Source organism: Primulina eburnea, chromosome 6 (assembly GCF_022965805.1).
Source record: "Primulina eburnea isolate SZY01 chromosome 6, ASM2296580v1, whole genome shotgun sequence".
NCBI classification, from domain to species: domain Eukaryota; kingdom Viridiplantae; phylum Streptophyta; class Magnoliopsida; order Lamiales; family Gesneriaceae; genus Primulina; species Primulina eburnea.
This window is the reverse complement of record NC_133106.1, coordinates 10945396-11017484: the sequence shown is the minus strand read 5'-3', so window position 1 is coordinate 11017484 and position 72089 is coordinate 10945396. Positions and strand designations below refer to the sequence as shown.

The following is a 72089-nucleotide window of genomic DNA, read 5'->3' as shown; positions in this document are numbered from 1 at the left end:
TGTGATGATGATGCGACCGTCAGACTATGCAGCTGCCACCACTTGTGCATTCCAAGCTGAGCAATCCCTGAAATACATTGATTTTGAGACGCAGTGCAAGAGGCAACAGCACCGGAAGAGCTCTCACCCAGCCAAGAGGCAATTTACGGGACCTCCGAAAGCTCAACGGCAACAAAAGCCCCAAGGACAATAGAAGAAGCCAGGGCAACAGAAGCCACCACAGTCTTGAGAACCAAAACTTGAAGAGAGGCCATTATGAATAGAATGCAATTGCCCACATCTTGGTACGTGTATGTGGGGAATATACAAGTGCTTTATATACAAGGAAGAAGGACATAGAGTTGCTGCTAATTTTGATAGGATAAATTCATTTTAAACATATATACATATGATAAAATAATTAAATAAATATAATAATTGCTAATTATATATATATATATATATATTGACTTAATTAGAAATACTTTGCTTATAAAATATTTCATATGAAGGTATGTGCAATTTTCAATTAATCACATAAAAAAACCAAAAACAAAAAACAAAAAAAAAAGGATTCGCTATTGCTACAGTATTGCACCAAATTTGGTGCAATACTGTAGCACACCACCAAAATGGAGTAGGAAATGGTGTTGGGTTGGAGAAGAAAAATTCACACTATGATGGAGTATTACACCAACATGGTGTTGGGTTGGAGATGTCCTGATACATATTTGCATGAAAAATATGACACACTTCTTTTTTTTTTCATTTTTATGGCATAACATGAACAAAACTAGAGTTTTCATCTTTTAATACTCTTGCTTTTGATGCACAAAGGGGCTGCCATGGTAGGGATATGGGAAGGGGACTTTTTTCAACATGTTAAGGCTCCATAGATGCATAGACAAGGGATGCACATGTAGGGTAGAAGGCTGGAACAAAAATTGGAACAAAAGGAGCTAGGGTTTCATAGTGGGACACGGCTCTTAACTGCTATAGGGTCACGTCCAGGAGGCCTAAGGGGATGGTAGGAAGGCCTTAGGGTTGTTGCATAAGGGCTGGTTCGAGGGCTAATGGCCGAGGCGTGAGGCTTGTGCGCGTATGCATGTAGCGAACAGGTTTGGGGGCTGCGGCTTCTAGGCTTAGGAAATTCTATCTAGCAGGGCCTAAAGGGTTTGTTCTAGGTCCTCGGAGGGTTGGTCATGGTCTGATTCACACGGTTAGGGTCTAGGTTCGATGAATTTAATGTTGGCTTGAGCTAGGTTTCGAGCAACTTAGGGTAGAAAATTTATTAGCTGTTCTAGGCATGTCATGGGTTTAATTGTCTTGATTTGGATTGTATAAGGTATGGTTAGGTGTTAATAAGTCATGGTTCAAGTTTGGTTACATTTCGAGTCGATTCGGGTTAAAAACGAGACATATGATTAAGTTATTAAAACGAATTGAGAAATTAGTCGAGGAACGTAAGTTTATGTCTAAAAAATATTTATGGATGTATTTTAAGATGTTGTGTTAAGTTTTGATAGATTTGGGTCATTTTTTTAAGTTCTAAGGATAAATTGGGAAAGTTAAGGTTTCAGGGGTAAAACGGTCATTTTCCATCGTAAGGATATGATGATATGTAAGGCCAATACTCAATTGACATGTGAGAGTGTCGCTGCTGTTCTTGTCGTCTGGTACCATTGTTATACATAGATGGATCCATCGACCCACAGCTGAAACGAAGTCACAATTAACGATCTGAATTCAATAAAAAGAAAATGTATATGTATATGATGAATTGATATGTTTATGATGAAAGGTTTAAACTTATGTATATTCATGAAAAGTTATTTTTAGTAAAAGTATTTTATTGATGCATGTGATTTTATATATACTACTTGTTATCATGATTAAGGTTTGCTGAGTCATTAGACTCATTAGATATGATCGATGCAGGTGAGCTTAATTATTGTTATTGTTATTCATGTTGTTGCAGGATCGCATTGGAGATATTGATGGAACTCATATTCCAGCGACAGTGTATGGGCGTGATAATAACAGTTACTGTAATCGCCAGAGTAATTTCTCAAAATGTTTTGGCAGCTTGTAACTTTTGAACCAGATAATGAAGCTCAATTGTCTTCATCGGCACAAGTTTATGAAGATGAAAACTTTGATCAGTTAGTTGATACTCAAGAACAATAACGAGCAAATGCTAATACATGGAGGGATACCATAACCAATGAAATGTGGAGCGATGTTGATCAAATTGTTAATAATATAATGATTAGATTTTTTTTAATAAAAGACAACTCATTATTTGGATCTCTTTAATAAAATTTTATTATGAACTTATAAAATATTGTTCATTAATATTTTGAAATGACAAAAAGAAATAAAATTTTGATTTCAATAAATTGGATAGTTCATTTGTTATTTTTCATAAATTAAATTGATTTAACTTTTAAATAAGTAAAATTTATTTACGTTCATAAATAAAAAAATAATTTAAAATTGAAGAAGATATATATGTCCAATAACTATTTAAAAGAAAAAGTCATTATTATAAATTATAAAATTCATATAATTCTATGAAAAAGTTTACAAAAGTCTACAAAAATCTTGAAAAAAGTCTATAAAAGTCCATGAAATTTGTTTTATAATTCTATGAGATTCTATAAAAGTCAATAAAAATACATCAACTCTACGAAGGTATATCATTTAAAAAAATCTTTAAAATATAAAATGAATACACCCCTTCAGTGTTTGTACAAAATATGTGAGTTTGAGAGATTTTCTAATTAAATATATATTCAAATCTTTAGTTGAATCAAAAACATTTTTTGGCGTTTTATAGTTGTATCTTAGTCTTTAATTCTTTTATTTAATAGAATTCCATGGAATCATTGAAAGTCTCTTGACATTTTGAATACTTATAGACTTTTATAGAGTTTTGTAAAAGTCAAGTTTTATACCACATAACTTTTTAAAAATCTACAAAAGTTTACATTGAATACTACCAAACTTTTATAGACTATATTAAAGTCTAGATTGAATAACTTTATATTTTAAACCCCATAAACATCATTAAAAATCTAGAAGCGATACACCCCTGAATTTGATTTCCTAATGTTAAAGGGGTGTATTCATTCATTTTAAACACTTTTAATGGCTTTTTAAAATGATGAACTTTTGTGTAGTTGATGGATTTTTATTGAGTTTTATAGAATATCATAAAATTGTAAAACAAATTTTATATACTCTTATAGACTTTTTTTCAAGATTTTTGTAAACTTTTGTAAACTTTTTTGTAACACCCGAAAACCTGAACACACTAACCACATACATGCATGTAAATTATTTGAAGTTTATTTAAGTGAGTGATCTAGAAGCATGTTTAAGTATTTGCATGGTTAAATGATTATTTAATCAAATGTTATGAATGTGAACTTTCTGTAGTCGAATACGCGATGTACAACAAAGGCGAGAGAACCGGGGACGATTTTGATAAAGTTTGTACTTTTAGAAAGTTATAAATAGAAATTCTATATTTAGTAACTCCAAATTAGGAAAGCGACAATCTATTTATAGTAAGGGATGAATTTAATCTGTAATGATTTTTTGCTAGAAAATGAGTAGTTTTGGGCGTGCGATATAGAAAGAGTGGCACCAAATATTTTCTTAATATTATTGGGACTTTTTAGTGGACAAATTAAGTATTTAATTAATTCTTTATTGGCTTAGAGATTAGCAAGGAATTAATTATTTAATTATAGGGCCCATTATGTAAACTTATGCCACTTGACAACTTAAAGTGTGGGGACCCGGGCTCTAATTCTTTTTCTTCGGGATTAAATGGATCATTAATATAAAAAGTGGGTCAAATTTTTTTTTTTTTTTTACATTAACTCAAATGAAAGCTAACACAAGAAGATTCTATGTTATTCAACAACATAATATACAACCATAAGATACAAATATGTTTAGTTCCAAACCATATTCGACAACTAGTAATTAAATACAGTACATGCCAAAAGTACAACTACTAGTTCTTCTGCTATGCCCGAGATCACCACGCTATGTCCATCTCTCATCCTCTGCGTGACCCAGATCCTGCCCCACCTGTTGTTATGCACACATACAGACATAACAACAGCCGGAATCTCCGGTGAGAACAAATCCCAGTATAAACATGTATACATGCATATAATCAATTAAACATGAAACATGCTATCATGAATGACATCATATGCACATGCAATGCAATGCAAATCAAACCATGTCTGGACTCGACTCGACTAGAACTCTAGGGACCCCGGTGTGAATAAGACGTCAATGGCTGTCACATACCCTCCCACTCGGGGTGACTGTACGTCTTATTCCTAGACTTCGGTCTGAGCTGTACCAACGGCTGGCAATAGGAGTCGAGGCTCCTCCTAAGCTGAGATACACCGAACATCTAGATAGTTGACAATGACTGCCAACGACTCTCCTATCTTAAATGCAATGACTATCAATCTGTAACAAAGCATGCTCATATTCATATCTGAATATCACAATACTCTTACATGCTTAAATACATTTCTATAATCAAAGCATAATCATATAACAAGATTTGTATATAATTCTATAAACAAGTCATAAACATGTTACCATATATACAACAATACTAGTATGTGATTTTGGTTTGAGAAACTCAAATAATATCTTATTTGAGTTGTGGCTTCCCAAACAACATGGTTTATACCTTTTGTGTTGAATTAAATCGAAGTCTCGAAGTCGGGATCTAAACTCTGTCACTCCCAATCTGAAATGACAATGCAGAGACATACAATATCAATTCCCAACTCAATTCAACACCTATCTAATTCTATACGTGATCTTGGTACAGTCGGACGGCATAACGACATGATTTCTTAATACCGGTCTATCCAAATCTCATCATATATCAACATTGTGCAATTCTCAACTCATAATCATCATAATATCTATGACAAGCTCACAAAATCTGCATAATCTCAGGCCAATATATGCTGGAAAATCGTAACAATTACGTATTACATCCGATATTCAACCCGATAGTGAATATACGATACTCATTATGCCAAGAATCCAATATAACTAACATATTACAATTTCTCCAGCATCTATGATTCAAGACATGTTATAATTACACAAAACTTACATCACCTTGTAGCCGTCGATGCAAGGAGCTCAAAACCGCAATCGGATTAAAGTTTGGATGTATAAATCTTACAAAATCACAATTCTAAATGAAGAAGAAACTTTGGGAGCTTTTCTGAATTCTTCCCTTTTTCCTCGGTGTTTGCTGCTGGAATGAAGAGAAAGGATGACACATGATCAATATTGCATGCTAAGAGACAAGTGTCTATATTTTTCACATTACACGCATGACCACTGGTGCGGTAGCTGTAAGGAACGCGGGTGCGCCAAGCTCTCGGCCATTTTATCCAAATTGCAGAACGTAGACCGCGGGTGCGGTAGCTGCAAGACCGCAGGTGCGGTCTACTCTTACCGCGGGTGCGGTCTCGAAATGTCAAAAACATGCCCCCTACTGGACATGCACCGCGGGTGCGGTCTTAATGGCACCGCGGGTGCGGTGTAGCTTCGACTTTTCTTGTTCAAATTCACAATTGCATGACCGCGGGTGCACTCTTGTTTTGAGCGCGGGTGCAGTCTCTCACACATGAAATATTTTGTACTTTTATCTTATGACATGCATTCTCATCTCCTCCGAGTCTACATCAATGAAAACTAATAATCTCGAGCCTTACATTTCTTCCCCTCTGAGAAATGATTTCGCCCTCGAAATCAAATATCATTCTATCAATGCAAGCATCAAATGTAATAACATCAAGGTTAGATTAATACTTACATCATTGGAATAACTCGGGGTGTTTCTGTCGCATGTCGGCTTCTGTCTCCCATGTCGCTTCTTCAGTGCCGTGACGACTCCATTGGACTTTCACTAGAGGAATAGTCTTCGTTCTGAGCTTCTTTTCCTTTCGATCAAGAATCTGTATCGGTTGTTCAACGTAACTTAAAGTCTGATCAAGCTCAGCTTCGTCAGGACGAATGACATGAGAAACATCAGGCATGTATTTACGCAACATCGATACATGAAAGACGTCATGTATCCCAGATAGAGAAGGAGGAAGAGCCAGTCGATATGCTCGATCGCCAATCTTCTCTAGAATCTCGTAAGGACCGACGTATCTAGGAGACAACTTTCCACGCTTGCCAAATCTGACAACGCCTCTGAATGGGGAAATCTTTAGAAACACCCTGTCTCCTTGCTCAAATACTAACGGTCTACGTCTGATGTTGGCGTATTTCGCTTGCCTGTCTTGCGCTGTTTTCATCCTCTTCTGAATGACTTTCACTTTTTCTGTCATGTCACGAATCATATCTGGTCCAAGTTCTGGTACCTCTACAATGTCATCCCAGTATAGCGGAGATCTGCACTTCTTACCATATAAAGCTTCAAACGGTGCCATCTCAATGCTCGTCTGATAGCTATTATTGTAAGAGAATTCACAAAGAGGTAAGGAATCTTGCCAGCTAGTGCCAAAATCTAGCACCACAGCTCTCAACATATCCTCTAGTGTCTGGATAGTCCGCTCTGACTGTCCGTCTGTCTGAGGATGGTAAGCAGTGCTCAGGTGTAATGTCGTACCTAAAGCCTGCTGTAGGCTGTGCCAAAAGTGAGAAGTGAATCGTGGATCACGATCTGATACAATAGACTTCGGCACACCATGTAATCTGACTACTTCTCGAACATATATCTCCGCCATCTGATCGTGTCTGTAAGTCATTCTGTATGGAATGAAACAAGCTGATTTGGTCAATCTGTCGATAACGACCCAAATCGCATCACAGCCTTGGGAAGATCGTGGTAACTTTGTTACAAAGTCCATGGAAATGTGATCCCATTTCCATTCTGGAATAGCTAAACTTTGAAGTAACCCTCCGGGCTTCTTCCTCTCGGCTTTCACTTGCTGGCAATTCAAGCACTTAGACACATATTCTGCGATGTCTGACTTCATCTGCTTCCACGAGAACTGTGTCTTCAAGTCATTGTACATCTTTCTGCCACCAGGATGGATGCTAAACCGACTACAGTGTGCTTCGGACATAATCTGATGTCTCAAGTCTGAAACATCTGGCACTACGAGACGGTTATTGACGTACAAAACATGATCACGCACCTGATATTCTGACAAATGCCCTGTTCTGACCATCTGAATCGATCTTTGTACATTCTGATCGGTTCGTTGAGCTTCTTTGATCCTCCTGATCAAATCAGGCTCAAGTTGAATAGCAGCAAGCCGTAGTGGCCTCCTGTCTGTATCAAATTATAATCCAGAGAAACAACAATTTTCAACTAGCTTTGTAACACCCATCGTTGATAAAGATAGGGAACAAACCTTTCGACTTAAGGCGTCTGCTGCTGCATTTGACTTCCCTGGATAATATTTGATCTCGCAATCAAAGTCTTTTAACAGATCAAGCCATCTACGCTGCCTCATGTTCAACTCCGACTGAGAAAACAAATATTTTAGGCTTTTATGGTCTGAATAGATCTCGAATTTCTCGCCATAAAGATAATGACGCCAAATCTTTAGTGCAAATACGATAGCCGCCAATTCAAGATCATGAATGGGGTATCGAGTCTCGTGAGTCTTCAACTGTCGTGAGGCATATGCGACCACATGACCTCGCTGCATAAGAATACATCCCAAACCTCTGTGAGAGGCATCACAATATACAACGAAATCACCCGTACCTAAAGGAATCATCAATACAGGTGCACTGGTCAGCCTCTTCTTCAGTTCTAGAAAGCTAGACTCACACTCCTCAGACCATAAGAATGGTGCATTCTTCTGTGTCAATTGTGTAATTGGCTTGGCAATACGGGAGAAATCTTGGATGAATCGTCTATAGTATCCTGCTAGACCCATGAAACTGCGTATTTCTGGCACAAAAGTCGGTCTCGGCCAACTGATCACAGCTTCCACTTTACTCGGATCTACAGAGATACCATCTCCAAATATGATATGTCCCAAAAAGACAACTCGATTCAACCAAAATTCACATTTTGACAATTTGGCATATAATCTCTCATTTCTCAGTGTCTGCAACACAATTCTGAGATGTTCTGCATGCTCATTCCTGTTCTTAGAATACACCAGAATATCATCGATAAAGACAATAACAAAATCATCCAAATACCTCTGAAAGATTTGATTCATCAGGCCCATAAATACCGCCGGAGCATTTGTTAACCCAAAGGGCATAACAATAAATTCGTAATGCCCATACCTGGTTCGAAATGCTGTCTTTGGTATATCTACATCTCGAACTCGAAGCTGATGATATCCGGATCGTAAATCAATCTTAGAGTATACAGATGATCCCTGTAGTTGATCAAATAAATCATCGATCCTCGGCAATGGATATTTATTCTTTATCGTGACCTTATTCAATTGCCTGTAATCGATACATAGCCGCATCGATCCATCTTTCTTTCGCACAAATAGCACTGAAGCACCCCAAGGAGATACACTAGGTCTGATATATCCCTTGGCTAGCAGATCTTCCAACTGTGCTTTCAATTCTTTTAGCTCAACAGGCGCCATTCTATACGGAGCTCTCGAAATAGGAGTGGTACCTGGAATCAAATCAATACTAAAATCTACCTCTCGCACTGGAGGTAATCCTGGAATCTCCTCTGGAAACACATCTGCAAATTCTCGTACTACTGGCAAGTCTGCCAATGTCGGGCTCGATTTCTGTACATCTACAGCATACACAAGGAACCCATCTGCTCCTTTCTGCAACAACTTATTCATAGTCAAAGCCGATACTAAGGGAATCCGAGATCTGGAACCCTTACCGTAGAATTTCCACTCTTCTGCCATTTCCGGTCTGAATCTGACAATCTTGTGGAAACAATCCACGGTGGCTCTGTACTTTGTTAACATATCAATTCCAACAATGCAATCAAAATCATCTAGCCCAAGTACTATACAATCTAGATCAAGTTCATGACCCTCAAACTGTAAGATGCAATGTCGAACCGTAGTCACCGATATCAAACCACTTCCCCACGGCGAAGTAATAGACACAACATCTAACAAGGACTCAACAGGCAAAGAATGCAATAATGCAAATCGTTCCGATATGAATGTATGCGATGCACCCGTATCTATCAATATATAAACAGGATAACCGCAAAGGAAACTGTTACCTGCAATGACATCATCTGGGGCATCCTGTGCTTGCTCCTCTGTCAACGCAAACACTTGAGCCTGTTGTCGGGTCGGCTGGCTCCCGGTCTGACCACCTCTGGCTCGAGGCTGAGTCTGTGCAGGTGGCGGTTGAAATGAGTGAACAGATGAAGCTTGCCTCTCAGGCTGAGTCACGGATGCAGACGATCCTGCAGCCTGGAATCTCGATGCACCACTTCTCTGAGGACAGACCTTGGCATAATGCCCCGGTTGCTTGCATATGTTACATCTGCCCACTACACCTTGACACTGTTCTGTGGCATGTTTACCTCCACAAGTGCTGCAATATCCACTTTCCATCTCTAGACTCTGGCCAAAACCTCTCTGTCTTGACCCGCTGGAGCTCGAAGAACTGCTCCCTGCCCTCTTAAACTGTTTGCCCTTTGCTTTCAACTGATCTTTGCGTCCACTACTGCTACCACCACTTTCGAATCGAGGAGGAGGTTGTACTGAAGGTAGTGGCGGTCTCGGACTCGGAGCAACATACGGGACACTCCGCTGTCTCAGCAACCCTGCTTCAGCTCCTTTGGCACGATTCAACGCATCTGCAAAGTTGTTGGGTCTCCCCGTATTCATCAACGTAAAGATATCTGGATTCAGGCCATTTATAAACTGATCTGCCATGTCCTCATCATTACCTGAAACATGAGGTGCAAAGCGAAGCAAAGAAGAAAATTTAGCAACGTACTCTTCAATGTTCAATTGCCCTTGCCTCAGGTTTGCAAATTCAGCGCCTTTATCTTTACGGTAGGATACAGGAAAGAATCGCTGATAGAACTCCGTCTTGAATGCTTTCCATGTAACCTCGGTGCCACGCTGTTCTAGTGCTCTCCTTATATTCACCCACCAATACTTAGCCACGTCTTGCAGTTGATGGCCAATGAGTTTCACTCGCTTCTCGTCACTATATTCCAGAGACCTCGAATAACATCTCGATATCCTCCAACCAGCTTTCGCATTCAATTGCATTTTCTGTACCCTTTAAAGCCGGTGGTCGGAATGACTGGAATCACTTTAATAGAGTCTCCATAGGCGTAGCAGTGACATCCATCGTCTCACCAGATGTGCTACCCTGTTCTGGTGCTGGGGGTCGTACAGGCACAACTGCTCTTCTAGGAGGCATGTATCTGATATTCAAACAGATTAGTACGCAAGCTATACCAACTGTCGCAGCCCTCTTCTGATCATTTACCTCTGATCCAGAATTGGTTCTGGTTCAGTCTTAACCAATACATGCTGTAATACAAATCAGGTAACCATACAACATGCAACAATGAAAGCAATAAATCATGCTATCATATCAAAATCAAGGAAGATGACTCGATCTACCCCGCTCATTCTATTCTATCTCAATCTACAGAACCTATGGCAATGATACCACCTGTTGTGGGGACCCGGGCTCTAATTCTTTTTCTTCGGGATTAAATGGATCATTAATATAAAAAGTGGGTCAAACTTTTTTTTTTTTTTACATTAACTCAAATGAAAGCTAACACAAGAAGATTCTATGTTATTCAACAACATAATATACAACCATAAGATACAAATATGTTTAGTTCCAAACCATATTCGACAACTAGTAATTAAATACAGTACATGCCAAAAGTACAACTACTAGTTCTTCTGCTATGCCCGAGATCACCACGCTATGTCCATCTCTCATCCTCTGCCTGACCCAGATCCTGCCCCACCTGTTGTTATGCACACATACAGACATAACAACAGCCGGAAACTCAGGTGAGAACAAATCCCAGTATAAACATGTATACATGCATATAATCAATTAAACATGAAACATGCTATCATGAATGACATCATATGCACATGCAATGCAATGCGAATCAAACCATGTCTGGACTCGACTCGACTAGAACTCTAGGGATCCCGGTGTGAATAAGACGTCAATGGCTGTCACCTACCCTCCCACTCGGGGTGACTGTACGTCTTATTCCTAGACTTCGGTCTGAGCTGTACCAACGGCTGGCAATAGGAGTCGAGGCTCCTCCTAAGCTGAGATACACCGAACATCTAGATAGTTGACAATGACTGCCAACGACTCTCCTATCTTAAATGCAATGACTATCAATCTGTAACAAAGCATGCTCATATTCATATCTGAATATCACAATACTCTTACATGCTTAAATACATTTCTATAATCAAAGCATAATCATATAACAAGATTTGTATATAATTCTATAAACAAGTCATAAACATGTTACCATATATACAACAATACTAGTATGTGATTTTGGTTTGGGAAACTCAAATAATATCTTATTTGAGTTGTGGCTTCCCAAACAACATGGTTTATACCTTTCGTGTTGAATTAAATCGAAGTCTCGAAGTTGGGATCTAAACTCTGTCACTCCCAATCTGAAATGACAATGCAGAGACATACAATATCAATTCCCAACTCAATTCAACACCTATCTAATTCTATACGTGATCTTGGTACAGTCGGACGGCATAACGACATGATTTCTTAATACCGGTCTATCCAAATCTCATCATATATCAACATTGTGCAATTCTCAACTCATAATCATCATAATATCTATGACAAGCTCACAAAATCTGCATAATCTCAGGCCAATATATGCTGGAAAATCGTAACAATTACGTATGACATCCGATATTCAACCCGATAGTGAATATACGATACTCATTATGCCAAGAATCCAATATAACTAACATATTACAATTTCTCCAACATCTATGATTCAAGACATGTTATAATTACACAAAACTTACATCACCTTGTAGCCGTCGATGCAAGGAGCTCAAAACCGCAATCGGATTAAAGTTTGGATGTATAAATCTTACAAAATCACAATTCTAAATGAAGAAGAAACTTTGGGAGATTTTCTGAATTCTTCCCCTTTTCCTCGGTGTTTGCTGCTGGAATGAAGAGAAAGGATGACACATGATCAATATTGCATGCTAAGAGACAAGTGTCTATATTTTTAACATTACACGCATGACCGCGGGTGCGGTAGCTGTAAGGAACGCGGGTGCGCCAAGCTCTCGGCCATTTTATCCAAATTGCAGAACGTAGACCGCGGGTGCGGTAGCTGCAAGACCGCGGGTGCGGTCTCTGCACCGCGGGTGCGGTCTACTCTTACCGCGGGTGCGGTCTCGAAATGTCAAAAACATGCCCCCTACTGGACATGCACCGCGGGTGCGGTCATTAATGGCACCGCGGGTGCGGTGTAGCTTCGACTTTTCTTGTTCAAATTCACAATTGCATGACCGCGGGTGCACTCTTGTTTTGAGCGCGGGTGCAGTCTCTCACACATGAAATATTTTGTACTTTCATCTTATGACATGCAATCTCATCTCCTCCGAGTCATACATCAATGAAAACTAATAATCTCGAGCCTTACATAAAGACTTATTTAAATAAAACCTACCCACCCTACACCCTCATTTACGTCACTTTCACCTTCAGCACACACAACTCACACACACTAGAGTCTTAGGAAGGGCCGAACACTAGAGGAAGGAGGCGAAGGGAAAAAGCTTTGCGTCCCGTTCATCTTTAATCGTGCCATCTCTTGTATATCGTAAGAATAAAGGAAGCAAGGCATGTTTTCAAACCCTTTTTCAAGCACCATTCAATCCTTAATATTGCATGTTTTGGATTTTGTGTGAAAAATTTATGAGGATGTTGGTTTTAAAGTTTTATGCATGTTCATCTCATGTTTTACAAAGAATTCTTAAATTTATAGGGGAATCGTTGAAGGAGGGATGCAAAACAATAGATAAAATTGTAGACCTAGATGTTAAGAGTAAGTTTTTAAGGGACGATAGCCAATAACGTGAGCCGCAAGGGGCTGTTGGCCCTGCACGCGTTTTGAGATGGAAGGGGCGGTTTAGGGTTCCATCGGCCAAGGGGGCTGTATGGGGTCCTAACCAAGGTCTTGAGTGAAGGTTTATGGTCCTAAGAAGGTCTAAGAGGGGTTTGGTCTAGGCTGGACGTGCTGGTGCAGCACAGTGGCCGAGACTCCCAAAAGTTGATCATGTTGGCTTGTTAGGGGGCGTGTGGTTCCTAGGGCAAGGGGATGGTGTAAAGGGCTGGTCTAGGAGCTAGGGTCGTGACTTAGGGTCCTGGTGAGGGTATAGTGTGAGCCAAGAGCCAATGGCAGCCACAGCCGTTGGAGCATTTGTTCCTTGGCTATACAAGAAGATTCATATGGCGGACTGTTGTTGTGAAGGGTTTGGAGCATAGGGCATCTGGTCAGTGTCTGAAAAGGCTTGGTTTGGAGCCGTGGTGTGTTCGGGGTCGTAAATTGCCCGAATGTGTCAAAAAAAAGGCGAAGTGAGCCTATGTTAAAATTTATTCCATGTTTCGGTTTTGGCTTGGGCTTGGGGAATTCCAACAGCTCATATTGTGTCTTAGGATGTTCATAAAGGTCTGGTCTCGAGTTGGAAGGATAGTTTGATCATTTGTTTAAACGAAAACGCGAAAATGGTGGTAAACGAGTTATATGGTAAGCGAATTGAGTCATTTTTGAAACGTAGGTCCTAAGATTGAATTTCCAGCAAGCTACTGGATAATTTTGGTATTTTAAAAGTTTTCAAATTGACTTGTTTTTGTTGAGTCAAGGTCTGGGGGCGTTCGGGTATGTATAACGTTGAATCGTGTGCGGTCGGTTAGAGGAAAGTCGAAGGCGGTTTGAAACTTCCTGAAACAATTCCGCATCATGAAAAATGTTGTTTTTAGAAGTTTTAAAGTATATGTACGATATATGCTATTTTTAAAAGTTTTAACTTATTTGCACTTATATGCTATTTTTAGCAATCTCGACGTATACGAATGATATGAGTCATTTTTGGAAATTTTAAAGAATATGGAAAGTTATGAATATTTTATGAAATATTGGAGTAAGGAAAATATTTTTGAGAAATGTGAATTGATCGTGACGAAAAAGTAGCAAGGGATCCGTTGAAATCGGGAACAGTGAACTTGCAATGAAAAGAGAGTGAACAGTTGAAAACAGGGGCGAGAATCTCAATGATAATGGATCCGTGGAAAAAGTGAACGGTGAATTTATTTTTATGATAGTCGGTGGGATCGTCGAAAAAATGGACGTTAAAAACCGGCCGCCTAGTACTATGCTTTATAGATCAATCGAATTAATGTTGTCACTTTCAAGGATCAGACTTTACATAAAAATGATGATTTTAAATGGAAAATGTTCATATATACGCATGATTTCAAAATTTGCAATTTTAAAGTTTCATGTTTATGTGAAAGAGACTATTTTTAGTAAAAGTAGTTTTTATTCATGTGATTGTATATATATGTACTTGCTATATTAGGCTTGAGCATACAGAATCAATAAACTCGCTAGATTTGAATGGTCGCAAGATGTTCGAGTCTTTAATGCATACTATTAAATTCATAATTGCCATCCCTACAATATACCTCCTTAATACGATAAAATTAAATTCATAATTATTTATTTTTGCAATTGAAATCTGAATTCGTGGAATGGAGAGTTGTTTGTGATCTGGCCTTTGCTGTAAAAGCCTGAGTACATCGTGCCATCTTCATCACTTGAAATCAACCATATATCAAATTCAATTCACCATTTTTTAGTAATCCTTTTTTCCTTTGACCCTAAATACTGAACAATTACTCCATCGGATTCCCAATTCCCTTAATCGACGCCCAATTACACTCCGTTCATGTAAATTACCGCCAGTTTTTTTTTGTTACAGATTAGTTTAATTCCCGTCTGATTACACTTGACATGGACGCGGTGTCGATCCGAGTGCCATACAAGAACCTGGAGCAGGAGGTGGAGCTAGCAGGCTTCGACGGTGGGGAGCAGCGACGCCGTTCACAGATCCACGCCTCATCCTTGTCTGATGGTGGAGATTCGCAGCCGGATTCTGATCAGCGTCATCCCCCGCAGAAGCACTGCAGCTTACTGACGCTGATCCTCAGTTGTACGGTCGCCGCTGGGGTACAATTTGGCTGGGCTCTTCAGCTATCTCTCCTCACTCCTTATATTCAGGTATTCACTCAATCTGAAGTATGTGTTGTTCTATTCAGAAACCAAATCTGAAGTATGTTTAATATATTTCTCAATCGCTAAGCATTTGGATCATGGTTTTCATAGAGATGGCTGTGGCTAACGTTCAAGGGCAATATCATAGGACGGTGGCAAATGATTTTTGTCTTACAGATTTGAAGAACACTGGAAATGCGTCGAAACTTGAATAGACTACAATTAATCCCAAATTTCCTATTAATCCAGCTTAAATGTCATACATTATTACAGAATACTAGCACCACTGCTTAAAATTAGCTTTTCACGGCTCTTAATAGAAGATCTGTGGATAGTAAATTTAAATGAAACATTTATTTTGTCGTGAATTACATAGTAAATAAATAAACCTCGTGTAATTACAAAGAGCATGCATAACTAATATGGATTGATGGGTAGGAATGAAATCATTAATATCTTCTTATTGAGAAGCATGTGAAGGCAAGTGATCTTCAATTAGTGGATAAAAAAATACATTAAAACCAAATTGTCGATATAGATATTGAATTTATCATTATCATCTATAAACTTTAATTGATTGGATGGACTGTATATGGACTTAACGGTAGTTCATTTCCTAGACTATATATTATCAGAATTCTTGATGCCAACTTACCAATATTGCCACAGTTACTACCAGAAGATCCATATCACACCCACGCCACAACATCTTAGAAATGGACTGAATGTGTATGTAAAAGTTCATTGCCACAATGGTAATATTGAACCCCTCAATACCCAGCAGTACTATCAATACCACCGGTAATGATGTCCATTACTTGTATTTGAAGATAGATCATTACAATTTCTACTTCGTGAGGATCTCTAATCCTTTTTGTTTTTTGTGCTAATTATTTGATCTCTTCTCCTGACATTTTATCTTTCTTTAATTTTTGCTCTTATATTTTTGTGTTGCTTCTCTCCTTAACCAAATTTATTTTACTCCCATGCTACTGCTCAATTCAACATTATTTCGTTTGTTCTGCCCTTTTTTCCCCCTATGTGTTGCAGTCACACTCCAACCTATATTAGAAAAGAACTGTGGAAAAGAATCACGTGTTTCATTTCAAAGACTGTGTTACATCGACACAATTATGATTTACATGCTTGCACAAAGCTTTCTGTGATATGTTGGGAATTGTAATGTTGAAGGAATGCCAATTAATGCAATCCTTTGTTATATGCACGCATAAAACCTCATTTGATTTTGAACTGTTGATCCTTTTTCTTGTTTGTTTAACTTTTGTGTTTTCTTTTTGTGCAGACACTTGGTGTAGAACATGCCTTTTCTTCATTTATATGGTTATGTGGTCCCATAACTGGCCTTGTGGTATGTATTGACAAATTTTTGTTTCAAAATTTTGAAGTTCTTGCTTTAGTTCTATATTTTGCTGTTTAAGATGCTCAGTTCACTTCCAAGGTTTAGGAAATTTTTACTCACACCAGGGTATCTTTTTCTTTACATTTTGAGTTTTGGTTTCATATCTTTGCTTATGTTTCTGTATATGTTACATGATGCTGAAAATGTTGTCTAGCGAAATTTGAAGATTCTTTGTCATAATCTGTAAAAGAGGCTCACAGTATTTTGGGGTTGATTGTATCGATCTTATTTTTGGATATTTTTGTGGTAGAATGCATGTACACATTTTTTGCTGTTACCTTCAGATTAAGTGGTTGAGCTAGGGATTATTTGGAGTTCTAATTCAACATTTTTCTGGTGTAATAACATTTAGGTCAGATCAAAGTAGGAGTTAGGTTCTAAAACTAAGAAACTGAGGAACAATGAGGACAAACTTGATGATGATTGAATAAAATGTTAATTTCTAGGCTTTAGCTGCATCTGTTGCCATCATTTGCTGGGATGGTGTATTTGTTCTGTTTCCAGGTACAACCGTGTGTTGGTGTATGGAGCGATAAATGCTCTTCGAAATATGGTAGAAGAAGACCTTTTATTTTGATAGGGGCTCTCATGATCTCAATTTCGGTAAGTATATAGCAGCTGCTGCTTCCCCTGTTCTCCTTTTGTGGTTAAGATCGATTTGTCATAGCAGCTAAGCTACTCTTGTAATATAGGTGATAATAATTGGATTTTCTGCAGACATTGGTTATCTTTTAGGTGATACAAAAGAGCATTGCAGGTTTTTTTCAACTTCTTAGTTATTTCCTTTTTCATTTTCTCTGGACTCTTGTCTAATGTGAAATGAGCTTAACCAACTCGTGCAAATGCAGCACATTTAAAGGTACTCGTACAAGAGCTGCTGTAATCTTCATAATTGGGTTTTGGATGCTGGACCTTGCGAACAACACTGTGCAGGTGAGTTTTTAAAACATCATTTCATTACTATACATGGTGTCAAGAGCTAAAGAATTTGTTAACATAGTGAACACTTATTTTTCGGATCATTTCAGGGTCCAGCTCGAGCTCTCTTGGCTGACTTATCAGGTATAATCATCCCGCTTACTCTGTCTCACCCCCAAAATTGTCATTGGGCATGAAGCTGTTGGCATTTATGAATTGAGAGCCTCTACAAGTTCAATCTTATCAAGGTTGTAAATGGCGGTGGCGGGGCGGTCGGTGACCGCCTACCGCCTCGGCCGCCTAGGCGGTGCCCAGGCGGTGCCTAGGCGGTTGAATTTATTTTAATATTTTTTTATAGATAATCATATATAATTATAAAATATAATCACAAATAGTCATCATTTTTCATGTAAGATGTGTAATTAAATAATTTTTAAGCACAAAAAAGCTTCATACAAAGCAAATAAATATATACATGCAAACTAACAAAATAGTTAATAAAAATTCATCATCATATTAATGCTATTATACTAACAAAGTAATATAATTATTTTTACCAAAAAACTAAGTTTAAATTTCAAAGCTTCAATCTATTATCCATCAGTAGAACAAGTACTAGAGTAAACATGACTAATCTTCCAAATCATCTACATATGCACCCTCTACTACATCTACATACGTCATAACTAATCTTCCAAATCATCTACATATGCACCATCTACTATATCTACATATGCGAGCGGCGGGCGGCAGATAGTGTGTGATGGGCTTAGTGGTTGAGACTTGAGAGTGAAACCAAAAGTTAAAAAAAAAAAGTTGGGTGTGCTAGGGCCCGCCTGCTCGCCATGGCCGCCTCGCCCGCCTTGACTGCTCGCCTTGGCCGCCTCGCCCGCCTCGCCAATGCCGTATAGCTTTGGCCGCCTAAAACATCCGCCTCAAGCATAGGCGGTGCGGTCGAGGGCCGCCTACCGCCTAGGCACCATGCCTAGGCGGCCGCCTCGACCGCCATTTAGAACACTGAATCTTATACGATGTGAAATCCAGCTCCTTTTATGATTAACCTCTAATGCTGCAGCAGGAAATGCCTCGTGTTTTACATCTTTTTTGAATTAAAATAACCCTTCCCTAGCAAGTCATCTCCTTGCTCCTGTGCACCTTCTTTTAAACATTTGTTTGAGTTTTCGAACGTCCAAACTCCAAAGAATCACTTTGAACAGAAGAACAGAAATTTGCTTAATTCACTGAAAACTGGGAAATACACAACACCTCTTCAACTTTATTCCCTTTTCATTCTTCTCCACCCTTTTTCTGGATGGTAAATATGGCAATTGTATATATTAGCCCTCCTGTTTTTCTCCATTTTTTTTACTTTTTATCGAATTCTGATATGCTGCATCTTATTCTTTATTATCTCGTGCGTAATCATATGGTCCATAGGACAAGCATGTTTTTGTCATGGATAAATAAAAATAATCATCCATCGTAGGTCCTGATCAAAGAAATTCAGCCAATGCTGTTTTTTGCTCTTGGATGGCTGTTGGAAATATTCTTGGATTTTCCTCTGGGGCTAGTGGAAGTTGGCACAGGTGATGTGTTCTAGAAGTACTCATGTTTCATATCTTGTTTGTTGCTAATTTGATATTTTCTTTTCCCGTGGTGCAATGGTTCAGTCTGATTTAAATTGTTCAATGACGTAGCATTTCACGTTAATGATTCTCTTATAACTATATTAACTGATTAATACATATATATGTGTTTCTTCGCAGGTGGTTTCCGTTTTTGACAAGTAGAGCTTGTTGTGAACCATGTGGGAATCTCAAAGCAGCTTTTTTAGTTGCAGTGGTGAGTTATTGTCATAGAAAGAGTCTATGCATGGTTGAGACTACTCATAGAAACAAATTATTTTCTTGCTGTATATGAAATAGCTTTTTCAGTGAAGAGAACTGATATGAATCCTCATACGAAAGAAAGACAAACACTATTAATTGGAATTGCGACCTCAATTCAATAACGTTTAAACGATCCGTGTTGTGTTGTTCCGACCTTTTGAATCAAGTATTGCGTGATTTTCACCCCTAAACAACGTGGTTTAGTAATAAACAATTACAAAGAAAACAACCGACATTCGAACGAACCTTCATAGAACTCGCTTTTGACAATCTGCGTAAGAACGATCGACAAACGTCACGAAGCATAAACTTTAATAAATTTGATTTTTGATAAAAAGCAAGAAACTTTTTTGTTGTTTGAGAGAAAACTCAAGAACGAGATAATTCAATCTTCCATAATCTGAAAAAATGTCAAAAATTTGCCAAATATGCTGACAAAATCAAAAGATATCAAAAGATAAGTTCTCAAATTATCTAGGACTGAAAATAAGATAAATCTCTATTTTTCCGCAGGCGGAACGTTGCGGCGCTGATCCAGTAGCGCCTAGGCACTGAAGCTACAACTTCGGCTCTGGGAGCGTGTAGGCCTTCAGCTGTAGCGCCTAGATAGCTTCGGCTCTGGGAGCGCCTAAGCGCTAGGCCACTCCCTCGTAGCGCTGCGGTGCTTCTTCCTTGGCGCTGCGGCGCTAGTCCATCCTCATTACTCCAAAATTAATAACATTCATATGGCTTCCAAGGTCACTCGAATGCATCACGACTCCCTCGAGGCTTGGAACCTTGCTTGCAAGCTCTTCTTGATTGCTCATGAGTACATGCAATGCATCCTTGAATCTCTTCATTCGCCCCCTCGTGATTGGTCTCTCCGGCAACTCTAAATGGTCCCATGCCTTCCTTGGAGCTTGACTTACCTTGATCGCATCATTCTCCCTTTCTTGAAAAGGATTTGTTCTCAAATCTTTGCTACTTATACAAAAATGAAGCAAGTTAGTAATAACAAGGGTTATATGATCAACATGTTTACCTTTAAGCTCAAGTTTGTAGGTGCTATCGTCCCCGTGATCCATCAACGCTTTGAGCCCTAACTCCATGGTTGCCTTCACCATCAACTCATCAATTTCAACATACACTAAATAACAAATGACACCAAATGATAAAATATAATTAACTATCACAAATATCAGATTCCTCCCCTTCTTAGACTTAGTTAACACAAAAATAAAATCCATACACGTGTACAATCATAGTCCACTAGGAATAAGAATTATCACATGCAATATATAAGACTTTAGACTAGAAGCTATTTTCCTATATGCAATGCATGTTTCACAACCCTACTCAACATATCGCTTCATATGCAACCAACACGTATATTCATGCAATATGTCAATTATCAAACCACTACAATAGTCCTCACTATTTTTTTTCTCTATTTCTTTCGGCCATTTTAAATTCTTTTTCACTAACTTCAAGGAAATTCAATTGATCCTTAAGAACAACATTTGGATTCAATTGAACAAATGAAATATTTTGTTCCTCAACAAATTTATATACAATAATTTCTTCTTGCCTACTCTCATTCTCCATAGTAGACAAATTAGGCACTTCTTCTCCATCTAATGATTCAGCTTCCACTGTACATCATTTAACATCATTCGACTGATCAACTAGTGGAGTACTATCGTCAACAACTTTCTCAACCACTACCACAGATTCCACTTCAACCTCAACTTCATGTTCAAATTCCACAACAACCTCAACTTCAAATTCAGGTTCAACTACAACCTCAACTTCAATTTGAGATTCAAGCTCAACGGACGACTGTATTTCTGTCACCTCCTTACGTGGACATTGGCTAGTATCATGCCCAACTTCTAAACACCAACAAAATATAATATCACAAGTTCTAGAATTTGAGTTGTTAAATATACCTTGATATTCATATTTGGTAGTTTCATTTCTCGACACCTTCATTGGCCTAGCAATGATTTTCTCTTCCAAGCTCGTTCTCCACGTGGATGCCAACGACTCCCTATGAACATCACGTTCACCTCTACTGCCTACTCTTCTATTCTCCTCACATCGCCTATCATCATCACGATCCAAATGCAACACTCTATTCCCTCCAAATCTATTACCTCGCCTATTCTCGTCAGCTTGCCTATCATACGTCCCCTCTTCTTCGCACCTCTCACGTGTAGGCTTAAACTCCTTTTTCCACATTCTATCCAACCCTCTTAACATTGTTTGAAATTGGTGATCGTCAAACATTATACCTGCAAGAACATGTTAGTATAAAACAATAAAAGATAAAGTTTCCTCACCACGAATCCTCACTAGTCACTCCAGTGAAAATTCACTCGACTCTTTGTTTTTTTGTCCTCACTACTACAAGAATTAAACGCTCGCCCTCAAGTATTTCACTCTATTTTGAGAGTTCTCTCGTAGGGTACACTTTAGGCTGTGTAGCTTGCATGCATCAAATTCATGACACTTGAAGATCGACTTACATAGACTGCGTAAAACAAGAAATTTGAAAATATATTTTTTTGATTGTGAAAGACACTTGAATACGGCTCCCACAAGATAATAAACACCAACAAAATATAATATCACAAGTTCTAGAATTTGAGTTGTTAAATATACCTTGAGATTCATATTTGGTAGTTTCATTTCTCGACACCTTCATTGGCCTAACAATGATTTTCTCTTCCAAGCTCGTTCTCCACGTGGATGCCAACGACTCCCTATGAACATCACGTTCACCTCTACTGCCTACTCTTCTATTCTCCTCACATCGCCTATCATCATCACGATCCAAATGCAACACTCTATTCCCTCCAAATCTACTACCTCGCCTATTCTCGTCAGCTTGCCTATCATACGTCCCCTCTTCTTCGCACCTCTCACGTGTAGGCTTAAACTTCTTTTCCCACATTCTATCCAACCCTCTTAACATTGTTTGAAATTGGTGATCGTCAAACATTATACCTGCAAGAATATGTTAGTATAAAACAATAAAAGATAAAGTTTCCTCACCACGAATCCTCACTAGTCACTCCAGTGAAAATTCACTCGACTCTTTGTTTTTTTGTCCTCACTACTACAAGAATTAAACGCTCGCCCTCAAGTATTTCATTCTATTTTGAGAGTTCTCTCGTAGGGTACACTTTAGGCTGTGTAGCTTGCATGAATCAAATTCATGACACTTGAAGATCGACTTACATAGACTGCGTAAAACAAGAAATTTGAAAATATATTTTTTTTTATTGTGAAAGACACTTGAATACGGCTCCCACAAGATAATAAAACAAAATTCCAAAACCAAACAATGGCAAATTTTCGAATTTTTGGTACTTTTCTTTTTGGATTGCACAAGGTTTCTTTGTGCACTCGAAAAAAAAATCGCAACTCAAAAATTTCGAGAACCGTAAGATTCACGAAAGATGAAGAACGATTGGACAAACAAATCTGAAAACAAAAGAAAGAATAATCAGATATGATAGTAACAATGATAAACTTACTTGAATTAAAAGAAACTCAAATCCCTGATACCAAATGATGTGAATTCTCATACAAAAGAAAGGCAAACACGGTTAATTGGAATCGCGTCCTGAATTCAATAACGTTTAAAGGATCCTGTGTTGTGTTGTCCCGACCTTTTGAATCAAATATTGCGTGATTTTCACCCCTAAACTATGTGGTTTAGTAATAAACAATCATTAATAAAACAACCGACACTCAAATAAACCTTCAAATAACTCGCCTTTGACAATCCGCGTAAGAACGATCGACAAATGCCACAAAGCATAAACTTTGATAAATTTTATTTTTGATACAAAGCAAGAAGCTTTTTTTTTTGTTTGAGAGAAAACTCAAAAGCAGGGTCATTCAATCTTCAACAATTTGAAAAATTATCAAAAATTCGTCCAAATATACTTACAAAATCAAAAGATATCAAAAGATAAGTTCCCAAATTATCTAGGACTGGAAATAAACTAAATCTCTATTTTTCCGCGGCGCTCTGATCCAGTAGCGCCTAGGTGCTGAAGCTACGCCTAGGCGCTACAGACATGCGCCTAGACGCTACAGCAGACATAGCTTCAGCGCGCTAGGCGCTACAGCTTTCTAGCACCTAGGTGCTAGGCCACTCCCTCCTAGCGCTGTGGTGCTTCTTCCTTGATGCTATGACACTAGTCCATCCACATTGCTCCTCACTTAATAACATTCATATGGCTTCCAAGGTGACTCCAATGCATCACGACTCCCTCTCGAGGCTTGGAACTTTGTTGGCAAGCTCTTCTTGATTGCTCATGAATCCATGCAATGCATCCTTGAATCTCTTCATTCGCTCTCTCGTGATTGGTCTCTCCGGCAACTCTAAAGGTCCCATGCTTCATCTGAGCTTGACTTACCAAGATCGCATCAGGAACTGCATTCAGATTCATTGCCATCTCTACTCACTTGCTTTATTTCTAAATGTTACCTGGAAAAATCCGGTTGATAGTCCATAAAGTTTTCTGGTGACATATCTTATCATAAAATCTTAATATAGTTTTGTTTCCCATTAATCTTGTTGCTGATGAGAATCGTAGCTGAAGTAGGTCACTTTTGTATGTTTCGCCGAGGCCAATTTATGAGTAAACATGATTAAATTTGAGCAACAAAGAAGATATTTTCTCCTTTATAAGCATGTAATATGATGCAAATTGTGGCAGTGTTTTGTTTTTGTTGTACTGAGGCATACTTTCCGCATTATTAGTATTTCAGTTTCTTTAATGTGAAAAATACCTTTGCAAATTCGTTGGCTGTTATACTTTTAACTTCCAACTTTTAGATTGCATCTCTGATTTCTGAGTCATGCATAGGTCTTCCTTGCGGTTTGTACGCTTGTGACACTTTACTTTGCAAAGGAAGTTCCATTGATGCCAAAACAATCTCACCGTCTATCAGATTCTGCTCCTCTCTTGGATGATCCTCTGCCAAATGGATCTGAATTTGCAAAGTCAAACATTGATACAGAAATGAAATATAATGTGGTGGAAATCAAGTCTGAGAGGAAGCAAACAATAATTAATAATGATGGGATTGAACAAAAAAATCAGGAAAATGATGATGATAATTTCTTTGACAGCCCTGGAGCAGTACTGGTGAATATACTAACCAGCGTACGTCATTTACCTCCAGATATGAATTCAGTACTGGTAGTCATGGCATTTACCTGGGTAAGGGCTCTCTTGGATTTTTTTTCTAGCATTAGCATTAGGGATTGGTGTTTTATTTACTTATGAAATTGTTATAGTTAGTCAATCAGTGGATGGACTGTGGATTGCTCATCCACGGGCTCTGTAATATCAACTATTATTATTCTTATAAACTTATAGTTTCCTATCAAAAAAAAGTTTCTGCATATTTATCAGAATTATGGCCATGTCTTGTTTTCAAATTTTCATGAATGTTTTGCTAAATTTAGTAATTTTTTCCTGTTACAATCAGTTGTCGTGGTTTCCCTTTTTTCTCTTCGACACCGATTGGATGGGGAGAGAAGTTTTTCATGGCGACCCAAAAGGAGATGTACCTGAAGTTCAAGCATATAATCAAGGTGTCAGAGAAGGTGCATTTGGTCTGCTATTGAACTCGGTAAGAATACAAAAAATTCCTGAAAATTTGCTCGTGATTGTGTTATCACTTGGATCTTCTCAGTTTCCTTTATTATTTTCTTGTAGGTTGTTTTGGGCATTAGCTCTTTCTTCATTGAACCAATGTGCCAGTGGATGGGGGCAAAACTTCTTTGGGCTAGTAGCAATTTTATGGTGTTTCTCTGCATGGCAGGTACTGCCATCATCAGCTTGGTATCTATGAGACAGAATTCTGGAGGGATCCAACATGTCATTGGGGCAAGTGGAGCTTCCAAAATTGCATCTCTAATTGTTTTTGCTCTTCTTGGTCTTCCTCTTGCTGTAAGTATTTATTTGCTCTACCACTTTTCTTGGTTCCCAATGTGATATGTTAAAAATTAATTTGTACAAGAAAGAATTGCAGTTCCACCGCCAATTTAATGACAGTTAATGCTGAAGCCTTTAAATTTGTGTTGTAGATAACTTATAGTGTACCCTTCTCTGTCACCGCTGAATTGACTGCTGATTCAGGAGGTGGCCAAGGTACATACAGTTTCTTGCTCTGTTTTCAGTTCTCGTCTATTTGATAAGCTCTATCTTTGATGAAGATGTATATTTTTTCCAGGGTTGGCAATCGGGGTTCTAAATCTCGCTATCGTTATACCTCAGGTAGCTACTATTACACTTGTTTATGTTAATCCATGTTCCATGCCACCCTAATTATAAATCATAGGAAACGAGTATAGGTCGACAATTATCACGTTTAATACTTCTGTTAATTCATTATCATATAATTTGGGGGTATGATGGACTCATAGAATTGTTTGTTTTTGTTAGATGATTATATCCCTTGGTGCGGGTCCATGGGATGCTTTATTTGGTGGTGGTAACCTTCCTGCATTTGTTTTGGCCTCAATAAGTGCTCTAGTAGCCGGTGTTATCGCACTTCGCAAGCTACCGACTCTTTCAAGCAGTTCTTATAAATCAACTGGATTCCATTTTGGTTGATCCATTTTGTGAATGCTTCTCCACTTTCCAAAAGTTATGTGATGAAAATATTTGACGACTCAGACATGCAGATGTATCTAAGCATTCAGGTACTATTCCTACTTGCAGAGATGAGAGCAGTCACATTCTTTCATTATTTTTCCAGGGCATAGGACTTTACCACATGTAGTGTATACTGTGTATAGTAATTACATGACATGTAAACGTTACAATACGTAGTTTTGATACCTCAAATTCGAGCCAACATGGTACAGAAACAACTCTTAGATCTGATGTAGGCAACTTTCTCTTGTATTAACGGCAATATTTTTTCATTGCAGCATGTAGGTATGTAATAATACTAGATATTTAATACAGTGGTGAATGAGGAAAAATTATCGTGGATGCGTGAAAGCTCTCGAACTGAAGTTTAGTTCTGCAGTTTGATATCAATGAAGTTTTAATCGTTTTTTGAATCATAAACATTGAACTTTGGGTCACTTTTAATCCTTACTTGTGTGTAGTAATTGGAATAAATTCATTCGAAACTCTAATATAATGAAAACATGAATTCAACAATCACACTTATATGGAACGATTATCTGTATTTAATTTGAATAAAAGATTCGTTATATCACTAGTGAAATCCTCGACACCAACATCCCTCCACTTAATTGTTGTTAGAACATGCTCAATTGGCCATACGCTACTTATAATATAGTCAAAAGCACAAGAAAAACAAAATATACTAAAAATTAATTGAATACGAAACTTAATGGTAGCTGATAATAGCGACCGATCCAAGAAATTTGGGATGTGGGCACGAGATTAGTGAAGGTAGGCGAATTGATATATATACATCTGAGGGGGTATATTATTAAAAAAAACATATGTATGTAAATTTTGAATTTTCTTGAAAATTACACCGTTGCTTCGAGGGTTGTTGAAAAATCATTATCACAAGGAAGAAAGAGGGAAAAGGGTGACGTAAAGCATAAAAGGGCACATGGGCATCAGTTTTTCTTGAGCTGAAATGCTCCAGATAAGGCATGGAGGCATGTGGAGGAGAATATTCAACTCTCTTTTTTTCAATAAACCCCAAAAAAAGAAAAAAACATAGCTCGTGTCTGGTTTTATTTTCTCCAAATATATTTGAATTGATAGATTTTTACATAGAAATTAACTCGTAAGTGTTGAAAATATTTTAAGACAAGTCACATACATCATCCATATTTACCAGTCGAATGGGATACATCAACTTTCAGCTGATCATATATACCACTAGTTGGTATCAAATGAAATACGTAATTCACTTATCTCTCGTCTCGAAATTAAAAAACTAAATTCAAGATGATCTCTCTTTACACTAACAAAAACTCTTATGAGACCGTCTTACGGATTAATTTTGTGATAAAGATCTTCAATCCGACTCAATCCATGAAAATATATTATTTTTTATAACCAAATTCCAAATATTCGGAAACATTCAATCATCTAGTGTGGTCTCATCCTTATTCAACCCAATCGATTCTCAACATCAATGTTTAGTACCTGGGAAGAGATTCATTTTTATAGGTCTACACACATGATCCCCCCTCCCAAATAAAGTAGTTCATTTTTTTATTTATTTCTCATAGTATATTAAAAAAACATCAATTCGAGTTGAGACAGAAAAATATTACCCCATATATGATAATCGAATACAAACTGTATCTTCCATAACACGTGGTCACAAAATATATTATTTTTTTTTAAAAAAAAACATACCACAAAATATGTTTTGTTGTTTTTATGATAGATCGTGACATGACAATTCTACTCAATATCATACCCGAAAATTCATTTTTGTGGAGGCAACAAATTATTAATTATATGTATCTAAATTATGTATAAATATTTATAGATATATACATCTATATTCAAATTTGAGGTGCACCAGACGATGGGAGAACATGCATGGATCCATAGCGTAAGCCTTGCAGCTAGCTTCCAACTAATAAAGTCATTTGATACTCTTGTCTCGACCTCTAAAAAATTAGCTAACAGGGCCCCGCTTAAACATCATTACCGAACGGGTTTGTTTGACCCTACTTACATAGACAGTGTCTCAAAATCATCGAAAAATCGATATGTGTCAAATTTTGATAAGTGTCAACTTTTCATTATACGGAGTTGACACACGTCAATTTTTCAATAGTTTGGGGCACTACCTACATTGGTAGGGTCGAACAAACCAAATTCAAGGTTTGGTGGATCCAATTCAATGTGTATATATGAATATTGAATGGTGCATATCTTCGGGAAAAAAATATTTTGGATAACTTAAAAGCTAAGAGTTGCAAATAATAGCTAGCTTCCTCAACTAGGTTTTTCCCAAAATCCAATTACATAAACACGCAAATATACATATGGGACGGATGAAATATATATATATATATATATATATATATATATATATAGATAACATTTAAAAAATGTAATATATAATACGTATGCATATTATATCTATTGACAATTATTATAATTTTAAAAAAAATACTCAGTGTAACATATAAACACGGGTACGTAAATCATGTGTTTTATTATTATTTGCACAACACAGTCAACATTATCTTCATATAGTGTCACATGCTTCTTGTCGAATGATAATCCACATGAGATTTGGATATGTTCGGTCATTGATTTTATCCACACAAATTCACGAATTACTCCATATAGTGCAATAATCTCGGCATGATTTGATGAAGTTGTTACGAGTGTTTGTTTCTGTGAACGTCATGAAATTGCAGTATCTCCACGGGTAAATACATATCCGGTCTGGAAATATGTCTTGTGTGGATCAGATAATTACCCAACATCAGGATAACCAATTATACTTTGATTGGTATCTTTTGAATACAAAAGTCCCAAGTTTGCCGTACCTCGTAGGGAACAGAATATATGTTTAATTCCGTTCTAATGTCTCTTTGTTGGATATGAGCTAAATCTTGCCAATAAATTTACAACAAAATATATATCGGGTCTTCTACAATTTGCAAGATACATAAGAGCACCAATAGTACTTAGATATGATACTTCTGGACCAAGAATAACTTCATCATCTTCACATAAACCGAATAGATCTTTTTATATGTTTAATGATCTAACAACCATTGGAGTAATTAAAAGATTTGATTTATCCATATTAAAACGTTTAAGGACCTTTTCTGTATAATTTGTGTAATGCCCGAGAGTATAGGTTGATAATATGAAATAATGAAATATTGCATGGATGAGAGACTGCACCTACACTACAGTTTATACAGCACCTGCAGTCATTTATATTGAATTTCAGAATGTAGGGCCGAAGCCACACCGCACCCGCGCCTAGAAATGTACCGCACCCGCGGTAGATAGCCAGTAGGGTGGGAAATTTTATACGAACTAGGACCGCAACCACGGTGCAGAAGTGACCGCGCCCGCGGTCGACGTTTATGCATTTTTGGATGGCCTGCTGAAGCTTGAGCGCAGCCGCGGTTCATGAGCTACCGCACCCGCGGTCATACGTGTTGCTTGAAAAATAATAACATGTGTCCTTGGCCATGCATATAGGTGTGTTGTCCTTCTTCCCTTCCATTTGAGCAGAAGAACCGAGGGAGCATTTCAGGAAAAAAAAAAAAAAAAAGGGAAGGTGATTTCATCTTAGTAGCAAGATTGTGCAACTTTTATCCATCCAAACTTCAATCTAAACATAGATTTGCACTCCTTGCATCAAGGGCTTCAAAAGGGTATATGTTTTATTAAATTCCAGCATGTTTTGATATATATGTGTTGGGAGAATGATGAATTGAGCTCTATGATATGTTCTTAAGATTTTGGGGACACGTATATTTGCAACCGGATCGATTATCGGATGTCATATGCTATTGTTATGATATTCCAGCTTGTATGAGTTGAGATAAGGCAGATTTTGGGAGATTATGATTGTTGTTATTGATGTTATGGCGTGTGGATAATATATTGATTGTTATTGAGTGACCGGTATCGAGAAAATAAGCCGTTATGCTGTCAAACTGTATTGAGATTAGTTATTGATTTATATATGCATTGAATGGAGTTGGTGAATGATATTGTACCTCTCTGCATTGCCATTTCAGAGTTGATATTATCAGATTCGATACCAAGATCTCGACCACGACAAATAATGTGCGACGAAAGGTATAATTCATGTGAATTCGGGAGATATGACTCGAATCAGATTTGGTTGGAGTTTCCCAAAATCACATAATAGATTGTTGTTTATGTTTGATTACGATTATGCCTTGTTTATAGATTTATATTCAAGGATTTAAGATAGGAGAGTAATTGGCAGAATTGCCAAATTTCTAGATGTTCGGTGATATCGACGCATAGGAGCAGACTTCCTCCGATTGTAGACATTCGATACAGACAGGACCGAAGTCTAGGAATAAGAGTACCGTCACCCCGATTGGGAGGGTAGGTGGAAGACAGTGACGTCTTATTCATACCGGGATCCCTAGAGTTAGAGTTGAGTCGAGTCAAGATATGATTATTGACTTGGTTTCCTAGAATATGGAACCTTTTGCTATTACTTTGCTTCATGATAATAGCATGTTTATGATTTATGATTGTGTATATGCATGTATACATGTTTTATACTGGGATTCGTTCTCACCGGAGTTTCCGGCTGTTGTTGTGTCTGTATGTGTGCATGGCAACAGGTGGGACAGGATCTGGGTCTCGACGAGGATGAGAGATTGATAGAGTGGTGATCACGGGCATGGAAGAAGAACTAGTGGTCTAGATGTTTGGACATTGCTAATACTAGTTTGTATATAAGTGTTGAAACAAGACATGATTGTATCTATGTTTGTTGAAATAAAATAAAGACATCTTGCTTTGTTTATACATTTGATTTAATGTTAAAAGAAAAATTTTGACCCATATTTTCTAGAAAAGATCCAATAAATCCTAAAAGAATTGAGTTAGAGCACGGGTCCCCACAACAGGTGGTATCAGAGCAGTAGGTTCTGTAGACTGAGATAGAATAGAATGAGCGGGGTAGATCGAGTCATCTTCCTTGCTTTTGATGTGCTAGCTGTTAGAGTAGGTGCACGTCGAGCCAAGTGTTGGCCGACTGTTCACGATGAAACTCTTTGTATTAAACGATCTTTATTTTAATAATATTTGAATTTATTAATTTGGCGCATCTTTATCTTTATACCCATGCGAGTTGCATAGATAAAGTCCTTGAATATACAAATAGTAGAAAGAATATGAGATGCTCATATGATGAGTATCATGAAACTCATATTTGTAATACTGTATATTCTAAACGGTTCCTAGTCGATTCAGCCGCCACTAAGAAGGATATAGGCCGCTCGAGTTAGAGACTAGTATCTGCGATGTGAGTACCATGTTTCATTGGTAGGGGACATTGTGATGTCCGAGCATGCAGATAGGTGCTCCTTGTAGAGTGCACTGAACAACCCTCCATAAAGGACTTTCCAAGTGGTTCTCACTTATCGAGTGGAAAAGTCCTAGTTTATGGTTGTACACCATTAGTCCTTAGACCCGGGACAACATTGAGACTCTATGTGCTAGCGTTTCACTTTGACTTGTTTACCGACTCTTATGGGGTCATCAGGTGACAAGGTTGGTGTTACGGCGAAACATATAGGAGTCGATGCATTGTAGCCGGGGATTCACCGCTTACCTACGGGTATGGATATCCTATGTGTTTTTCCATGTATGTGTGGGTTGAAATCTCTGATCAGAGTATGGTGGTAATTATGAAAGGGGTTTCATAGATTACACCATCGATGCAACCACAACATGACACATAGTATCGATTCATTGACAACTCTCGATAAACCAATAGTTGTCGAATCGGTCGGGATATATGAGTTGAAGGGACCGTACTGTACGCTAACCATAATTGATTGGTTCTTGCAGGCACTATCATGTGATACCTAGGGAATCACGTAAGCGATGATGCTAGGCGTTTAACGTGATTGGTTGGGTACTATCAGACTTGAGTTCTGACGTTCTTGTTATCAAGGTGTTGATAAGTAAGAATGGGGCAATTGGGGTATGCTCGTATAAGGACATGTTTAGTCCGAATCACATGGAGATGTGAACCCACGGCTAGTTGTATCAATGAACCATTGAGGGCCACACAAGTATTAACTTTGTAAATCCCGAAGAGAAGTAAAATTAGTTCAATGTGTTGAACGGCTTATAAATGTGTTTATAAGCGTAAAGAAAAATAGAAGTGTGACTTCTATGAGAGAAATATAAATTTTAATTTATGGAAGTGTTCCTAGATTAAAATTGGGCCAAGTGAATAATGTATTTGAAAATTGTGATTTTCATAAACATTATTATGGACTAAATTAAATTAATTCAAGTGTTGAATTAATTATACACTAGTGGACCTAGTAGAGTCTAAATAATTAAAATAATTCAAGTGTTGAATTAATTAAATTATATTGAGTCTTGTAGAGCTCAATTAAATAATTATTTAACTAGTGGGACTTGAATAAATTCAAGTAGTATTTAATTAATCTCAAATGTGTTTGAGATAATTAAAATTTAGTCTATGGTTTTTAATGTGTTAAAAATCATATAATATATGTGAGACATGCTAGGGTTTGCATGCTTGGGAGGTGAAAGGTTGTGAATACTTTTTATTAAAAAAATTCAAAAGCATGAAACTTTTGAGAGACAACTTTACACAACAACCAAGGCTAGTCTCCCACACTCCTCTCTCTCACTTTTTGGCCGAAAATTGAAGGGGATTTTCTCTCATTTTTCTCTCATCTTGTGTTCTTCATTTTCTTGGAGAATACTCACTTCTTTTTGATAAATCTTCAAATATTTCTAGTGCAATATTTGAAGGGGTTTACATTGTTAGTGGTGGGCTTAATTCTTGAAGAGGAGGGAAGCTTGTAGATCTTTCTTGCCTTAGAAGAGCTTAGTTGCTAGTCAACTAAGTTGGAGCCATTATCAACTTTGTGAAGTTGATAGGTAATCTCTTAAACATCCTATGCATGTTTTTGTAGTTTTGTAAATATTGCACAAAATAATCAAGGTGGCCGAAAATTTCATGTTTAGAAATTAATTTTTGACTTCCGTTGCGCTCCCGGCCACCGTAACCGGTCCGCTTTCACTAGCATGATTTTTTGCTTTCCCTATTACATGTTGTATTGTTATCTGAGTTGATTGCAGCATGTATTTGTAAAGACTGAATCAGAACCGATTCTGGATCAGAGGTATATGATCAGAGGAGTGCTGAGACAGCTTGTATAGATTGTGTACTAATCATGTTGATAATCAGATATGCCGCCTAGAAGAATACCACAACTAGCTGCAGGTCAAGTGCCAGGACAGGGTAGTACGTCAGGTACACAGATGGATGTGACCGCTACACCTATGGAGACGTTATTGAAGAGGTTTCAGTCATTTCATCCCCCGACTTTGAAGGGCACGGAGACTGCAGTGGATTGTGAGAGCTGGCTAGACGATATAGAGATGATATTTGAATCTCTTGCTTATACAGATGAACGGAGAGTGAAGTTGATTGGACATCAGTTGCAGAAAGTGGCAAAGAGTTGGTGGCTTACCACGAAAAGAGCATTGGAGCATCGAGAGATCGATATTACTTGGAAGGTATTCAAAGATGAATTTTATCAGCGTTTCTTTCCAGTCTCCTATCGAAAAGACAAAGGGGCCGAATTTTCCAACTTGATACTAGGGCAATTGAATATTGAAGAGTATGTTGCCAAATTTTCTTCCTTGATCCGATTTGCGCCACACGTGGCAGGAAATGATGAAGTGGTCGCCGATCAATTCATCAATGGTTTGAACTCGGATATTTTTACTTTAGTGAACACGGGGCGACCCAACACTTTTTCTGATGCACTGAATAGAGCGAAAGGATCAGAGGCTGGCTTGATTAGGCAGCGAGGAGCTTTCTATAGTGTTCAGAGTCAGTGACAGCCATAGCCCGCCGCACAGTTTCCACCACCTCCTCCTCGATTTGATAGTGGAAGTAGTAGTAGTGGGAAGAAAGATTATTTGAAAGCTAGAGGCAAGCAGTTCAAGAGATCAGGGAGCAGTTCGTCGAGCTCCAGTGGGTCACGACAGAAAGGTCCTGGCCAGAGTTCAGAGTATACAGGTGTTTACTGTAGTTATTGTGGAGGCAGGCATGCCACTGAGCAGTGTCAGGGAGTGATGGGCCGATGCAATATCTGTAGATAGCCGGTACACTTTGTCAGAGTCTGTCCCCAGTGAGGTGTACAACAAGCTCAGAGTGTTGGAGCATCTGGTTCAGTATCTCAGCCTGAGCGGCAAGCATCATCTGTTCATTCCTTTCATCCGCCACCTACACAGACCCAGTCCCGAGCCAGAGGTAGCCAGACAGTGAGCCAACCTCCCAGACAGCAGGCTCGAGTGTTCGCACTGACAGAGGAGCAGGCCCAGGATGCGCCAGACGATGTGATTGCAGGTAACTGTTTTCTTTGCGGTTATCCTGCATATGTGTTGATAGACACAGGTGAATCCCATACATTCATTTTTGAGCATTTTGCATTGACACATGCATTGCCTGTTGAGTCATTGTCTACTGTAGTGTCTATTTCTTCTCCGTTGGGAAGTGGTCTGATATCTGTGACTTCAGTTAGACATTGCATACTACAGTTCAAGGGTCATGAGATTGACTTAGATTGCATAATGCTTGGTTTAGCTGACTTTGATTGTATAGTGGGTATCGATATGTTAACCAAGTACATAGCCACCGTACACTGTTTTCACAAGATTGTCAGATTCAGACCTGAAATTACAGAAGAATGAAAATTATACGGTAAGGGTTCCAGATCTCGGATTCCCTTAGTGTCTGCTTTGACTATGAGTAGATTATTGCAGAAAGGAGCAGAGGGGTTCCTTGTATATTCAATAGATCTACTGAAATCGAGCCCTACTTTAGCAGATCTGCCAGTGGTGTGTGAGTTTGCTGATGTATTTCCAGATGAGATCCCAGGGTTACCCCCAGCCTGAGAGATAGATTTCAGCATAGATCTTGTGTCAGGTACTGTTCCTATATCTCGAGCTCCGTATAGAATGGAACCTATTGAACTAAAAGAATTGAAAGCACAATTAGAAGATCTTCTACCCAAGGGATATATCAGACTTAGTGTATCTCCTTGGGGTGCTCCAGTACTTTTTGTACGAAAGAAAGACGGTTCGATGAGATTGTGTATCGAATATCGAAAACTGAATAAGGCAATGATAAAGAACAAGTATCATTTGCCTCGTATCGACGACTTATTTGATCAGTTGCAGGGATCTTCTATCTATTCCAAGATTTATTTGCGATCAGGATATCACCAGCTCAGAGTTCGAGATGTTGATATACCGAAGATAGCATTCCGAACCAGGTATGGACACTACAAATTTATTGTCATGCCTTTTGGTTTAACGAATGCTCCAGCGGTGTTTATGGGATTGATGATGTGATGCCCAATATTTTATATTATGTTAAATTACGATTATTAATTTCTAATCGAGACGATTATGAAAGGGCTAACCGAAACACGAAATGAGATCGCGTGTGAAAATTGATGTGCGACGACAGTGGCATCGGCGCACTTGCACGACTATATGCGCGCACATGCGCGAGAGGTCCAGAGAGGTTCGCGCACATGCGCGAGGGTGGCAGAGAGTTGGCATTTTGAGCAGAAGCCTCGCACATATGCGCCAAGATGGGTCGCGCATATGCGCGGAAGGTGGTCGCGCATATGCGCGAGACGTGCAGTAGGCACACCGAGCCACTTGGCTTATTGCATGTACGTGTGTGTGTGTGTGTGTGTGTGTATATATATATATATATATATATATATATATATATTGTTATAATCCTTCAGAAACGAGAAATCGAAGGAAACGCTATCGAAATTGTCTTTGAAGCTTAGGATCGCGATTGTGAGAAATCCGTCCGTTAGATTTTAAATCCGACTTCGGTACTGTGTTTATAACAACACAGGCTACTACAGGACGTAAGTTTTATTAAGTTTTGACATGTTTTGAAATTATGATGTTGTTGGAATTGAATACACGTCATATATGTTGTTCTTGACATGTTAAACAGCGTAGAATCGAAGTCAAATTAAGAAACGGACTGAATATGGATTTGTTATGAATTTCAGAATGAAATTGACTAGAATTGTTATCAGATTTGTACGGTGATTGATTGTAAATTGTTGGAATTAGTAGATACTGGTTAGATGTCGCAAGATTGTACTGTTGTACCGTCAGAATTTGATTAAACAAAGATGTAGTGATTTGATTAGAATATTGATACAAAATATTGATATTGTCATTGCCAGATTGAACAGTGACAGACTTTGAATCAAGACTTTGATTGTATCAGATTGACAGCAAGAAAGGTATAAATAAATGTTGATTCGGGATTGCACAACTCGAGTTAGGTTTGACTTGAGTTTCTCTAAATCACATACTTTATTTTATTGCATTGATATTTACAGATTATCAGATTGATATGTTTAGCCTATTGAATTATAGCAGAGCCAGAGTTTGAGTCTAGGGCAGATCAGCCTAGCTTGGGCAGAACTGCCGAGTCTTTGTCGGAATCGCGAAGACTCTAGACTTACGGTGTATCGATGAGCTTAGATGTAGATCGACGTCTATTGTAGACATTCGATACAGCATACCAAAGTCTAAATTAGATCGGGATCCCTAGATTAGAGATAAGATAAGATTAGATCACGAGTCAATGATTCATGTAGTCAGATCGGATACATGTTTTGATGTTTGTTTATGCTTTTATATATGTTTTATATGATCGCATGTATACATTGTTTATTCTGGGATATTTATATCTCACCGGAGTTATCCAGCTGTTGTCTTGTTTGTATGTATGCATAGCAACAGGTGAGACAGGTTCAGGGTCACAGAGGTGAAGGAAGATCGAGATTAGAGTGGTGATTCCGGACTTGGATATAGATAGATTTTATTACTTGATTGTAGTAGTTGAACCTAGTTTTGAATTAGATGCATGTTATATAGGATTTGTATTATTATACTGGTTTGTATAATAGAGTAATTCCATTACCTTCCGCATTTTAAAACAAAAAATTTTAGAACCTGTTTATTTTAAATGATTAAATTAGTCCCAATGACGATTAAGAAATGATTAGCGTCCGGGTCCCCACAGATGAACCATGTCTTTCAGAGGTATTTGGATGAGTTTGTGATTGTTTTTATTGATGATATCTTAGTTTATTCTAAGAATCTGAGTGAGCATGCCGATCATTTGAGAATTGTGTTGCAAATGTTGAGAAATGAAAGATTATTTGCTAAACTGTCAAAGTGTGAGTTTTGGCTGAGACAGGTTGTCTTCTTGGATCATATCATATCTGGAGACGGTATTTCTGTAGATCCGAGTAAAGTTGAAGCTGTGATCAGTTGGCCGAGACCGACTTTTGTGCCAGAGATACGCAGTTTTATGGGTCTAGCAGGGTACTATCGACGATTCATCAAAGATTTTTCCACTTTTGCGAAGCTAATTACCCAGTTGACACAGAAGAATGCGCCATTTGTATGGTCTGAGGATTGTGAATCTAGCTTCCTAGAGTTGAAGAAGAGGCTAACCAGTGCTCCAGTATTGACGATACCTTCAGGTACTGGTGATTTTACTGTATATTGTGATGCATCTCACAGAGGGCTAGGATGTGTTCTTATGCAGCGAGGACATGTGATCGCATATGCCTCGAGACAGTTGAAGACTCACGAGACCCGGTACCCAATTCATGATCTTGAATTGGCGGCCATTGTTTTTGCATTGAAGATTTGGCGTCACTATCTTTATGGTGAGAAATTTGAGATTTACTCTGATCACAAGAGCCTGAATTATCTGTTTTCTCAGTCAGAGTTGAACATGAGACATCGCAGATGGCTCGATTTGTTGAAAGATTTTGATTTCGAGATCAAATACTATCCAGGGAAGTCAAATGCAGCAGCGGATGCCTCGAGTCGAAAGGTATGTGCCCTATCCTTATCGACGATAGGTGTTTCGAATTTAGTTGAAGATTGCTGTTTGTCTGGATTGACATTTGATACAGATAGTAGACCGCTACGACTTGCTTCGATTCAAGTTGAGCCAGATTTGATTATGAGAATCAAGGAAGTCCAAAGAACTGATCATAATGTGCAGAAGTTGATTGATATGGTCAGATCAGGACATCAGTCAGAGTATCAGGTACATGATTATGTTATGTATGTGAATAACCGTATTGTAGTGCCAGATGTTCCAGAATTGAAACAACAGATTATGTCAGAAGCGCACTGTAGTCGGTTTAGTATTCATCCTGGTAGCAGAAAGATGTACAATGACTTGAAGACACATTTCTGGTGGAAACAGATGAAGTCAGATATTACCGAATTTGTGTCTAAGTGCTTGAATTGCCAACAGGTGAAGGCCGAGAGAAAGAAGCCCGGAGGTTTACTTCAGAGTTTAGCTATTCCTGAATGGAAATTGGATCACATTTCCATGGATTTCGTTACGAAGTTACCATGATCATCCCGGGGTTGTGATGCGATTTGGGTCATTATTGACAGATTAACCAAATCAGCGTGTTTTATTCCATACAGAATGACATACCGACACGATCAGATGGCAGACTTGTATGTCAGAGAGGTAGTCAGATTGCATGGTGTGCCGAAGTCTATCGTATCAGATCGTGATCCCCGATTCACTTCACATTTCTGGCACAGTTTGCAGCAGGCTTTAGGTACGACATTGCACCTGAGTATTGCTTATCATCCTCAGACAGACAGACAGTCAGAGCGGACTATCCAGACTTTAGAGGACATGTTGAGAGCTGTAGTGCTAGATTTCGGCATTGGTTGGCAAGATTCACTGCCACTTTGTGAATTCTCGTACAACAAGAGCTATCAGACGAGTATCGAGATGGCACCGTTTTAAGCTTTGTATGGCAAGAAGTGCAGATCTCCGTTGTACTGGGATGATATATCTGAGGTACCAGAACTTGGGCCTGATATGATTCGAGAAATGACTGAGAAGGTGAAGATTATTCAGAAAAGGATGAAGACGGCACAAGATAGGCAAGCCAAATATGCCAATATCAGACGTAGACCGTTGGTATTTGAGCAGGGAGACAGAGTATTCTTGAAGATTTCTCCTTTCAGAGGCATTTTCAGATTTGGCAAACGTGGAAAGTTGTCTCCTAGATATGTCGGTCCGTATGAGATTCTTGAGAAGATTGGCGATCGAGCATATCGATTTGCTCTTCCTCCTTCTTTATCTGGGATACATGACGTTTTTCATGTATCGATGTTGCGTAGATATATGCCAGATATTTCTCATGTCATTCAGCCTAATAAAGCCGAGCTTGATCAGACTTTGAGTTATGTTGAGCAACCGATACAGATTCTTGATCGGAAAGAGAAGCAGCTCAGAACGAAGACTATTCCGCTTGTGAAAGTTCAGTGGAGTCGTCATGGCGTCGAGGAAGCGACTTGGGAGACAGAAGCAGATATGAGACATAAACATTCCGAGGTATTTACATGATGTAAGTATTTATTCAGTTTTGATTACACTGCTTCCGTTACATACCTTGATTTATTGTTTGCGAGTTCGAGGACGAACTCATATCTAAGAGGGGGAGAAATGTAATGCCCGAGATTGTAGGTTGATAATACGAAATAATGAAATATTGCATGGATGAAAGACCGCACCTACACTCCAGTTTATACTGCACCTGCGGTCATTTATATTGAATTTTAGAATGTAGGGCTGAAGCCACATCGCACCCGCGCCTAGAAATGTACCGCACCCACGGTAGATGGCCAGTAGGGTAGGAAATTTTATACGAACTAGGACCGCAACCGCGGTGCAGAAGTGACCGCGCCCGCTGTCGACGTTTATGCATTTTTGGATGGCCTGCCGAAGCTTGAGCGCAGCCGCGGTTCATGAGATACCGCACCCGCGGTCATACGTGTTGCTTGAAAAATAATAACATGTGTCCTTGGCCATGCATATAGGTGTGTTGTCCTTCTTCCCTTCCATTTGAGCAGAAGAACCGAGGGAGCAGTTCAGGAAAAAATAAAAAAGGGAAGGTGATTTCATATTAGTAGCAAGATTGTGCAACTTTTATCCATCCAAACTTCAATCTAAACATAGATTTGCACTCCTTGCATCAAGGGCTTCAAAAGGGTATATGTTTTATTAAATTCCAGCATGTTTTGATATATATATGTGTTGGGAGAATGATGAATTGAGCTCTATGATATGTTCTTAAGATTTTGGGGACACGTATATTTGCAACCGGATCGATTATCGGATGTCATATGCTATTGTTATGATATTCCAGCTTGTATGAGTTGAGATAAGGAAGATTTTGGGAGATTATGATTGTTGTTATTGATGTTATGGCGTGTGGATAATATATTGATTGTTATTGAGTGACCGGTATCGAGAAAATAAGCCGTTATGCCGTCAAACTGTATTGAGATTAGTTATTGATTTATATATGCATTGAATGGAGTTGGTGAATGATATTGTACCTCTCTGCATTGCCATTTCAGAGTTGATATTATCAGATTCGATACCGAGATCTCGACCACGACAAATAATGTGCGACGAAAGGTATAATTCATGTGAATTCGGGAGATATGACTCGAATCAGATTTGGTTGGAGTTTCCCAAAATCACATACTAGATTGTTGTTTATGTTTGATTACGATTATGCCTTGTTTATAGATTTATATTCAAGCATTTAAGATAGGAGAGTCATTGGCAGAATTGCCAAATTTCTAGATGTTCGGTGGTATCGACGCATAGGAGCAGACTTCCTCCGATTGTAGACATTCGATACAAACAGGACCGAAGTCTAGGAATAAGAGTACCGTCACCCCGATTGGGAGGGTAGGTGGAAGACAGTGACGTCTTATTCATACTGGGATCCCTAGAGTTAGAGTTGAGTCGAGTCAAGATATGATTATTGTGGAACCTTTTGCTATTATTTTGCTTCATGATAATAGCATGTTTATGATTTATGATTGTGTATATGCATGTATACATGTTTTATACTGGGATTCGTTCTCACCGGAGTTTCCGGCTGTTGTTGTGTCTGTATGTGTGCATGGCAGTAGGTGGGACAGGATCTGGGTCTCGACGAGGATGAGAGATTGATAGAGTGGTGATCACGAGCATGGAAGAAGAACTAGTGGTCTAGATGTTTGGACATTGCTAATACTAGTTTGTATATAAGTGTTGAAACAAGACATGTTTGTATTTATATTTGTTGAAATAAAATAAAGACATCTTGCTTTGTTTATACATTTGATTTAATGTTAAAAGAAAAATTTTGACCCATATTTTCTAGAAAAGATCCAATAAATCCCAAAAGAATTGAGTTAGAGCCCGGGTCTCCACAATTTGACTGGTGAACAAATATTCCAGATGTAACAATGGTGATTGTCTTATAATAAGTTTTCTAAAAGCAAATGTTTTGCATTGAAACTTATTAATTTGAAATATCTTCTGGTCTTTCAGTGGATGACCATGTGTATTTTTTATAAATTTTCGTATCATTGATGAACTAGAATGTCCTAATCGATCATGTCAATTGATTAATATTGAAGAATTATCAAATACCATGTTCGATTCAATTAGAATTATATGTGTATAATGCAATCCATTAGGGAGCATTGATAGTTTTTCAACTACATATTTCTTTCCTGATTTATATGTGGTAAGACATATATTTCTCATTTCCTTCATTTATTGTCTGAGTATCTTACCCTTAGGAATATATGTCATAAAACTCAACAAATTCTTTTCGATTGTGGTGAATACAAATCATCATTTATCAGATATTTTATACCATTAGGTAACAAAAAATGTACTTTACCACAACTTTAATCAAGTCTACAAGACCTGATATTGTATTCACCATTGTTTTTTTTTTAGTTCTAAGAAATATTTTTTTATCTCGGATAATAATGTGCGTTGTACCACTATCAGGTATGCAAACTTCTATGTGATTGATTCATTTTTTAGCTTTTGTTCATAGCAATTTCTATATTTGAACTTCAAAAAAATGAAATGAAAAAATCAATTACAATATATATGTAATTTATTGAAAAATATAAGGCAATATTATAATTATACAATAAAACTTTAGTCTATCACTAATATATTGATCATTTTCAGAGAAATCATTCAGAAAATCTCCACCATAAAAATGAGTTGAATCACTTAAACGGTCACTGTGTTCAGTAAAGTTTTTCTCTTTTTCTTTTCCCTTTATTGATTCTTTATAGGGCTTATAAAGGTGCTCGGGGGCTCGACAAATACGAGACCAATGTCATGTAGTGCCGCATCTAAAACAGGAACTTTCAAATCGTCTTGAGTGAATTTCATTAACACTCATGTTTTCATAACGCCTTTTTAGTGGGCAGTTCATGACGTCCTTTTGATATGAGTTACAGAAGTAACTATTTCGATGTTTTCAAAACTATGATCGCGACCACAACCACGACCACTTCCACGTCCACGTCCACGTCCATGACTTCAACTTCGATCTCGACCAAAACCTTGTCTTTGAATTTGACTTTAGTTTCCAGATTTAAATTAATTTTTACTTGCAACATTTACTTCTGGAAATGATGTTCATCCAATGAGTCGGGATTGATGATTTCTCATTAGCAGCTCGCTGTTCTTTTCCGCCACAAGAATACATGCGATAAGTTCAGAATATCTCGCAAATTCACGCACTCTATATTATTGTTGTATAGTTCTATTTGATGCGTGAAAAGTGAAAAATGTTTTTTCAAGCATTTCCGATTTCGTGATCTCATGTCCACAAAATTTTAATTACAGGATTATTCGATACATCGTCGAGTTGTAATCATTGATTTTCTTAAAATCTTAGAATCTTAACATATTTCATTCATCACGGGCGGTCGGAAATATAACTTCCCTAATATGTTCAAATATTTCCTTTAATCATTTTCATAAAGACATGAGATCTGTTTCAATTAGATATTCACATTTTAATCCTTCATCAAGATGTCGACGCAAAAATATCATACCTTTTGATTTTTCTTGTGATGATGAGATACCATTTTCTTTCATGGTCTCATTTAGACCCAATGACTCAAGATTCATTTCTACATCAAGAGTCCATGACATATAATTTTTTCCCGTAATGTCAAGCGCAACAAATTCGAGTTTTGCCAAATTTGACATGGCATGGTATTATAAAAATAACAATTCATTTTATTAGTTAAATTCTAAATCTATTGATATGACAATACAAAGTAACAGATAAACTATAAGTACAATCATTCTTAAAAATAAAGAAAAAATGCGAGGCAAATATTCTCTGATAAATACAAGACTAATTAGTATAATAACCAAAATAAATATACAAAATAACCTTGAAAGAACCATCATCTTCTTCTTCAAATATTTTGATGAAGAAAATTTTTAGGGGGGAAGAGTAAGTTTGGAGTGATTGAATGTATTTGTAAAATCATATTTATTGGGTAAAAACTACTCGTTTATGACCATTTATGACCGTTACAAAATCTTAAAAAATAAATCTATATATATGTAAATTTTATGGTAATAATATGATGTATATAATGTTAATCATGTTTATATAATTATGTATATCACATCACATTATTATAATGAGGTATCAGAGACTTTTTTATAAAATAATATGACATTATATAAATATATATAATTAATATATAGCACAATAAAAATATATAAACAGTGAAATAATCACATCATGTTATAATGAGGTGTCATAGACTCCTTTTATATAATAAAATGATATTATTCGAATATATATATATATATATATATATATATATATATATATATATATATATATATATATATATATATTATATATATATATATAGTAACACAATAAAAATATATAAGCAATGTAATAATATAATCACATCACTTTATTATAATGAGGCATCACAGACTCTTTTTATATAATGACATGATATTATATATTAAATATATACACAATATAAATAAATAAACAACAAAATAAATATTTTTACTTTTGAATATTGTTACATTTTTTCTTGTATTTTGGAGCTTGGAAAAAAATGGAGAACCGAACCTTCGAGTATCGTGCTGATAACGTGTTAGAAGTAAAAATTTACGGTAAAAAAATTAAAATCTCAAACTCACAAAATATATTAAACTACACACTTTATACAATTTTGTCTACTCAACTGTGTGTTTTCTTCACAAATTAACAGAATTATTTATAGAATTTCTTCGAAAATAATCCAAAAATAAATAAATCATTATATATATTATCACACACTAATTTTCAATATTTACAATTCTTCAAAACTATCATATTCTTATGTCATATTAATAATTTATTTATTTTGTATGAATAAGCAAAGCAAGTGATGTTATTCAATTAAATCACCATTCTTGTATAATCAATTTAGTGCAATAATTGTATCTGCTTGGAAAACAACCGAGCTGTGATACTTGAGCTGTTATGTTATTTAACTGATCTGAGTTGTTCCGTTACCATCGACTATAACTTTTAATAAAACATTAAGTGATCAGTCCCTAAATTATACGTTTTTTTGAGGATTATCTCCTCTAACATAGACAAAATGGGGAGAGGATATGTATAAATTTTAATTTCAATGTTGATTACTTTTAAATTCCTTATAAATATGTCGTGAATTTTACAGTTAGACTACTGCCTTTGGCATAGGGAAATAAAGAAATTTCAAGGGCCATGTTCAGAGGGTGACTTAGCCAGTGGCTAATATATATCAGAGAACCAAGTTAACGAATAATTTGAAATATATATGTAATGAAACTTGATTTCACATGTAAAATAAATTTTTAATGTAAATATTAATTTATTCAGTCAATGAAAATAATCGATATGGCCTAATTGACCCCGTTCTTCCACCACTCTTTATAAATACTTACAAATTCTCTCCGATTTCTTCCACTTCACTTCACTACAATTAAAATTTTTTCTCACTTACACGATTTTACAACTTCACAACACTTAAAATTTAAATTTCTTACACGATTTTACCACTTCACAATACTTAAAATTTTTATCTCTTACACGATTGTATCAATTAATAACACAGATTTATTAAATTATTAAATTTTTTATTTTACCGCACCTATTAATAAACAGATTTATTAAATTATTTAATTTTTTTTTATTTTACCGCACAAATTAGCGACGGAATTCATACATAGACCGTCGCTAGATAGCGACAGTTTCTAACATAAATTCCGTCTCTAATTAGCGACGGTTTTAACATTCCGTCGCAATATAGCGACGGTGTGTAACATGAATTCCGTCGCTAAATTTAGTAATTTAATTACCCGAAAGCCAGCCAAAGACTTCAGTACCAAAGACTTCAGTATTTTCAATCATACAATAGGTACCATTGGACAAAAGAGGAAAGGACAGCATGGGATGGCCATGAAAAAGATATTGGTTTTTTGTGCCCTTTTTTTATTTTATTTATTCGAATTTTTTTTCTTTTTTGGATGTCTCTCTTTTTTTTTTTTTTTTTTTTTTTTTCTATTCTCTTAGCAAAATGGTTAGCTAGCTAAGAGCATAATGGGATTGGAAAGAGGAGTGGGGTTGATGTTGGTGCATGCATGATATATGTTGGTAGGTTGGCTAGCAAATCCTACCCCCTTTCTTTGGACCCATCCTTTAAATTCTTGCACCCTTTTTCGATCTGAATCCATTCGCAACTGACATATATACATTTGAGTATTTGCTCTATTTATTCATACATCGGATGCCAGCTTGTTAATGTAGTTACATATTTTGTAGGTTTATTTTACAAGTTTTTTGACGTAAAACATAAGGTTACATTTTTAATCATGTTTTCATCGAAATGCTGATACGACACATTTTATACAAATGTTAAAAACCCTCCAAGTTATCGCACTAAAGTTAGATTTTGAGCAGTTTAGAGGATGGATTTTTCATAATTTTCCAAGATGTTGAATTGTGTAACTTGTTAAAAGGTTAAGAATTTTTTATTTTGAAAAGAGAAATCATGTTTTATTCTCTTCCCCCACTCTTCCATATTTTTAGGTCTGGACATGTAACCTAGTTAGGATTAAGACTGATATTTTGTCCTAGTAAAGTTCGAATGTAATAGCAATAAATTACAATTAAAATGTTTTTAGAACTAAAAACAAAATCAAATATCACAATTTGATTGCTCTATTCCACTGATTTGTGAAAGCAAATAATTATTGCCTACGAATATAAAAGTTATGAGTGAAAAGTAATTAATCGATTTTATTTTCCCCCCTTAAATGAGTCATTAATTTATCCTATTAAAAGCCATGTAGCATGAGCCCATTTCTTCTTCTTTAGCCAGGGAATCAAACTATACAAATTTTTGTCTGCTTGCCCTTTTATTCAAAAATTTCAATGACAACTGTCCATGTTGAAAAATAAAGGCACCCAACTTTTACAAGAAAATAATCAAAATTTCCCCTAGATTTTCCATTGCTAAATATAAACAAGTTTTAGCCAACAATGATCAAAATGAAATATCAATCATATTTCAAGGTTAATATTTCAAAATTTTGAGTGAGATCCCTACAAAATTACTAATTTTTTTGCAGCAAATTTTAACCATTAATTTAAAACTACAACCGGCAAGGTAATTTATTTAACATTAACAAACTTCTAAATGGCAGAGTCTTGGTCTAAATTCTTTAGTTAATATTCTTAAATGGGATCTAAAATTTACAACCTTATATATATTTCAATCTATCCATCTCATTGCAATAAAAGTAAAATGAATAATATAAAAATCCCACTTCTCACAAATTAAAAACATCGCACAACACAACCAAACACACACAATTTACAGAAAATTAAAGGGAAGCATTTCTTTTTTTATTTTTATTTTTTGTTCTTTTGAATCTGATAAGGTATATAAGCTATCTCCATCAGTTCAATGAATGCATCTTCTCTTTTGATTTGAAAACAGTCCCTAGTTTCTAAATTATATTATATGTTATATTTTGCTCACTTTTCAATCTCTTTTTCAAGAATCATGACTTGTGGATCGGTATACCTCTCACTTCAGCTGCAGGTGGAACAGTTTTATAGGTGATTATCTGTGCTGAAAATGGCGTTTTTTCACTCCAATTTTATGCTGCAAACTCCTCATCATCATGAAGATGATCACGATCAGCCCTCCACTTCTCTTGCCGTACCGATTCTTCCTTCTTGCAGTCCCCAAGAGTTTCACGGTACTTTTGTTTTTCTTACACCAATTTGTTCTTGCAGGGAATTTATAATTCTGTTGTGTGAATGCTCTGAAGTGCATTCAAGGATTTATTTAATGGGTCGTCTGCATCACTTCACTTTTCATGGCAATTGATCTTCACATGGAATCTTGAATTTTTCATTCCTTTATCACTAATTATATGTGTGTGTATATATATATATATATATCTAATTATTAGCTTTAAACCCTAAATCTTTGTGTACTCTGTATATATATCTTGGTGTAGGCGGCGTGGCTTCACTACTAGGGAAGAGATCATCCTTGTCATTTGCCACCGGAATCGACATCTGCGAGGAGATAAACAACCACCGGGATCAGGATGAGCTATCCGACGACGGATCCCAGCTCGGGGAGAAGAAGAAGAGGCTGAACATGGAGCAAGTGAAGACACTTGAAAAGAACTTCGAACTGGGAAACAAGCTGGAGCCCGAAAGGAAGCTCCAGCTGGCCCGGGCCCTCGGGCTTCAGCCCAGACAGATCGCCATATGGTTTCAGAACAGGAGAGCGAGATGGAAGACGAAGCAACTGGAGAAAGATTATGAGATTTTGAAGAGACAATTTGATGCTGTCAAGTCAGAAAACGATGCACTCCAAGTAAAGAATCAGAAACTCCATGCTGAGGTATAAAGTTCACATTTTCTTTTACATTTTGATTTTCCTAGTAAATATTTTTCTGTGAATTTAAAGAATATATGAATTTTCCAAGAAACATAGATAAAAAAAAATCTCAGCAACAGTTTGAACATAAAAACTTTATCTGCATTAGTGAAAACAATAAAAGATTTGGCAGATTCTGTCACTGAAGACGAGGGAGCCAACAGAATCCATCAATCTGAACAAAGAAACGGAAGGTTCCAGCAGCAACAGAAGCGAAAACAGCTCAGAAATCAAGCTGGACATATCGAGAAATCCAGCCATCGATAGCCCAATCTTACCCACAAGCAGGCAATTCTTCCCATCTTCACTTAGGCCTAATGGAATCTCACATCTCTTCCAAAATTTGACGTCCTCGAGGCCCGAAAATCAGGGTCCCAAGATGGATCATCACCAGAATGTCAAGGAGGAAAGCCTTTGCAATATGTTCTGCGGGATGGATGATCAGACAGGCTTTTGGCCATGGCTAGAGCAACAACATTTCAATTAAGACACATCGGGAGATTTCGTGCGCTTAAATGGCCTGAAAACTTATTCAAATTTGATTATACATCAAGATGGGATGGCCAAATTATCATATATTATAAGTTTTGATGATTAAATTTCTTGTTTCCATACTTTAGAACCGGTGTACAAAGTAGTAGAATGTGGAATACCTCCACTTGAGGAGGGGAAGAAGGAAGGATCCATCGAGTTTCTCGGAGAGAATAAAGAATCATGTGGATATAATATGTTTTTTTCTTTCACGTAAGATCACCAAAAAATATATGTCTTATCATATTCAAATTCAATTGTTAAATTTGTTATCTAATATCACATCATGTCTCTAAACTATTCCCCCGGCCCCCTTCTCTTCTCCATTTAATCTCTTTAAGTTTGTTCATAAAGGGATCGATCATGTATATCTTAGCATTTAGCAATCGATAAAAAGAACCATAAGTTTTACGAAAATCGGTTACGCCGGTGCCGACCCTTCTGTTAGTATCAATGGCTAAAAAAATTAACCACAAGACCAGATCTTTAACCATTGATGCCGGTGGAATAATACCGAAAAATAGACAAAATTTCGGACGAATTTTTTTGAGAATGTGTTTACAAGAAGAAGAAAAAAAGATAAGAATGAAGCACAAATTCCAATGAAATAGGGAAGAGGACAAATAGAATCCATGAAAGGGGGAGAAGAAAACAAGGGAGAGTAGGGAAACAGTCACTGTCTTGAAGTGGACATTTGCTGAAACTTTGATTTAATCGTGACAAGTTGACAATGATAGGAGACATATATGGAATCAAATCAAATTATATATTGTATGTAACCATAAACATTTTGGCTATGGAGATTTGGATTTTCTTGCATGCACTCCATCTTTTCCCGCTTTTTTTGGTTCTTTCAAACATCGAATTTGAGCCATTTCTTTAATTTGGATGGAATCTTGGTTATTGGCAAAGAAAAACACTATTCGATCTCGATTTCTTGTCCTAAACTAAGTGGTGTGATTTCATGTTAAAATGTCAATTAAAATAAAATGGGATTATTTTTTAATAGAAATTCTTAAAAAATAATCCTGAAACTCTGAATTCCATGCATTTCATGGACACTGAAGCATCATCATAATCAATTATTGACAACTTTTTACTGCATATTCTGATTTTCAGCATTGAATTTGTCAGAATAAGTATGGATCATTTCTCTACATTATTTGTGTTTAAAAAGGCCATCACTCCTCTCGAAATCAGATTAATGATTACGTTCTCAATTACTTTTTAAAGACATATATATTGCTTCTTTCTTTCTTTTTTTTACTTTTTTTTAAAAAAAAATATTGTACGTAATAACGTAACATCTCATAATATGTGCGAGGGATGACTTGTATCTTTTAATCTCAAAAACTCTTGTGAGACGGTTTCACGGATCAATTTTTTGAGTTGAATCTCGTATTTGGGTCATTCATGAAAAAATAATACTTTTTATGCTAAGAATATTACTTTTTTTTGTGAATATCGGTAGAGTTGACCCGTCTCACAGATAAAGAATCGTGAAACCGTCTCACAAAAGACCAACTCTCTTTTAATTAGTTTGTTCTTGTTGCATAACTATTATACAATGGGGGTGTTTATTAAAAAAATATATTATGTGGTTAAGTCAAGATTATCCATTAAGTATTTAATAATATTAATTAGATAAAGTAGTGCAAGAAATATTGAAGATATTTGCATGTTATTAAATATTAGTGAGCAGCATTAAATTATGAATTAAATGGAAATAAGAAAAGGAATATCAATCTGGGATCATGCGCAAAAGGTATAGAAAAAGGCTGGCATACGTTGGCTAAATTTGAATTTAAAATATTAATTAGTTAATCGATTCATTATTTTAATTTTTTGGCTTTTGATGAGAGTTTTGAGGTGCCGTGACAGGTTTTAATTGAAAAATAAAGATTTTTTTAATTAAGTAAACTTTAAAATCCTCAGCTGGCCACGTGCATTTTGGAATCTATCACCTTAAATAAATAATAAGACTATGAAATGTGAATTATTGGAGCGAGATAAAAACAAATAAAAATCTTATTTTTAGCAAGGTTTTAAAATGCGTGAAACATCATGAAACGTGGATGTTGAGCTTCAAGCTTTTCAAATTTAAGCGAAATTAGCACAGATTTAAGCGTGAAAAAGCGTTTTTTTTTATTTTCAATGTAATTGTAATTATTTAAAACAAATAAATAGATAAAATAATACATAAATATGATAAATTTAAGTCTGTTGCATTAATTCTCATATTTATAAAAGCATAAAAATATCAAAATTGTAATATTTATTTGTTTTTGCAACTAGACAACATTAAATTTTTTAAAATATTTGTCAAATCATTATCAGACATGCTTAATCATAATTAAAATTTAAAAATAAATATCTAAATTATAAACATAATTTATTATTTTAAAATAAAAGACATACATTAAAAATGAAAAAATTAAAAAATAAATAGATGTGATTAATTGTGCTTAAGCACACTTAATTAAACGTTTTTAATTACGTTTAATTCGGTCAAACTACAGTTTAACCGTTTTTTCCGCTTTTCTCCAAAGCGGTGCGTTTTTTCGAGCTTCAAGCTTAAGCAGGATTTTTAGAACACTGATTTTTAGCAATAAAAAAAATTCTTGCATCGTTTTCTATTAAATTCAGATTATTATTATTATTATTATTATTATTATTATTATTATTATTATTATATTATTATTATATTATTATTATTATTATTATTACTATTATTATTATTATTATTGAACATCGGAAATGAATTCACTTACACGAAACATAAAAATTTCATATAATTCATTACTATTTTTACAAAGTTTTTTTAAAAATTTTTTGTTCAAAAAATTGTGAAAGAAAATTCATTTCCTTGCGAGAATTTTGGTAGCATTCTAACGGATATAGACAAGAGCGGGCCTTAATCTTTTGAGGACTAGGGAATTGATACCCTGGGCGCCCTTTGGTGAGCGCCCAGTGGGCGACAGCTCACATGTGCAGTTTATTTTTTTTTAAAGATTTGACGTTTCGCGACGGTTTTACAAATACGTCGCCAATGGCGACGGATTTTAACAAACCGTCGCGAAACCCACATGTGCAGTTTATTTTTTTAAAAATTTGACGTTTTGCGACGGTTAAAAAATCCGTCGCAAAACGCGACGGATGTTAACAAACCGTCGCAAAACGTCAAATTTTTTTTATAAAAACAAAAGAGGGGACAGAGGAGCGTTCCCAAATTTCGTGTCCCACCTTCGCCCAACAGCCCACAAATGCATTAGACAGGTGGAAATTAGAAATAATTTACTACGCGACACAAACATGATGTTTTACGTCGACCACAGCGGGTTTTTATACATGTTCCATAAGTCATATGAAAGAGAACGATACAACAATATGGCAGCAGGAAAATTAAAACACCAAGATTTCTTGACAGAGAATGGTTATCATATTGAATTTGAAAATTCTACAATGCTAATTCTTGAATTAAGCAGAGGATCCTTCTCATGGTGACAGAAACCTCAAAGCTCGATGTTTCATCCACGACAGAGGTTTGATAAAGCACTATAAAATGGTTACCCCATCGCACATATTCAACTTGATAAAATAATAACCTTTATCAAATCCAGTTGTTAGAACCTGTAAAATTCAAAACAGTTATGAATAAAAAAAATATTGATGATTAACAACATATATTTAGAGATTTAAATTACCATCTATCGATCCAAAATCTTCGTCATCTGAGCTTTCTTCTTCGTTTTTATTATTAATAGTTGACCTGAAGAACGTTGAGTATGCCACCATATATTAATTTTGATGATTAACCAAATATATACAAAAATACTAAAAATTTACATTGTTGATAAACACATACCCGTCTTGCAAATTTGGACAGTTACGCTTGTCATGCTGCACACCTCGGCGTCCACACCCACGACATTTTCTTCCCTGTGTGGTTGCCTTCTCCTTTGATGACTTTAATCTCTTCCCACATCCCTTTGTTCTAATTTTTTGAGGATCAACGATATCAACAGCCCTATCTGTGGCTCTTCTACATTGACTTCCACCGCTTACTGTTGTAGTCATATTCAAATCTTTCATTTTGTTGCCAATATAATCAAACTGTGCATTCAAGAAATTTGTTCCCTCAACAGTCAATGATGCAATATCAACTAATGCAGAAGCTTTATAGGATAACCTCAAATGTCTTGACATCAAACATCTTTCTGGAGCTTCAACCACATTTGGCTCATCTGTAGGAAAAAATTCTACATTCTTTGCTGCTTGCGTCCAACGTTTCAGTATATATTTATCAGGCAAATGAAAGACTTGGTTTATACGAAAAAATGCTAACATATGCCTGCATGGAATGCCCTCAAACTGAAATTTCATACAACTGCACAATATATCATCCCCTTGTATGACATGTGTAAGCACTCTTGGTTTCGAAGAAGAAGAAGCTTGAAAATTCATTACCTTGTAAATCCCAAACTCATTTCCCACAGATTCTGTTTGCACGTAATAACCATGACTCTGACTCATTTCTTCTAGAAACTCCAACCATTTCTTTTTCGTGTAAACCGTCACCATCTGAGATTCCATTGGCCATTTGGACTGTAGCTTGGGACGCTCATTCATATCGACATGATCTGCAACTAACTCATTGTGTCTTTGGTGCCGGAGTGCCTTATTGAAACGAATGATAAAATCCATCAATGAGTTCTTGCTAGATATATCTCTTGAAAAAAGCATGTGAACTTTCGGACCGCTGACTACTTGACATACCCGCAGAAAATACATGATTAAAATATGCTGGCACCCATTTATGTCGCAAATCAAACATCAACGACAGCCAATCATGTTGTTCCAAGTTAGCATTAGACATAGCAGCTTCCCAGGAACTCTCAAATTCCTCATCTGTGGAGGAATGTAGAATGGCATTCCTTATGCTTTCGTAGTGATCACGGAAAGTCATTGGGTTTAATTTCTCAGAGAATTTGTTCAGTATATGCCACAAACAATATCGATGTGTTGTTCGAGGAAAAACTTGTGATATGGCTTTCGTTAGAGCCGGATCTTGGTCAGTGATAATCAAGTTTGGGGCACCTTGACACATGGCTTCTAGGAATTTATTAAGCAACCAAACAAAAGAATCTGTTTTTTCGTCACTCAACAATCCACAACCAAAAAGAATGGTCTGATGATGATGATTAACTCCTACAAATGGTGCGAAAATCATCCCATATTTGTTGGTGTTGTATGTAGTATCAAACACAACCACGTCACCAAAAGCAGTGTATGCCCTTCTTGACACATGATCAGTCCAAAAACACCTGGTAAATCTGTTGTCCGAGTCAGTCTCATAATCAAAAAAGAACAATGAATTCTTCTCTTTCTCAGATTCGAAGAAATCGACCAATGTTTCTGCATCAATACCCTTATGCTCATCCCTAACACTTTGCTCGTAGTTTCTGATATCTCTTTCTATGAAACCTACATGTTCAGGCCCACCAGACTCTATCTCAAATAATCTCATTTGTTGACAAGTTGGCACATTGGCTTCTGCAAATTGTTGACTCAACATTTTTTTTGATGCAGAAATACCGCGATGCGAGCGTAACAAATGCACCTTCGACGGAGTCGATAATGAATGATTATGACTTTCAACGAAAGTACTGACAACCCAACCCGGACCTGTTTGTTCCTTGACAACTGAAATCTTGGACAAACATCCGGTTCTAGTCTCACCACGGGCTCTTTCTTTTCTTGGTTGATCTTTTTTTGTCTGTTTGCTCCATCGAATATCATCTGTATGCCCTTCTTTAAAGCATACAAATTTCTTCCATACAATTTCGTTTGTTTTCTTACTTTTCTTGCTATTACTCATTCTCGCGCTAAAACCGGATTCTCGGGCATATTGGTTGTAGAATGAGAATGCATCCTCTAACGAATCAAATCTCATACCAATCTGGGGTTTCTGATCATCACCGACTTGGGGGATGTACGATTGTTCATCTCCACTATATTGATCCATTTCATCTACAGTGGCGCTAGGCAGAAGTGGGGTGGTGCTCGAAAATCTTTGCGGGCGGTAAGGTGCTGGCGAGGATTGTCTGGGGATTAACCGAGCACGATTAGCGACGGTAACAATATAATCATATGAGAAACAACATCAAGTATAAAATATATTTTAACAAAACATACTAGAAATGAATAAATTTATAAATACTCCAGATACATAAATAGCTAGATCATCAACACCATTTCCTAGTGCAATTAATTAAATATGCAGACTTACACTTCACAAACATTAAAGAACATGTATGCCAATACACCGGAAACCTTCAAAATCATAAATTGGAAATTTCTTCGGAATATGAAATTTAGAACTACATCGATTTACCTTCTGATGTCGTCGGAATATTTCCCCGCACGAGAGCTCCAGAAGTTCGCTCAATCTTCTTAACGTAAAGATTTGAGCGTAGGTGGGAGAAGGGCTGTTGGGCGAAGGTGGGACACGAAATTTGGGAACGCCCCTCTGTCCCCTTTTTTCTTTTTATAAAAAAAATTTGAGGCTTCGCGACGGTTTGTTAAAATCCGTCGCCATTTGCGACGGATTTTTAAAACCGTCGCGAAACGTCAAATCTTTAAAAAAAATAAACTGCACATGTGGGCTTCGCGACGGTTTGTTAAAATTCGTCGCCATTTGCGACGTATTTGTAAAACCGTCGCGAAACGTCAAATCTTTAAAAAAAAATAAACTGCACATGTGGGCGACAGCTCAGCTGTCGCCCACTGGGCGCTCACCAAAGGGCGCCCAGGGTATCAATTCCCTATATATATATATATATATATATATATATATATATATATATATATATATATGACCAATTTAATTTTTGAAAAATCAAAATAATCTATAGAGTTTATTTATTAGGGTTGATCCAGACATAGATGTAAACTACAAGAGCGAGTCTCATGTGAGATCGTCTCACCAATCTTAATATGTGAAACGGGTCAACCCTAACGATATTCACAATAAAAAATAATACTCTTAGCATATATATATATATATATATATATATATATATATATATATATATATATATATATATATATATATGACCAATTTAATTTTTGAAAAATCAAAATAATCTATAGAGTTTATTTATTAGGGTTGATCCAGACATAGATGTAAACTACAAGAGCGAGTCTCATGTGAGATCGTCTCACCAATCTTAATATGTGAGACAGGTCAACCCTAACGATATTCACAATAAAAAATAATATTCTTAGCATAAAAATTAATACTTTTTCATGGATAACACAGTCTCACAAATACGACCCGTGAGACCATTTCACACAACTTTTTGTCATTACAATATTACCGATTTCATCATATATATATATATATATATATATATATATATTTTTCGGTAAACAATGTAATTGGATGTCTCCACCTATGCTATTGTTCTTGCAACTTGAGTTCTCATGGGCTCAAACATAAATAAACGATGGGCAGCCCAAATATATGCCATGTAACCCAATATTGTTGGTTTTATATATATATATATATATATATATATATATATATATATATATATATATATATATATATATATATATATATATATATATCAGAATGTTTTCAAAGTATTTATCAAAAAATAGTTGGAAAAAAATTTCGCTCTCCCGTGTTTACCTTAGGCGAAAAGTGAATATTTTTTTGAAATGATTTCCAGTCCCCCACCTGTGGTGAAGGCGGGGGAGTGAAAATGATTTTAAAATTTATTTGACTCCTCAGTCTCTGCTCCAGGCGCAATTTCACATTCCACACTATATTTTTTAAAATTTTGATTTGAATGAACACCGAAAAGTTAAATTATTGATCAACAGTTACAATTTAAAGTCTGTTTTGATTTTGATGTATCAAACAATATCTTACAGAAAATCCCACAAATTATGCAAAAATAATTTTTTTTGTTGCTATGTTAATCACGTGTGATGCCCCGTGATATCCCAGACCCTGGATAGTGCCCGGGTCAGGGATATTAATTTATTCCCGGGTGATAGATGCGATCCGAGGTAATTGGTGAGATCTGCAAAGAAGCCTGGATCTCGAGCGACTCGAGACATTGAGGGGATAGCTCAGGGACAGGAAGAATCTACGAAGAGGGGTTCGTCAGAGGCCGGGCTATTGAACACCCGGGACGTCTTCTCTCCGGGCTATTGCGTACCCGAGCTCTCATACAAACTCACGGGAAGCTTTCTACCCGAGCCACTTTGATATGAGCGCCGCACTCGAGTATACAAGTAAGATAGGGAGTGGGCGGCTATCCCATCTCTGACACTAATCCAAGTGGTTGGCAAAATCAGGTAGGCTGGATGTGACTAGTATGAGATTTGACATGTCAGAATATAGGGTATAATCAGCCGCCCTACTATAATTAGTAGGTAGCGTGCAAAACGAAGTCATCATTACATCCCCTACTATAAATATCAGGTTCTCTCTTTACATTTACTCTCTATTCAGATATTGAATATTCACATTTATTACTCGTTTATTGCCTACACTCTTACACCAATATCACAACTGCATCACTTGGTTACATTGGTTCTTTGCTTGAATCATTCACTGACTTAAGCATCGGAGTGGTCATGTCGGATAGCCCTCCGGCGCCCATTCACATGATTATCTTCTTGAGTGCAGATCATTCCAGCCACTCGGGGAGAAAAGGTTCTGGTTCAGAGGCACCACATTCATAAGAAATCACACGGCCAAATCGATTCAATCTTTTCACTCGATAAAATTTGAACTTAATTAATTTCTCATTCACCCTAATTGGTAATCGAGAAATAATTTCATTCGCTACGTTGCTCGTTCGAATTATTTTATCGATTCTAAATGAGTACAGAACTCATTTTTTTGAAAAATCCCCCACATGAATGAAAATTAATGCATGTGACAATGCTAACTCGACAAAGAGCGTTCTAGCAAAATATTATTGCATCTAGATAGGTCAATTTTGGCTTTGAATCTTCCTTAGTAAGTATAATCGGATTTACTTGGCAATTAGTGGACGTGATACCTTGAACTATTCGCCGTTTTGTGTAAACCAAGACAATTATATTCACACAATAATATTTCTAACATTTCATTATGTTCTCACTGTTGGGTCCATTTCAGCCATGAACACCGCTTGGTTTTGTGAGTGCTTTTCATATTTGAAGAGGCCACACTTCGCACTTATGTCGGTGATCTCCTAGGAGAGTATCCCACTATACTCCAACATACGTATTAGTATATCTTAGGAATCATTAAAGGTAAAACCTAGCATCATACCCTTTTGTGGGCAACACCACTTATCATATGAATAGGTAGGAGATATCTCCAAAGTGTTTCTACCAATCTTGTAATTTAGTTGTCCCTTTTGAACCTAGATCTTGGGATCTCCGGTCAACTAGGTTGGGTATCCACTACAAGATTTAATTTTGGGGTTTTAATCCCATTCCTCTTGATAGACAATTCATTTGATCTCTCGGTATACCTTTTGTAAGTGGATCCGCTATATTCTCCTTTTATTTTACATAATCAATAGAGATAATGCCATTAGAGATCAATTGTCGTATGGTTTTATGTCTATGACGGATGTGTCGAGACTTACCATTATATATAGTGTTTTTTGTCCTTCCAATTGCTGATTGACTATCACAATGAATTATTATTGAGGACACCGACTTATTCCAACAAGGGATTTCTTCTAAGAAATTTCGAAGCCACTAGGCTTCTTCTCCAGCTTTGTCTAAAGCTATAAATTCCGATTCCATTGTGGATCGAGCAATGCAAGTTTGCTTAGAAGACTTCCATGATATAGCCCCACCGCCAATGGTAAATACGTAACCACTTGTGGATTTTGAATCATTTGTGTCAGATATCCAATTTGCGTCACTATAACCTTCTAGGACCGCGGGATATCTCGTATATTATAATCCATAGTTTAAGGTGTATCTTATATATTTAAGTACCCTTATTAATGCCTTCCAATGATTATTGCTAGGATTACTTGTAAATCTGGTGAGTTTGTTTACAGCATAAGCAATATCTGGACGAGTGCAGTTCATGAGATATATCAGACTGCCTATGATCTTCGAATACTCTAATTGAGATATGGGTTCACCTTTATTTTTGGAAAAATGTAAACTTGGATCTACAGGTGTTTTGATCAAGGACATATCATTCGCATTATAGTTTTCCAATATTTTCTCAATATAGTGAGATTGCGACAAAACACGTCCTTCCGATGTTTTTGTGACTTTTATTCCCAAAATGACATCTACTTCTCCCATATCTTTCATATCGAAGTTTTTCATTAACATCTTCTTAGTATTCTTGATGATATTAATATTGTTTCCCACAATTAACATATCATCGACGTACAAGCATACCATCACATATGCTTCAGGTGTGCCTTTGATGTAAATACATTTATCACACTCGTTAATTTTGAAGTCATTTGACAAACATAGTTTTGTTGAATTTTTCATGCCATTGTTTTGGCGCTTGTTTCAACCCATATAATGACTTAACGAGTCTACACACTTTCTTCTCTTGTCCAGGAACCATATACCCTTCGGGTTGTTCCATATTTATTTCTTCCTCAAGTTCTCCATTGAGGAATGCCATTTTCACATCCATTTTATGTATTTCTAGATTATTAATGACAATTGCTATCAATACATGAGTAGATGTTATTCTCGTCACTGGCGAGTATGTATCAAAATAATCAAGACCTTCCATTTGTCTATATATTTTGGCTACTAATCTAGCCTTATATTTTTCAATAGATCCATCGGTATTATATTTCCTTTTAAGAATCCACTTGCATCCTAATGGTTTATTTCCTGGAGGGAGGTCAACCAATTCCCATGTATGATTTTGCAAGATAGATTCTATCTCATTGTTCATTGCCTCCTTCCAAAAGGGGGCTTCAGGACTTGATAGCGCTTCACTAACTGTCATTGGTTCATTTTCCAACATATAAGTTAGAAAATCAGGGCCAAAGGTCATTGATGTTTTAGCCCTCTTACTAAGTCGTGGTTCTTGTTGTTCTTCTTGAACTCCACCGCTCGTAGTTTCATAAGTCCTTTTTCGAGAACTTATTTATTTATTTACTTTACAAGGAAATGTTGTTTCGAAGAAGACAATATTCCTTGATTCAATAATTTTTCCTTCGTGCACATTGCTTATTTCAGATTTATGTACCAAAAATCGATATGCTCTATTATTATTTGCATATCCAATAAATATGCAATCTATTGTCTTAGGTCCAATTTTTACTTGTTTTGATTTTGGCACTTCAACTTTTGCCAAACACCCCCGAACTTTTAAATATTTGTAAGAAGACTTGTGTCCTTTTCATAATTCGTAAGGAGTTTCGTCCTTAACTTTGTGTGAAATTTTATTAAGAATGTAGTTGTCTGAAAGGATTGCTTCCCCCCACAAGTTTTGGGGTAATCCTGAACTCAATAACATTGCGTTCATCATTTCTTTGAGAGTGCGATTTTTCCTTTCAACAATACCATTTGATTGTGGTGAATTTGGCGCAGTAGTTTGATGAACAATGTCACTTCCGCAACAAAAATCGTCAAATGATGCTCCATATTCTCCACCTCTATCACTACGAATAATTTTTATTTGTTTAGGCAATTGGTTTTCAACCTCATTCTTATAGCGTTTAAACACTTCGAGAGCCTCATATGTGCTATGTAGCAAATAGACATAACAATACCTTGTGAAATCATCAATGAAAGTAATGAAATACTTTTTTCCTCCTCTAGTTTGCACAAACTTCAAATCACGTAAATCAGTGTGAATTAACTCTAGAATAGTTGTATTTCTTTCCACGGATGGAAACGAGGCCTTTTTAAATTTTGCCTCAACACAAATCTCACATTTGTGTTTTTTGTTTACGTCAATTGAAGACAATAAATTTAAATTTACTAGATTTCGTAATGAATTATAACTTACGTGACCCAAACGATCATGCCATAAATCACACGACTCAACCAAGTAAATAAAATTGTTACTTTTTATTGCTTTCAATGTTACGAAGTACATTCATCGCATTCAGTTTGAAAAGGCTCTTTTCTAGATAGCCTTTTCCTACAAACATATCATTCTTAGATAGTACAAATTTACTAGAATGAAACACTAGTTTAAATCTAGCCTTGACAAGTGCTGATCCCGACACTAGGTTCTTTCGAATGTCCGGAACATGTAGCACATCAATAAGAGTTAATTCTTTTCCAGATGTCATCTTGAGCACCACCTTTCCAAGTCCCACGATTTTTGAGGTAGTAGAGTTACCCATGAAGAGTTGTCGTCCACTAATCGGGGTATAGGTAGAGAACATTTCTTTTTTGGCGCAAACGTGCCTTGTTGCTCCTGTATCGATGAACCATTCTTTTGGATTGTCCACTAGATTGGATTCAAACATAAGAGCAGAAAGCATGAGATCCGTCATGTCATTTGACAATTTCTCATCTTCGGTGATGTTCACTTGGTCCCTTGACTTCTTTTGATTACCTATTCTTTCTCGGCAATCTCGTGCCAAATGGTTAGGCTTGCCACAGTTATAGCAATTTCCTTTAAAATTTTTGGCCTTCCCTTTCTTTGGACCATTTTCGTGGTGCTTTCTCTTCTTGCTAGAGTTTTGTTCCACCAAATTTGCTCTTTTGCCTCAAAATTGCCCTTTTCGACCTTCCTTTCGGATGCCCTGTTGTCCTCCTCAATTCTTAGGCGCACAATCAAGTCTTCAAGATTCATCTCTTTACGTTTATGCTTGAGATAATTCTTAAAATCTTTCCACATAGGAGGCAACTTTTCAATCATGGGCGCCACTTGGAATGAATCACTAAGGTTCATTCCTTCCGAATGAATTTCTTGCAGAATTACTTGTAACTCTTGCACTTGGGCCATAATCGGTTTAGAATCAATCATCTTGAAATCAAAGAATCGTCCGACAATGAATTTCTTCAAGCCGCCATCCTCAGATCTATACTTTTTGTCAAGTGACTCCCATAATTCTTTTGCCATTTTCACTTGACAATACACGTTGTATAGTGCATTGTCGAGTCCATTCAAGATATAGTTTTTGCATAGGAAGTCGCTATGATTCCTTGCATCAATGGCTGCCCTCTTTTGAGTATCTTGTTCTTCTTCATCAAAAGTAGGCGGATCTTCTTTTAGGAATTTTTCCAAAGCCAAGGTGGTCAAGTAGAAAATCATTTTTTGTTGCCACCGCTTGAAATCAGTACCATGGAACTTTTCATGTTTTTCTCCATGATGGACAGTTGGAGTCGTTGTACTTGTTGAGGCCATTTTGGTTCAAATATTGTTTTAAGATTGTTGGTATGGTATTCTTTTTCCTTGGGAAATCTTGGGATAGAAATGGGTGAACCAAATAGCTAGGAGAAAAATAGTTGAGGCAAGAGTTTGACTCTTTTTCCTTAAAACGATATTGCCATGCCCCGATGCTCATGGTTGTTGGCAATTTGTTTCCCAATATACAACGACTACGGCTTTAAAATAGTAGCAATAAAATTTTAAAGCCACACGAACTTGAGATGTTTAGAACGCTATCAATATTGTATGCAAACTTTGTAATTTAGAATTCTAAGCGTTAAACTTAAAAAGCCAATTCCAAGAGTTTAAAATCTTGCAAAACTTGGATTTAAGCGCAAATGATTAAAAAACTCAAAACTAGAAGACAACTCTCAAATTTAATTCCAAAGTTCGAATTAAGCGTATACGCTTAGAAAATTCAAACTCAAGATTTTATATCTTGAAAATTTGAATTTTAAGCGCTAGTGATTAAAAATTCGCATATAGAACTAAATTATAGAGGAAAGGAAAGAAGAGAAAATGCAGGCATGGACATTGTTTTGGTAATATTATATATTGGTGATAATGTTATCGTAATAATGGAACAATCAATTTTGTAATATTGAAAAGGTGAAGTTAATTCGTACAATCAATTATAGTATTAAAAAGGTGAAGTTAATTCGTATATCTAGTTCTACGAAATTATGTGAATTGATTGAAATAGTTCAACGGAAGTTAGATATCAATTACACGAAGTTTAGGTTGAACCTTGCAACCAAATATTCGTATATAGACAGATCACGTATAGTAGATGCACTTGTTGCCCTTGATGATGATACTATATGCAATGCATATAGTTGTACATTCATTACCATAAAAACGCTAAAAGACAACGGATTTTATCTGTTTTCGTAGGTAATTTAAAACTATTATAACTCACAGTGTTGTTGAAAGTGCGTTCAAAGAAAACGGTTTAAAATTGTTGTCATAGCTATCACATTGCGATGGTTTTTGAAAAATAGCAACGATTTATAATATATCATCGCTAAAATTAGCGACGGTTTTTGAATAAGCTGTTGCTAAATAGCGAAGTTTTAGAGAAACATCGTCGCTAATCAGCGACAGTTTAGATATAATTTGTCTCTAATTTTTTAAGTAAAATAAAAAAATTACTTTTATAATTTAATAAATCTACAAAAAAAACTTACAATATAACTAAGCTAATAATATTCATGATCTTAACTAACACTTAGAAATTTACCAAGAATTGAAGCGATAAAACTTACCCTAAATCGAAACTAAAATCTTCTAAGAGAGAAAAATTTATCGTGTGCAGGAAAATGGACCGAAAAATTTATCAGGAAAATAGACCGAAAACGCTAATCCTGCAAGGATCTGACTGCAGAGATCTGATCCACTCGGTGCAACAACACTAGAACCACCTATGCCACATACCATAGTCCTAATTGAAACAAAATCCAACAATTCACAATAAATTTATAAATAATAGCTACATATGAGTAATAACATGAAATTTTAATTTTTTTTAAAAAAAACTTAAAGATTACATACTTGGTGGCGGAAGAATTTGGGTCCTTGACCAGCGACATGTAGACTTGTCAAATTGGGTCAGGTCCGTCGGGTCGGTCCGCCCCGCCATAAAAATTGAGCAGGTTTGTAACGTACCGTACTTTTCATACTCAAAATACAGTGAAAAACGGGATTTCAGATCTAAAAACTCTTTCAAAACGTATCGATAAATTTCCTGCTCAAACTACTACACATCATACGTGGATTTTACGCATAAAAATGACACAACACATACTATGACATGATCGACGCAGAAAAGAGAGATTATACGTGCCTTTTGATATTTAAAAATACTGATACGACAATACCGAAGCGGAGACGGTGCGAGGCTCGATCCGGGACGATTGTGGTACTAAAATCTTGCAATTAAACCAACGAGAACTTGCTGGAAAATCGAATGGAAGGGGGCGGCTGCTTTCACCTCTTAGAACCCTAGTTTTCTCCTCTCAAAAGAATAAAAATCTGATTTGTGAAAGTGTGTGTGTGTTAAGCGATTTTTAGTGTGTGTAAAAGTGTGTATGTGTGTTAAGGTAGTAATTAGGGAATAAACTATGCTTAATTCAATAATTAACATGCTAATTTAAAAAAATGCTAATACTCCCCTAATTAAAGAAAAATACACATTAATTTTAAATAGCTCCTTAATTAAAATAACACCCACAAAATAAAAGGTTTAAAAGTCTTAAACTCTCAAAATTACTAAATAAGTGATTTAAGCTTGAAAATGCTAAAACTCAATAAATTATTTAAAACGCCCCATTCCTGACTTAAAATAAAATACCGCATAAAATTTCCAAAATCGTCACTGGTCTCTTCCTCGGTCCCGCCTCGAATAATCGCTTGAAATATGAAACTTGAAAAACATTCTGACGTGCATCACATAAACATGAATAATTAAAATATTGCGTTAAATAAATCATGCAATACTAAGACTCGTTTTAAAATTAATTAAAATGCTTTAATGATTAAACAAATGCATGGGTTATACGTGTACTGAATTTTGGCACTACAGTTCCTCCCCCACTTATAAAAATTTCGTCCTCGAAATTAAGTCTTACCGAACAACTCAGGGTAGCGAAGTATCATTTCTGCCTCTGACTCCAACGTGTCTTCTTCCACTGATTGGTTTAGCCACCGAACTTTGACTAGCTTAGTCACTTTGTTCCGGAGCCTACGCTCCTGTCTGTTTAGTATCTGAATCGGTCGCTCCTCATACGACAGGTCTGGAGCAATCTGCAACGGCTCATAACTCAGAATATGCGAAGGATTGGCTAGATACTTCCTCAGCATAGAGACGTGAAACACATTGTGTACCCCAGCCAGATTCAGCGGAAGGGCTACACGATAAGCTAATGTCCCAACTCTGTCCAAAATCTTGAATGGTCCAATAAACCTCGGACTCAGCTTGCCTCTCTTCTCAAATCTCATAACACCCTTCATGGGTGCAATCTTCACAAAAACGTGATCACCAACGGCAAACTCGAGATCTCTCCTCCTCTTATCAGCGTAGCTCTTCTGACGACTTTGGGAAGTTTTCATTCTGTCTCGAACTGCTGAACTATCTCAGGACTAAGATCTGCTCTCTCACCAACTTCATCCCAATGAACTGTTGATCTGCACTTTCTTCCACACAAAGCCTCGTAGGGAGCCATACCTATAGATGATTGGAAGCTGTTGTTGTAGGTAAACTCAACTAAAGGTATCTTAGACTCCCAAGTCCCCTGAAAATCAATCATACAGGCTCTCAGCAAATCCTCTAAAATCTGAATCACTCGCTCAGACTGGCCATCTGTCTGTGGGTGAAAAGCTGTACTGAACAGCAACTTTGTCCCCATGGCTGCATGTAAGCTCTTCCAGAAGGACGGCGTAAACCTCGGGTCCTGTCGGACACAATCGAAACTGGGAACCCATGTAAACGGCTCCCTGATATAAAGCTCCACATACTGTGTCATGGAGAAAGTCGTCTTCACTGGCAAAAAATGCGCTGACTTCGTGAGTCGGTCCATTATAAACCAAATGGAATTCGATCTTCTGACTGACTTTGGCAATCCAACCACAAAGTCCATTGTAATATTCTCCCATTTCCACTCTGGGATGGGGAGTGGCTTAACCAACCCTGCTGGCCTCTGATGTTCTGCCTTCACCTGCTAACAAGTGAGGCATTCAGACACAAATCAGCGGATGTCTCTCTTCATTCCTGGCCACCAATACAAAATCTGTAGGTCCCTGTACATCTTGGTACCTCCTGGGTGAATAGAATACGGAGATGCCTGTGTCTCTGTCAGAATATCCTCTCTGATCGAATCAACACTAGGCACCCACATTCTACCTCTGTATCTCACCACACTATCTGACACTGTGTAGAGCACACTACCCTTGGCTTCATCTTTCAGTCTCCATTTCTGCAACTGCTCATCTGAAGACTGACCTTTATGGATTCGGTCAAACAACGAAGACTGGACTATCAGATTAGATAGCCTAGGAGCTCTACCCTTATGATAAACTTCCAAACCAAACCTCTGAATCTCAGACTGAAGAGGTCTCTGTGCTGACAACTGTGCTACAACTGCCACTTTTCTGCTCAAGGCATCTGCCACAACGTTAGCTTTCCACTGATGGTAGCTAATCTCGCAGTCGTAGTCTTTCACCAACTCTAACCACCGTCTCTGTCTCATGTTCAGTTCCTTCTGCATGAAGAAATACTTGAGACTCTTGTGATCGGTAAATATTTGGCATTTCTCGCCGTACAAGTAATGTCTCCAAATTTTCAATGCAAAGACGACGGCGGCTAATTCTAAGTTATGCGTCGGATAATTCTTCTCATGAACCTTTAGCTGTCTGGAAGCATAAGCTATCACCCGACCCTGCTGCATCAACAATGCGCCTAATCCGAGCTTAGATGCATCGGTATAAAGCACAAATTCACCTTGCCCTGTCGGCATGGCTAGCACTGGCACTGAAATAAGAGCTTGCTTCAAAGTATCAAAGATCTTTTGACATTCATCACTCCACACAAATTTGGCGTTTTTCTTTGTCAGTGATGTGAGCGGCACTGCTATGGACGGAAATCCCTAAATGAACTTACGGTAGTAACCGGCTAAACCCAAAAAACTGCGGATCTCTGAAGCATTCTTCGTCTCAACCCATTCCTTAACGGCTTCTACCTTAGCTGGATCCACCTCGACACCACTACTAGATATTATATGACCCAAAAACGCTACCTTCTCCAACTAGAATTCACACTTAATAAATTTTGCAAACAACTTGCGACTCTGAAAGGCCTGAAAACTGAACCCAAGTTGTAAGGCTCGAGAATTATCAGTTGTCATTGATGTGAGATTCACAGATATGAGAATGCATGTCATATTATAAGAAGTGTTAGGTGAAAAAGATAGAATTTTACAGTGTAAGGCCGAACCCAGACCGCACCCGCACTCAGAAGTGGACTGCACCCGCGGCAGATGGGCAGTAGGCTGGGAAGTTTTGAGCGAAGCAAGACCGCACCCGCGGTGCAGGAAGGACCGCACCCGCGGTGGGCGACCGCACCCGCGATAAGAACAAGACCGCACCCGCGGTCGACGATTTCTGGAAAATGAAAATGCTGCCGAAACATGAGCTCACCCGCGCTAAGAGACTCACCGCACCCGCGGTGCTGCATGCGAGAATGCCACCTTTGTTTCTTGGCTTGACACATGGCATGTATATATATATATATATATGAAGCTGCTGAATCTTCATTCTTCATTCAGGAAGAGAGAGAGAGAGCAGAGAAAATTCAAAGGGAGAGCTTCCATTTCTTTCAATCTAGAACTTGTGATTTTGAATGATTTAGTGATCCAGTTTTAATTCCGAGCCCGGATTTGTGATCCTTGCAACAAGAGCTAGCTAAGGATGTAAGTATTGTTCATTTCCAGCATGTTTCGAAATTCATATGTTGGAAGAATTATGATTTTGTTAGGGATATATGTTCTTGAGATATTGAGTTTGATATATTCATTTTCGGATCGAAATTTGGAAACCGTATGCTATGGGTTCGATTTTCCAGCTTATGTTATGTGGAAATTATGCAGATTTCAGAATGTATGTTGATGTTTAGATGAGATTATGGGTTATTGATATGGAGCTTAGTATTGTTGAGTTAACAGTATTGAAGAAATACGTCGTTATGCCGTCGATTTTATACCAAGACTGATTATTGAATTGCACAAGATTGTTTGAGTTGTGTTTTGATATATATAGCACATTGATTATGCCATTTCAGATTTGTATTGGCTATTGTGAACTCAAGACTCCGGCTACGACACAGACTGTGCGACAGGAAAGGTATAAATTCATGTGAACTGGGAGATGCGACTTGGATCAGATTTGATTCGGGTTTCCCACAAATCACATACTATACTGTTATTACATTTGATGATGTAATGCCTTGTTTATTGATTTATATGCAAGTCCTGAGATAGGAGATATTGGCAGATCGGCCAAAACTAGACGTTTCGGTGTATCGACGCATAGGAGCAGATTTTCTCTATGTGTAGCCCCTCGATACAGAGTTGACCGAAGTCTAGGAATAAGACATACCGTCACCCCGAGTGGTTGGGTAGGTGATAGACCGTCTTATTCACACCGGGAACCCTAGATTAGAAACGAATCGAGTCAAGAATTAGATGTTGAATACAGATTTGTATTCCTTTACATGTTTATATTTTAATTCATGTTAATTGATATATGCTATGCTTTTGTACATGATTATTACATTCATGCATACAAGTTTTATACTGGGATTTGTTCTCACCGGAGCTATCCGGCTGTTGTCATGTCTGTATGTGTGCATGGCGACAGGTGGGACAGGATCTGGGTCACGAGGAAGATGAGAGATTGTTGATAGTGTGGAGATCTCGGGCGAGGCAGATTACTAGTTGTTGGTATTCGATTTGTACTGAAACTTTTAAACACTAGTGTATGATTGTACTAAACAGATTTGTATGTACGTTATGTTGTTTAATTATTATAGAGACAGATTATGTTTTAAATATACATTTGAATTAATGTAAAAGCAAAATTTTGACCCACATTTTCGAGCAAAAATCCAATAAATCCCAAAGGAATTGAGTTAGAGCCCGGGTCCCCACAACAGGTGGTATCAGAGCTGTAGGTTCTGTAGACTGAGATAGAATAGAATGAGCGGGGTAGATCGAGTCATCTTCCTTGGTTTTGATGTGCTAGCATGATTTATTGCTTTCCCTATTATATGTTGTATTGTATCAGAGTTGATTTACAGCATATACTTGTCAAGCCTGAATCAGAACCAATTCTCGATCAGATGTATATGATCAGAAGAGGGCTGAGACAGATGGTATTGATTGTATACTAATCAGTTTGATAATCAGATTTATGCCGCCTAGACGTATACCACAGCCGGAGCAGGGTAGCACATCAGGTGCACAGATGGATGTCACCGCTACGCCGATGGAGACCTTACTAAAGAGGTTTCAGTCTTTCCATCCTCCTACGCTGAAGGGCACAGAGAGTGCAGTAGAGTGCGAGAGCTGGCTTGATGATATCGAGATGTTGTTTGAGTCTTTGGCATATACTGATGAGCGACGTGTGAAATTGATAGGGCATCAGCTGCAAGAGGTTGCAAGGAGCTGGTGGTTGACTGCGAAGAGAGCCTTGGAACACCGAGGCATTGACATTACGTGGAAAGTCTTCACGGATGAGTTCTATCAGCGCTTCTTCCCAATCTCTTACCGAAAAGATAAAGGAGCAGAATTTGCAAATTTGAGACAGGGGCCATTGAACATTGAAGAGTATGTTGCTAAATTCTCTGCTTTGCTTCGTTTCGCACCTCACGTGGCAGGGAACGATGAAGCGGCCGCCGACCAGTTCATAAATGGCTTGAATCCGGATATTTTTACTTTGGTAAATACTGGTAGACCCAATACTTTTTCAGAGGCACTGAACAGAGCTAAGGGAGCAGAGGCTGGCTTGATCAGGCAGCGAGGAGCTTCTTACATTGTTCAGGGGCAGAGACAGCCACCACCTACTGCTGTTCAGTTTCCACCACCTCCTCCTCGATTTGATAGTGGATATAGTAGTAGTGGTAAGAAGGAATTTCTGAAGGCTAAGGGCAAGCAGTTTAAGAAATCCGGGAGCAGTTCATCGAGCTCAAGTGGATCTCGACAGAGAGGTCAGGGTTCAGATTACAGTGGCGCGTATTGCAGTTCGTGTGGAGGGCGACATGCCACCGAGCAGTGTCAAGGAGTTATGGGACGCTGCAACAACTGTAGGCAACCGGGACACTTTGCCAGAGTTTGTCCCCAGAGGAGTGCCCAGCGATCCCAGAGTACAGGGTCATCAGCATCAGTGCCACAGATGGAGAGACAGGCATCCTCTATACACTCCTTCCAGCCACCACCTACACAGACCCAGCAGAGACCAGGAGGTAGCCAGGCTGTAAGCCAACCTCCCAGACAGCAGGCCCGTGTCTTGGCCTTGACAGAGGAGCAGGCTCAGGATGCGCCCGATGACGTGATAGCAGGTAATTGTTTTCTTTTCGGTTTTCCTGCATATGTGTTGATTGACACAGGCGCATCACATACATTCATATCTGAGCATTTTGCATTGAGACATTCATTGCCTGTTGAGTCTTTGTCGACTGTAGTGTCTATAGCTTCTCCGTTGGGAAGTGGTCTGATATCTGTGACTACTGTTAGACACTGTATGCTTCAGTTTGAGGGACAGGAGATTGATCTAGATTGTGTAGTACTTGGCTTAGCTGATTTTGACTGTATAGTTGGCATAGATATGTTAACCAAGTTTAGGGCCACTGTAGATTGTTTCCACAAGATTGTCAGATTCAGACCTGAAATGACAGATGAGTGGAAATTCTATGGAAAGGGTTTCAGATCTCGGATTTCCTTAGTATCTGCTCTGACTATGAGTAGATTGCTTCAAAGAGGAGCAGAGGGCTTTCTCGTATATTCAGTAGATCTACTGAAGTCGAGCCCAGCATTGGCAGATCTGTCAGTGGTTTGCGAGTTTGCAGATGTTTTTCCAGATGAGATTCCGGGGTTGCCTCCAGTCCGAGAGGTAGATTTTAGCATAGATCTTGTGCCAGACAGTGTTCCTATCTCGAGAGCTCCGTATAGGATGGTGCCTATTGAACTGAAAGAATTGAAAGCACAGTTGGAAGATCTTCTGTCCAAGGGATATATCAGACCCAGTGTATCTCCTTGGGGTGCTCCGGTGCTTTTCGTTAAAAAGAAAGATGGTTCGATGCGACTATGTATTGATTATAGGCAGTTGAACAAGGCAACAGTGAAGAAAAAGTATCCTTTGCCTCGCATCGACGATTTGTTTGATCAGTTACAAGGGTCTTCTGTTTACTCGAAGATCGATTTGAGGTCAGGGTATCATCAGCTCAGAGTTAGAGACGTTGATATTCCGAAGACTGCATTCCGAACCAGGTATGGGCACTACGAGTTTATTGTTATGCCTTTCGGTTTGACAAATGCACCAGCGGTATTTAAGAGTTTGATGAACCGCATCTTTCAGAGATATTTAGATGAGTTTGTAATTGTGTTCATTGATGATATTTTGGTATATTCGAAGAGTCTGACTGAGCATGCAGATCATCTGAGGATTGTATTGCAGACTTTGAGAAAAGAGCAGTTATACGCCAAATTGTCCAAGTGCGAATTCTGGCTAAAACAGGTTGTCTTTTTGGGGCACATTATATCTGGAGATGGTATTGCGGTAGATCCGAGTAAAGTTGAGGCTGTGATCAGTTGGCCGAGACCGACTTCTGTGCCGGAGATACGCAGTTCATGGGTCTAGCCGGGTATTATCGTCGTTTTATCCGAGATTTCTCCAGTATAGCGAAGCCTATCACCCAGTTGACACAAAAGAACATGCAATTTGTATGGTCTGAAGATTGTGAAGCCAGTTTTGTAGAATTTAAGAAGAGGCTAACTAGTGCGCCTGTCTTGACGATTCCTTCAGGTACAGGTGAGTTTGTTGTATATTGTGACGCATCTCACAGAGGGTTAGGATGTATTCTTATGCAGCGAGGGCATGTGATAGCGTACGTCTCTAGAAAGCTGAAGCCGCACGAGACCCGTTACCCAATTCTTGATCTTGAATTGGCGGCGATTGTCTTTGCCTTGAAGATCTGGCGTCATTATCTGTATGGCGAGAAATTTGAGATCTACTCGGATCACAAGAGCCTAAAATACCTCTTTTCTCATTCAGAGTGGAACATGAGGCAACGACGATGGCTTGATCTGCTGAAATATTTTGATTGCGAGATCAAGTACTATTCAGGGAAGTCGAATGCAGCAGCAGACGCCTTGAGTCGAAAGGTATGTGCTCTTTCCTTGTCGACAGTAGGTGTATCGAATTTAGTAGAGGATTG

At 37.3% G+C, this 72089-nt stretch overlaps 5 protein-coding genes across 6 annotated transcripts; 2 read left to right on the top strand and 3 right to left on the bottom strand.

The window, feature by feature from the left end:
• Positions 1 to 14744: 14744 nt before the first annotated feature.
• Positions 14745 to 26574, top strand: LOC140833828 (sucrose transport protein SUC3-like). Its single transcript, XM_073198266.1, has 14 exons — positions 14745 to 15298; positions 16596 to 16661; positions 17217 to 17315; positions 17405 to 17469; positions 17561 to 17645; positions 17741 to 17774; positions 19117 to 19216; positions 19397 to 19472; positions 24385 to 24741; positions 25013 to 25156; positions 25243 to 25476; positions 25614 to 25677; positions 25760 to 25803; positions 25972 to 26574. Exons 1-14 carry the CDS (start codon positions 15032 to 15034, stop codon positions 26140 to 26142), a joined length of 1806 nt encoding a protein of 601 aa, XP_073054367.1. The 5' UTR covers positions 14745 to 15031; the 3' UTR covers positions 26143 to 26574.
• Positions 26575 to 47067: 20493 nt separating this feature from the next.
• LOC140833827 (homeobox-leucine zipper protein ATHB-13-like) lies at positions 47068 to 48965 on the top strand. 2 transcript variants are annotated; one of them, XM_073198264.1, is made up of 3 exons: positions 47068 to 47482; positions 47747 to 48141; positions 48302 to 48965. In XM_073198264.1, the coding sequence occupies exons 1-3, from the start codon at positions 47359 to 47361 to the stop codon at positions 48662 to 48664; spliced, it is 882 nt and encodes a 293-aa protein (XP_073054365.1). In that variant the 5' UTR covers positions 47068 to 47358; the 3' UTR covers positions 48665 to 48965. The 2 variants fall into 2 exon arrangements, with proteins under 2 accessions (XP_073054365.1, XP_073054366.1); XM_073198265.1 differs by having other exon boundaries at positions 47084 to 47482; positions 48311 to 48965.
• A 2984-nt stretch (positions 48966 to 51949) lies between these two features.
• On the bottom strand, positions 51950 to 53423 carry LOC140833337 (protein FAR1-RELATED SEQUENCE 5-like). Its single transcript, XM_073197709.1, has 3 exons — positions 52574 to 53423; positions 52413 to 52477; positions 51950 to 52338 (listed from the first exon to the last, which is right to left on the bottom strand). The coding sequence occupies exons 1-3, from the start codon at positions 53410 to 53412 to the stop codon at positions 52319 to 52321; spliced, it is 924 nt and encodes a 307-aa protein (XP_073053810.1). The 5' UTR covers positions 53413 to 53423; the 3' UTR covers positions 51950 to 52318.
• Positions 53424 to 53425: 2 nt separating this feature from the next.
• On the bottom strand, positions 53426 to 54733 carry LOC140835320 (protein FAR1-RELATED SEQUENCE 5-like). Its single transcript, XM_073200811.1, has one exon. The coding sequence runs from the start codon at positions 54731 to 54733 to the stop codon at positions 53426 to 53428; it is 1308 nt and encodes a 435-aa protein (XP_073056912.1).
• Positions 54734 to 61288: 6555 nt separating this feature from the next.
• Positions 61289 to 62083, bottom strand: LOC140835319 (uncharacterized). Its single transcript, XM_073200809.1, has one exon. The coding sequence runs from the start codon at positions 62081 to 62083 to the stop codon at positions 61289 to 61291; it is 795 nt and encodes a 264-aa protein (XP_073056910.1).
• Between the last annotated feature and the right edge of the window lie 10006 nt (positions 62084 to 72089).

Excerpts from the sequence above, each read along its gene's own strand:
- LOC140833337 (XM_073197709.1), bottom strand. The coding sequence starts at position 53,412 with ATGGATTTTATCATTCGTTTCAATAAGGCACTCCGGCACCAAAGACAC. Across the intron at positions 52,478-52,573 it reads TGTCCAAATTTGCAAGACGG|GTCAACTATTAATAATAAAA; the intron begins GTATGTGTTTAT and ends AACGTTCTTCAG. Across the intron at positions 52,339-52,412 it reads AGATTTTGGATCGATAGATG|GTTCTAACAACTGGATTTGA; the intron begins GTAATTTAAATC and ends TGAATTTTACAG.
- LOC140835319 (XM_073200809.1), bottom strand. The coding sequence starts at position 62,083 with ATGGCCTCAACAAGTACAACGACTCCAACTGTCCATCATGGAGAAAAA.
- LOC140833827 (XM_073198264.1), top strand. The coding sequence starts at position 47,359 with ATGGCGTTTTTTCACTCCAATTTTATGCTGCAAACTCCTCATCATCAT. Across the intron at positions 47,483-47,746 it reads CAGTCCCCAAGAGTTTCACG|GCGGCGTGGCTTCACTACTA; the intron begins GTACTTTTGTTT and ends ATCTTGGTGTAG. Across the intron at positions 48,142-48,301 it reads ATCAGAAACTCCATGCTGAG|ATTTGGCAGATTCTGTCACT; the intron begins GTATAAAGTTCA and ends AAACAATAAAAG.
- LOC140833828 (XM_073198266.1), top strand. The coding sequence starts at position 15,032 with ATGGACGCGGTGTCGATCCGAGTGCCATACAAGAACCTGGAGCAGGAG. Across the intron at positions 19,473-24,384 it reads CAGCTTTTTTAGTTGCAGTG|GTCTTCCTTGCGGTTTGTAC; the intron begins GTGAGTTATTGT and ends AGTCATGCATAG. Across the intron at positions 24,742-25,012 it reads TAGTCATGGCATTTACCTGG|TTGTCGTGGTTTCCCTTTTT; the intron begins GTAAGGGCTCTC and ends TGTTACAATCAG.
- LOC140835320 (XM_073200811.1), bottom strand. The coding sequence starts at position 54,733 with ATGGATCAATATAGTGGAGATGAACAATCGTACATCCCCCAAGTCGGT.